The sequence below is a fragment of the Amblyomma maculatum genome, chromosome 1 (genome assembly GCF_055883805.1).
Source record: "Amblyomma maculatum isolate TAMU_Amacu chromosome 1, ASM5588380v1, whole genome shotgun sequence".
NCBI classification, from domain to species: domain Eukaryota; kingdom Metazoa; phylum Arthropoda; class Arachnida; order Ixodida; family Ixodidae; genus Amblyomma; species Amblyomma maculatum.
In genome coordinates this window covers 364719237-364791325 of record NC_139344.1, presented here as the reverse complement: position 1 = coordinate 364791325, position 72089 = coordinate 364719237, and the positions used below count along the sequence as shown (strand labels likewise).

Below are 72089 nucleotides of genomic sequence, written 5' to 3'. Positions count from 1 at the left end.
TATTTAGTATATTGAAAACAAGATACAGAAACGGAAGCGCCGAAGCCACAAGTGGGCAGGTGCGGCGACAACCGGCAGCCGCGGCAATGTACGCGGCTGCCGGTTTTGTATAACCATAGCTGGTTATACAAAAGTGTATTTTCCTGAAGCTATAGACTACTAGTCATACAGTTACCTTTAGCTGTCTATAGAAATATGAATGTCTCTAAAGCTACAGACTGCAAGCCATATAAGCTGCTTATCTGGCTATGGAACAGTGTATGCCCCTAAATCTATATACTATTAGTCATACAGCTATATTTAGCTGTCTACAGAAATTTAAATGGCTCTAAAGCTACAGACTGATAGCCATATAAGCTGCTTTAGCTGGCTATAGAAAAGTATATGCTCCTGAAGCTATAGACTAGTAGTCATACAGTTATCTTTACCTGTCTATAGAAATGTCAATGCCTCTAAAGCTATAGACTGCAGTCATATAAGCTGCTTTAACTGGCTATAGAAAAGTGCATGCTCTTGAAGCTATAGACTAGTAGCCATACAGTTATCTTTAGCCATCTATAGAAATGTCAATGCCTATAAATCTACAGACTGCAAGTCATATAATCTGCTTTAGCTGGCTATAGAATATTGTGTATACCAAAAGCTATAGACCAATACGCGTACACCCTTATATTAAAGTACATATATCGTCGGTTCGAATCCCTCGTGCGAATTGTACTCTAGCTTGATTAAGAGTTGTGTGCTGTATGCAACGAGAAACCGTATGTCAACAACTACAACGCTGTACGACAAATGAATTACGTCACAATCTTGGTATAACTGGTGGGAGCACTATCGCCGCATGGAATTACGCCTGCAGTGAGTACCTCGGACCCATGATGGTTTTAGTCGTGGGGACTACTGGCCAATTTTCAGTTATTCATCGAATTGAAAATAAACGTCCGAAGATATAGATTATGACACACATACACATAGACACTTGCGAATGCACAAACTCACGCACGCACATACACACACGCGCGAGCGCCAATATTCTATAGCTGACCATAGAAAATGCTAGACTGCAAATGCTTACAATAGGACATCCAGAATTAGTCCATAGGTTACACCCATAGGTGGGTGTCCGGCGGCGGGTTTCGAACGAACCACCTCCCGCAGCCGAGACGGACACCCTAACCACTAGGCCACGGCTGCGGCTATAGCTTTTTGGGCAAATTATCTATAGCTGACGATACACGGGATTTTCTATAGCTGGCCATAAACGTTTGTATGCGACCATAGAAAATGCTAAAGACTGCAATACATAGGGAGCCATAAGTCCATAGAACAGGTTAAAGACTTCTATAGAACAGACTATAACACAACCTAAAGACAGCCATAGAAGAGGCTATAGATATTTGGGCCAAATTTCTATAGCCGACCATACAAAGGATTTTCTATAGCTGACCATAGGAAATTTTTGTATGGGATATACCTCTATAAAGAGACAATAGTGAAAAATTTAAGTTCTCGTAAAATGTATACGCCGCTTAATCTTAATTTTATCATTCGGGGTGGCGCAGTGGTTACGGCGCTCGACTACTGTTCTCAAGGATGCGGGATCGAATCCCGGCCTCGGCGGCCGTTTTTCAATGGAGGCGAAAAGTAAGGCGCCCGTGTGCTGTGCGATGTTGTCGTTGTGGCTGTAGGAAGAACGAAAAGAAAAGGCACGGGCCTACTACTGGCTCTGTAGCTGAGCCACCTCCGCTGCCTGCTGATTTATTTATAGGAAGGGAAAGGCGCGGTAACTGTCTCACTTGTTTTCCGCGGGCACCTCAACCGCGCCGTAAGGGAAAGAGGAAGGTGGGAGTGAAAGTGGAAAGAAAGAGGAGCCGTAGTGGAGGGCTACGGAGTAATTTCGACCACCTGGGGATCTTTAACGTGCGCTGACATCGCAAGCACACGACGCCTCTTCGTTTCGCCTCCATCGAAACGCACCTCCGCTGCCTCGTGCAGACAGAAGAGAAAATAGAGAAGAAAGAAAAGGAAGAGGAAGAGAAAGGCGCGCGCCGCAACAAAGGCCGCCGTCCACCACCGAAGCGGTGGCGGGTGCAATGACGGCCTACAACAGAAAAATTCGGACAGGCTAGCCCCCGCCGCAAGCGGCGATGACGTACCTGTCCCAGCCCCATCAGGGGAAACTACTGCTGTGCGATGTCAGTGCACGTTAAAGAACCCCAGGTGGTCGAAATTTCCGGAGTCCTCCACTACGACGTCTCTCACAGCCTGAGTCGATTTGGGACGTTAAACCCCACAAACCAACCAACCAACCAACCAATTTTATCGTTTCCACTGCAAGTGCAGGTATAATGAAAAAAGTTGAAAAGCACTGCAGAATCTGCATTGCAGTAAAGCAAAAACACGGATGCTGCTATTGATTACACCTGGTTGCTTCTAATTGATTAATTCACTTCTTTGCCCATTTTAGTCTTTGGTACTTTCAAATTGCATGCCATTTCCTTCCTATGCCCTTTTACTGCTCTACGTCCGGTTGTGTGACGTCACATCATCTTCCTCAAATTAATTCACTTCTCCTTTACCCACTTTATTATTTGGTACTTTCAATTGACGTCAATTCCTTCCTATGCAGTTTTCCGGCTCTACTTCTAGTTATTACTAGCAGTGATCTGCAATGGTCCGTTTTTGGACGCGAAACGTTTTATTCACGCGAGCTGGTCATCGACGTTTTACACGTCCTTATTAACATACATAATCATACGCTTGTGCAAATAAATAAATAAAATAAATAATTGGTTCACAGGAAGGGAAAGACGGAGTATCTGTCACACTTGTGTCTGTGGACACCTGAACCGCGCCGTAAGGGAGGGCAGGAAAGTGGCAGTTAAAATGGAAAGAGAAAGAGGAGCCGTAGTGGAGGGCTACGGAATAATTTCGACCACCTGGGAATCTTTAACATGCGCTGACATCGCACAGCACACGGACGCCTCTTCGTTCCACCTTCATCGAAACGCAGCCGCAGAGGTTGGGTTCGAACCCGGGTATTCCGGACAGTAGTCTGGAGTCTTACCATATCCTTGCGCAACATTTCGGTTTCCATCCGAGACCTGTCTGATGTGTGGGTCAATTTCTTGAGGTCACAATTCACTTGTTTACTCATTTTAGTCTGGTACTTTCCCTTCTGCCTTCCTTCCCTTATGGTGCGGCTCAGGTGTCCACAGAACATGTGTGTGACAGATACGGCACCTTTCCTTCTCTGTGAACGAGTTATTCTAATAAATTACGTAATTACCTTTATGGAATAATTATTTCTTCAGACACATTACGTCACCTTCTATCGATTGGCACCACTCATTAACCTCTACACACTTCTCAATTACAACTGCTGCGGTGGCACAATTTTATGGAGAAATCTGAACATAGCGAGTAATGCTTCCGCATTAATAATTAATAGCCCTTACATTTATAAAGTAACCGGCTATATTTATAAAGTAACAAGCAGCCATGCCTTTGAAAATTAATAGCACTTAAACTGTATATAAAGTAACCTGCTGAGGTGAGCAAATCTAGTTTGCTAGGTGCTGCCCTGCGTAAAGCGATCTGAAGCATGCAAGAACCAGTTTTTCTCATGCTCCACTGCTTTTCTTTTTTTGAAGATATGCTTTGGGGTCACAACCGCGAAAAAAATTAAACTGATTTATTTAGAGGAAGGGAAAGGCACGGTAACTGTCTCACTTGTTTTCTGTGGAGACCGCAACCGCGCCGTAAGGGAAAGGAGGAAGATGGGAGTGAAAGTGGAAAGAGAGAAAAAGGAGCCGTAGTGAAGGGCTACGGAGTAATTTCGACCACCTGGGGATCTTTAACGTGCGCTGACATCGTACAGCACACGACGCCTCTTCGTTTCGCCTTCATTGAAACGCAGCCGCCGAGGTCGGGTTCGAACCCAGGTAATCCGGCGCAGTAGTCGGGCGTCTTACCACTGCAATTAGATGCTCTCTTAGATGTCTTCGAAGAGGGGAATGGCGAAAGTCTGTCCTCCTATCACTTGCCTTATCAGAGTTCGTTGCAATGCTACATATAATTATATTGGTTGGTTTGTGGGGTTTAACGTCCCAACGCAACTCAGGCTATGAGAGACTCCGTAGTGGAGGACTCCGGAAATTTCGACCACCATGAGTTCTTTAACGTGCACTAACATCGCACAGCACACGGGCGTCTTGCTTTTCGCCTCCATCGAAAAGCTGCCGCCGAGGCCGGGATTCGACCCCGCGTCCTTGAGAGTAGTCGAGCGCCGTAACCACTGCCCACCCCGGCGGGGTACATATAATTGATTTACATGAAAGCAAATGTGCAAAAATTCTAGAGTGCACTTCGGACCACTAAAGCGCGATGAGGCGAAAGCCATTAGAGCGCGGTGTTGTTGTGGCTGTAGGAATAAGAAAAAGAAAATGCACGGGCCTGCTACTGGCTCTGTAACTGAGCCACTTCCGCTGCCTCGTGCGGACAGAAGAGAAAATAGAGAAGAAAAAAAGAAGAGGGAGAGAAAGACGCGCGCCGCAACAACGGCCGTCGTCCACCACCACCGAAGCGGTGGCAGGTGCAATGAAGGCCTACAACAGATAAAAATTCGGTGGCTGGCTAGCCCCCGCCGCGAGCGGCGTTGGCCCACCGTCCCAACCCCGTAGGGCCAGGAACTGCCTGCTATAGCGCGGTGGATCGCAGCCCTCCATTACAATACCTCTATCTCCCTCTTTTACTCCCATCTTCCTCCTCCTTCCCTTCCTTTACAGCGGTGAATTCGATGGTGGCTGCTCCTGGTCCTACGGGGTTGGTACTGGTAGGTCACCGCCGCTTGCGGCGGGGGCTGGCCTGCCACCGAATTTCTATCTCTTGTATGCCGTCATAGCACCCGCTGCAGTTTCGGTGGTGCACGACGGCTGTTACGACGCGCGTCTTTCTCCCCCTTTTCTTTTAGAGCGCAGCTCTTTGGCGTCCGTTCCTGGGTTTCGCGTCGGCGTCGGCCTCGTAATCAGCTCCGCCCCCCTTTCTTCCCCCCAGCGCTAGCAGCGACCGACTGATACCGCTGGATGCCGCTGACGCCGCTAGAGAGTCAAGATAACGTGACTGCATAAAACTGATTTATTTATAGGAAGGGAAAGGCGCGGTAACTGTCTCACTTGTTTTCTGTGGACACCGCAACCGCGCCGTAAGGGAAGGGAGGAAGGTGGGAGTGAAGGTGGAAAGAGAGAAAGAGGAGCCATAGTAGAGGGCTACGGAGTAATTTCGACCACTTGGGGATCTTTAACGTGCGCTGACATCGCACAGCACACGGACGCCTCTTCGTTTCGCCTCCATCGAAACGCAGCCGCCGAGGTCGGGTTCGAACCCGGGTACTCCGGCACAGTAGTCGGGCGTCTTACCACTGCACCACCCCGGCGGGGCACGTGACTGCATAGAACAAACACCGTCGCCGCCATGCAGAAAGAGGAGGGGAGGGTCCCCCCCTCCCCTGTTCCTGTGTGGCGGATAGGGTGCTCTTCAGTTGCCGACGCGCCGGTTATTTCACGTAGGCCCCGGCACGTCGACGAATACGTGACCACCTTCCCACGGCTAGACCTGGTTCTTGGCGCTGCGGAAGCGAGGGTATCATATTGTTTGCGTCGGCATCGGCGGCGTTGTCCCTGAAACCAACTCCGCAGCTGGGGTTGACTCACTATCGGCGTCAGCAGCATCAGTCAGTCGCTTCTTCCCTCCTCCCATTATCGCGTTGTCCGCTTGCTGCGCGCGCTTCTGCCCCCATCGTTTGCCGCTGGGTGTACACGCCGCCCCCCTCCCCCCTCTTCCTGCGAGTCTCCGGTTGTCAAAGCGCCGGCTTGAACTTAATTCCTTTCTTCGCTCCTCCTCCAATGCAACCCCTGTGCGGTGGCAATCAGAGCCAGATCGGTGGCGGCGGATCTGTATATGTGCACCGCCCGAGCCGAAATTGCCGCTGCCGTTCGCCACTGCGAAATTATCTGCCAGTTCTTTCTGAGCCATGAGCGAGACGAAAAAATTCTGTGATAGCGCATACACGTGTTGCTCGATTTCTTTGCCTCAATCTATCGAAAAGGTGAAACAGCTTATTTGCTGCGCTCAAATTTCGCATTAGGAAGTAACGTAATCGTCGGTAATTTTTTTTCTTTATTTTCTCTTCTGTCCGCACGAGGCAGCGGAGGTGGCTCAGCTACAGAGAAAGCAGGCCCGTGCATTTTCTTTTCCTTCTTCCTTCAGTCGTAACAACCTTCCTTTACAGCCTGGTACATGAGTGTAAGTAGGCGAAGCATAGTGACAGATACTGCGCTTTTTTAGAGCGCAGCTCTTTGGCGTCCGTTCCTGGGTTTCGCGTCGGCGTCGTCGTCGGCCTCGTAACCAGCTCCGCCCCCCTTTCATCCCCCCATCGCTAGCAGCGACCGACTGATACCGCTGGATGCCGCTGACGCCGCTAGAGAGTCAAGATAACGTGACTGCATAGAACACCGTCGCCGCCATGCAGAAAGAGGAGGGGAGGGTCCCCCCCCCCCCCCTGTTCCTGTGTGGCGGATAGGGTGCTCTTCAGTTGCCGACGCGCCGGTTATTTCACGTAGGCCCCGGCACGTCGACGAATACGTGACCACCTTCCCACGGCTAGACCTGGTTCTTGGCGCTGCGGAAGCGAGGGTATCATATTGTTTGCGTCGGCATCGGCGGCGTTGTCCCTGAAACCAACTCTGCAGCTGGGGTTGACTGACTATCAGCGTCAGCAGCATCAGTCAGTCGCTGCTATCGCTTCCCTCCTCGCTTTATCACGTTAGAGCGCAGCTCTTTGGCGTCCGTTCCTGGGTTTCGCGTCGGCGTCGTCGTCGGCCTCGTAACCAGCTCCGCCCCCCTTTCATCCCCCCATCGCTAGCAGCGACCGACTGATACCGCTGGATGCCGCTAGAGAGTCAAGATAACGTGACTGCATAGAACACCGTCGCCGCCATGCAGAAAGAGGAGGGGAGGGTCCCCCCCCCCCCTGTTCCTGTGTGGCGGATAGGGTGCTCTTCAGTTGCCGACGCGCCGGTTATTTCACGTAGGCCCCGGCACGTCGACGAATACGTGACCACCTTCCCACGGCTAGACCTGGTTCTTGGCGCTGCGGAAGCGAGGGTATCATATTGTTTGCGTCGGCTTCGGCAGCGTTGTCCCTGAAACCAACTCCGCAGCTGGGGTTGACTCACTATCGGCGTCAGCAGCATCAGTCAGTCGCTGCTATTTCTTCCCTCCTCCCTTTATCGCGCTGTCCGCTTGCTGCGCGCGCTTCTGCCCCAATCGTTTGCCGCTGGGTGTACACGCCGCCCCCCTCCCCCCTCTTCCTGCGAGTCTCCGGTTGTCAAAGCGCCGGCTCGAACTTAATTCCTTTCTTCGCTCCTCCTCCAATGCAACCCCTGTGCGGTGGCAATCAGAGAGCCAGATCGGTGGCGGCGGATCTGTATATGTGCACCGCCCGAGCCGAAATTGCCGCTGCCGTTCGCCACTGCGAAATTATCTGCCAGTTCTTTCTGAGCCATGAGCGAGACGACCGGTGGAAGTCCTCCGTCCGCTGCTGCTGCTGCTAAACGAGCTGCTAGAGCAGAGGCCCAGCGCCGTCGCTGCTAGAATCCAGAGCAGTAAGCGAGGCTGAAGCAGAAGCTCATCGCCGCCGTCGAGAAGACCCTGCCGTTCGCACCGCCGAAGCGGAGGCTCATCGCCACCGTCGAGAGCAACCAGGTGTAAGCGAGGCTGAAGCAGAAGCTCATCGCCGCCGCCGAGAAGGGAGTCTTTGTTAAAGGAATACGTGTGAAAAAAAAAAAATTGTGATAGCGCATACATGTGTTGCTCGATTTCTTTGCCTCAATCTATCGAAAAGGTGAAACAGCTTATTTGCTGCGCTCAAATTTCGCATTAGGAAGTAACGTAATCGTCGGTAATTTTTTATCCTGTAACTCAATTTCAAACGCCGCTGATGCCTGTTGTACTAAGGCCTCCTAGACATCTGGGTCTGCTTCTGTTTTCCGTGGTGCGGCGTTCGAGGAAGAGGCAAATGAAAGGCGCCGCACAGAAGCCTGGATCGGACGCCCGGCGACATCAGCTTCGTATATGCATCAATAGCCTGGTGACGTCATGACCTATCCTTGCAGGGTTCGACGGAGCTCACAAGGCGAGCTCACCGAACACGCGGCCGCTCACTCCTGCTGCCTGACCGACGTACGGCGCGCATTATACCACTGGATTCGACTACACATGTGAAGTGGAGTCTGAGGAGACCGCAAGTTCGGAGGTAGGCACACTAATTTGCCTATTTTGCGGCGGCCCACGCGGGACCGCTAGGCCTATCCATAGGCCTAGCAGAAGAAAAACTCTCTCAACGGCGGGAGCCACAGAAGTGCATGAGCAACACAATGGAGCCGGTGGAGAGACTATCAACCCCGCGGAGCTAGCTAGCTAGCTAGCTAGCTAGAGGAAACGCGAACCGCGACCAAAGATGAGGAAGAGCGGCGGACTACAGGTCACAAGGCCGCCATCGGAAGAAAGCTAGCGGCAAAATCGGTAGAGAAGCAGTCCGCGAAGATACCGAGGGACATCTTCTCGGCAAATATAAAGCAACAGTCCACACTAATCGCCACTACTAGCGAAGAGCGTGGACGAAGGTACGCGGCTTTGCGCGTAGTTCTTTGCGGCAGCGAAAATATCGAAGTAAAGGCCTATCCCGCTATGCCTGAAGATTGCAGCAAGGGAGTAGTGCACGAATTCGTCCCCCTACGCTATTCCAACGAAGAGCTATTGGAGCGAATACGCAGGAGAAAGGAGAACCCTCCGGTGCTCGGTGTTCGCAGACTGGGAGCAACCTCCAAGACGATACTAATCCTCTTCGAAGATTAGAAAGTACCGCGCTGGGTGTACATACCTATGTCCCTTCGCGAAAAGATGCGTCTTATACAAGAAGAAATGAAGTTTGCCACGCGTGCGGCCGCATGGGACACCGAGACGACGTCTGTCCGGATCCGACGAATAAAAAGTGCCGCGGATGCGGCATGGAAAACCCGAAAGAAGGTCATCTGTGCGAACCGAGGTGCCAGCTATGCGGAAAGAATCACCTCCTCGGCGACAAGCAATGCCGGGAGATATATAGAACCCCTTACATCACCAAAAAAGACGATGGGAGAAAAAACTGGGTCAGCAGGAACTGAGAATGGCTGATGCAACGCAAAACTGCGAGCGCGAGGGACGCCCAAGAACCAGAAATGTTGAAGAGGACCCCCGGCTACTAAGGAGGAGATCGAGATCAGACAGCAAGGACTGCCACCACTTCACAGCCAAAAAGGGAGACTTTCCAAGGCTGGAGGAAGGAGCCACCGCCAACTCTAGGCGATGCCGCTCGAGCTCCGGTACCAGGGACCGATCCAGCTCTGGACGAAGGCGCTCCAGTTCGAGGACCTTGGCCGATTCCTCCACGGCCAGCAGCTCCGGGTGCTTTACACAGGACCCCCCAAACGTCGTGGGGCCCACCTGCACGCAGACGCAATCCGAGCGGAGATCGAAAAACAGTAAGCTTCACGGTTAGCAGTTCCCAGGTAAATAGGGAGGCAGACGAGAGAACTAAAAAAACTAGAAAAAAAGAGAGAATCGAGAGCTCAAGAGCCAAGCTCAGCTCGCTCACTACAGAGATTCAGAATTTAAAAATGGAAAAGAGTACTCCTCTCCTCCACCGAGGAACCAACTGGTACCCCAAAAACAGGTACAGAAACAGATGCCCTCTCCCCCGCCTACAAAAGGTCGTAGTCGCGCGCCCTGAGCCGAGGGATAATGAAGAGGAGAAAATGATTACTGAAACAATCAGGCCAGCTCCGCAAAAACGTAAAGGGGACGAGACGGACCCGCTGGTGGCATTACAAGCAAGGTTTGAAAGAATCGAGACCCTCATCACCCAATTAATGGGTGCGGCAAATCAAATGCAGAGGCATTCACCGCGATGCAAAACGCCTTCACCGAGAGGCTAACTACATTAGAAAAGACGGTGACCCAAATGCAACAAAATGGACAGGCGCAGTAAAAATGAAGGCTCTCTGGTGTAGCAGGCTCTCTGGTGTGGCAGTGGAACTGCCGCGGCTTCCAACGAAAGCGAGCGCTCTTGCAACAGCCCTTAGAGCAGAGCGAAGAAAAACCTTTAGCTATAGCCCTTCAGGAAACAGGAAAAGGTCTACCAAAATTATCGGGATATCAGGCGTTCCACGGTGACCGGGGAGAAAAATCCCGCGTCTCCACGATAGTTAAGACACATAGCGGTAGTCGAGCATGAGGTCAACTCGCGTGACATCGAAGCTGTATTAATAGAAATTATCACTGGTCGCAAGGAAGAGCCTAGTCTCTTCATCTTAAATGTGTACAGCACCCCCCAGCAGAGAAAGGTACGTTTCCGCGCCCCCTTTCGCAAAGCGATCAAAACGGCAGGAAACAATCCTCTTGTAATTCTAGGAGACTTCAATGCCGCCCACCAAGAATGGGGCTACAATAGACACGACCCCAAGTGTAGGCAACTGTGGGAGGACATACATGAGCTCACCCTCCTGACGGACCCTAGCTGTCCGTCCAGGATGGGAAACAGCGTCTGTGCAGACACCATCCCGGACCTTACCCTAGGAAAAAACACGGGAGACGCAGTCTGGAAAAACAGCTCAAAATTTAGACAGCGACCCTTTTGTTCTGGCTCTCACCTTCAGCAAGGGCGTCAAAACGCGTCGCTTCAAAAAGCCCAAAATCACCGATTGGGACAGGTTTAGGCAAACCAGAGAAAACAGCGAATCGGGAGATGAAATCCAAAACACAGGGCAATGGGCAGAGACGCTTAAGAAACAAGTAGAGAAAGCAACCACGACCCTACGGGAGGACGATGCGCCGGTGACGGTTGACAGCAAACTCCTTCATATGTGGGAAGCGAAATGCGGCATGGAGAGGCGTCTCCGGTCGCAGATGGAACAGAAACCTTAGGCGAAGGATAGCAAGATATAACAAAGAGATTGAAGATTACGCAGTAAAACTTTGCGAACAAAACTGGTGTAGTAGGTGTGACGAGATGGAAGGGAACATGAGCCTTGCTAATACGTGGAGCCTACTCAGACACCTACTTGATCCTGACAATTCGAAAAGTCAATCGGGCATAAGACTGACGAAAGCCAGACACACGCTCGAGGGCACGGACGAGGAACTCATGGCGAAACTAATTAACATGTACGTAGGCGACACACAAACCTCACCCCTGCCGGATTACGAAGGACCCTTAAACGAGGGTGCCGGATTACGAAGGACCCTTAAACGAGGCCCTAGACGCGCCGATCACGGAGGCGGAGGTTCGCGCCGAAATATTAGGCCTTAAAACAAAATCGGCTCCCAGCCCAGACGGAATCACAAACAAAGTTCTCCGAAATTTGGACGATAATTCCATCCGCACGCTCACCAAATACATGGGAATCGTATGGGACAGAGGCCGCCTCCCACAACAGTGGAAGACGGCAAACGTAATTTTGATACCGAAGCCAGGCAAACCCCCTAAACTAGAGAACTTACGACCAATCTCGTATAGGGAAATTGATGGAGCGCGTAGTCCAAACGCGACTAACGCGTTTCATGGAGCTTAACGACCTGTGGCCGCACGAAATGGTTGGGTTCCGGCCCGGCCTGTGCACACAGGACGTAATGCTCCGCTTGAGAAACGACATCATAGAAAGTGAAACCAGGGACGCGAGGGTACTACTAGGTCTAGACCTGACAAAGGCCTTCGATAACGTAAAACACGCGGCAATTATTTCTGGCCTCCAAGAATTGGGGGTCGGAAAGAAAACGTACGACTACGTAAAAGACTTCCTGTCGGGTAGAACGATAAAGATAAAGTTTCAGGACATTGAATCCTCCACCGTCAAACTAGGAAGCAGGGGTACGCCACAGGGTTCGGTGCTGTCCCTGTGGCGTACCCCTGCTTCCTAGTTTGACGGTGGAGGATTCAATGTCCTGAAACTTTATCTTTATCGTTCTACCCGACAGGAAGTCTTCCCCGTCCTCCCCTGTCCCTGTCCCCGTTCCTCTTTAATGTTGCCATGTGAAACCTCCCGGCAGAACTGAGGAAAGTGGAAAACTTGAAATTCAGCATGTACGCGGACGACGTCAACCTGTGGGCCACCCAGGGGAGTGACGCGAGCATCGAGGAGCGCTTGCAAGCGGCGGCGGACACCGTGGTGTCCTAAGCGGCCGAAAGGAGCCTCTCGTGCTCGCCACAAAAATCGGAACTGTTTATCTACAGCCCAAAGGCGCTCAGGTGCAAACCCCAGATAAACATCAGCATAACAGTAGACGGCCAAACAGTGCCAAAGGTCGAACAAATTAGGGTCCTGGGACTGTTCCTACAAGCAGATGGGTACAACGATACAACGGTAAAGAAACTGAACGCGTACGCCACGCAAGTCACGGGTTTGTTCAGGAGAATCGCACTCAAGGGTCGGGGCCTTAAAGAACGAAGCCTCCTGAAACTAATGCAGGCTTACATCACTAGCCGCATATGTTACGCCACACCATTCCTAAACATCAGATCAGACGAAAAGCAGAGAATAGACGCACTCATCAGATGATGCGCGAAGAGGGCTCTGGGACTACCCATCTCGACCTCGACTGAACGCCTCCTCGAAATGGGGGTGCACAACAATTGGACGGAACTAGCGGAGGCTGTGCGCATGGCGCAACTAGAAAGATTGAGCACAACCACCACGGGCAGAACCATCCTCGGCTGGGTGGGACTGCAGTCAGATAGAGGAACAAGCCACAAAGGGACATTCCACGAAAGTGTCACGAATATATAATTGTGGCCCCCTACCTAAAAACATGCACCCTACGTACAACAAGGAGAGCAGACAAAAGAGGGCCGAGACGCTCGCAAAGAAAGCGGGGAAAATGAAGCCGGGGGAGGTTGCCTACGTGGACGCGGCTAGCGGAAAGTCGGGGGCGGCGGTGGCTACGGTCGTCAACGGCCGCGGTGTACCCGCCGCCGCCGCGTCCGTTAGAAGCCGAAATGTAGACACGGCTGAAGAAATTGCAATAGCACTCGCTTGCGTTGGAACGGAAGCCAGCATAGTTATTAGTGACAGCAAAACAGCTGTCTGGAACTTTGGAAAAGAGAGGGTCTCGAAGAAGGCAGCCAAAATTTTAGAGAAAGGAAAACTTGAAAGAAGGATTCGAATTATTTGGACCCCCGAGCACGAGTCCGTTCCCGGCAACGAGGCGGCGCACGAGCTAGCCCCAGCTCTCTACTTCCGGGCAGCCGTAGAGCCGCCTGATTGCGATGGGATGGACGAGAGGCTGCAATTTTATAAGTAAATTTTAAACACTACAGACTAAGCAGAAGGTCCCTCCCACCACCAGACCGAACGCTAACAAGGAGGCCGTCGCTTGGCGGCGCCTGCAAGCTGGGAATTTCGCAAGTCCCGTCTGGCTTTTCCACACGCAAGTGGAGGAAAAGGCGGACGATAAATGTGAAACGTGCGGAGAAAGGGGTACTCTGGATCTTATAATCTGGCAATGTCTTGATTCCCCTGGCGCAAGGAAAACAAATACAGTACATTTGGAAAGGGGATATCGCCGGAGGCAGCCAAAATCTTCACCCAAAGAACACTGAATAGGAAAATTCAGTTAATTTGGACACCCGCTCACGCTGCCGTCCCTGGTAGCGAGGCGGCTCACGAGCTATCCAAAGCTATAGACCCTATTCACTATCAGGTTTAGCTGGCAGCAGTTTTTCTCCGAAGCGTCGGCGCCGGTCTACCGGCGTACTTCCTGCTGCGCGCTGTTCATTTGTCAGACACTTGAGATGCCGTTTGAAACGCCGTCCAACCAGAGCTCGGATTTCACGTACGCCGCGTCATGATTCGCAATAGGCCCTCTTTCCCCCTCTCCGATGTTGCGTTCTCCGTGTCATGGTTGCCAGTAAAGCTGCAATGACGTCACGTGAATACGCTCAATATTTCCGGATGGCCGTCGAAATAGAAGCTGCGGATGCTCGAATTGAGGCAGTGTGAACTGCAACTGCTGCTCAAGCCAATGAACGACACAGGGCATTTTTTTGCTGTCCCTATATGCAACTATGTTAAGTGTTCCAAAAGAGATGGAAAACCATTGTAACGTGGCACACTCCACTTGGGAGTTGTGGAGGAAAATAAAGAAATGCGCTTGCTGCTCATCCCGAAGAGGAGGCAAGGTCAGTCGAAAGGAAGCAAAAGTATAGAAATCCCCTCCCCAAGTGTAGGGTTGACTACTAGGCATCGTCTATATAGTTAACCTCCTAGCCTTTCCGTTTCTCTCGCTTACTGCCTTGGAGGTAAATGTTTGAATAGCTTCTTTGCATTTCAGCAAAATTGTGGCTTAGGAAATGCCGACGAAAGGTTAAGCAAGGAAGCAGCAGGGACGGCGCTGAAAGGGGTAAAAGAAAACCAGAAATAGAGGACACGGCAACCTCGTCCGGGAGCGTTCGAGAGTGTCTTGGGTTGACTCTGACCTCCTCGCGAAGCGCCCGAACGAGCCGTAGGCAGACGCCAGCGACAGGTCCCCGCTGTCTCAAGTCTCATCGTCGGAGTCGCCGCTGCAGACGCCACTGTCCTAAGTCTCGTAGCTCTAGCCTCGACATGGGACGGCCGTTGTAGATGCCAGCGACAGTGTTCTTTATTAGACGAAGAAAAATAATGTTACCATTTCACAGTAAAACAAAATGGCCATCTTTCACACATCATTGCTGCAGATCAGCAGAGGCTCGCTGCCATGGCACAGCACTGGCACCACTGGTGAAATAAGCACAAAATAAGCCTCGTGTGTCCGCGGCTGACCTGCTGTAATTGTGCCCAGTTGGTGCCTCCAGGTCGATCAGGCCTCGTCTAGTTCCATTTGTACTACTACTAGCCTCTTCATAAAAAGTGGTCAACATATAGGTAGCGTTGCAGCACACAGCAAGCAATGACAATGCAATCTAGATTACTTGGCAGAATATGTATAGTGCGGTGGAAAATGTGGAACCTGGACGCGATAATCCCAAAGGTGTTTTCCACACACCTCCTGAAAAGTGAATAGGAAACAATAAAATTTACACGACAACTACCCTTTTTTTAAGTTGAAGATGTTAACGACCATATTCACATTGCTCGGCTTAGCCGATATTTGAAGATTCGTTTTTCCTTACTTTGGCCTCGGACAGAATACGGCCGGAGAAAGACCAGGCGAAGCTGGAAGGCTTCCTTCCACACAAATACGAGGGGTGCCAGGGTATTGGTGCTGGGCAGGTTTGCTGGGCTAGGGATCCCGAGACATCCAACCTCCACGCACTTGCCAAAGCGTGAAACAGTGTGCCCCCATCGCTTTGGCGGCTATATGCCCCCACATCAATGGTCACGTACTTCAGGTCGCTATCCGAAACCGCCATGAGCACAATGGAGGATGTGCCCTGTAACCAGAATGTTTTGTAACAAAGTACAGCCAGAATTTACTGCATGGGAACCAAGATTTATATACCTTGTAGTTGTAGTAAAGGCTGCCTGAGTGTGGCGGTGCCTGAATCTGTACATGTTTGCCATCGACTGCACCGACGCAGTTCGCAAAGTTGCATTTTTGCCTGAAGCCTTCGGCAGCCTGCTCAAACTTTTCAGTTAGAACTTTGTATATTACTGGGCTTTTCTTTAGCAATCAAGATCTACCTCCTCAAATCTTACGAAATGTTTTATGCAATACCAAAGCATATTGAATTGTACAACCTGTCAGTTGCACTGTAGCCACAGAATTCAGGACCCAACTCGCCCAACGAATTGTCTTACTGACTTTTCTTCGTACTTGAGGCAGGCTAGCTTCAGCGTTGTAGTGAATTCAAACGACAGATGAATGATTATATCGCCTTTTTTTCTTATCCCTCATGTCACCTAGGCATCACTGATGTCCCAGCCATCTCGCGGCTGCTGAAACCAAAACAGGTGCGAAAACAAATTCCATTATATATGATTCAGCAGTCGTATGCAACTATCACGAGGTGGTCCATGTACAGTAATGTCTTACGCATCATTACAAAGATAAAATGCGAACTCAAAAATTTCTGTATATACTCGTTTAAGGTAGTGAACATTCGATTTAAAGGGCCACTGTCCAGGGAAGGCCCTTTTAAGCAAAGGAGCCCAGTGTTTCGATCAGGTACCGGAGATAGTCTGCGCAAAATGCTACAGTGACACGCGCGCCGCAAAGCATCGAAAATACAATTCAAAGCTCTCTCATGCTCTCCTTTGGGAAGCCAGCTTCCCCGTTTCCTGCGCTGGCCCGACGGGCCACAGCAATAACGTACGTACCGCGAACGATGTCCATTGGTCCGTCTCGCTGACTGACGGGAGAAGGATGGGTGTCTACCGCTCGCAGCGCACTTTTCCCTCGCCACGGCCAGACTGAATCCAGCGGCGCGCGCTCCCTCGACCGTTTTTTTTTTTTCGCGCTCGCGGAGAGCCACGCCCCACCTCCCGCCAAACGCGGAGGAGGAAGGGGAATTTGTATTGCGGAGGCTAGACGACCTCGGGCAGGAGAGTGAAAAACCTTTGCGAGGGAACGGAAGGAGAGAGGCATGATAGAATCGGGTGATTGCGGTGGCTGTAACTGCATTATTAGTTACTCTTTTCAAAAACATTTTGCGGCCTTGCAAATATCAGTTTTTTTTTGCAAAAACACACTCTTCTCAAACTTAACAAAGGTGGACTGAAGGTATGAGGTTAACAGCGTAACAATACCAGCAGCACAATATGTTTCTGCAACATTGCCAATGTTGTACAATGTTGCGATAACACTAGACTACATTTATCCAACATAACGCGAAAACGTTCAACATTCGATAAGGCTACTGCAATGTTAACAAGTAATATGCTGGCAATGTTGCTCTAAAGTGGTCTTTCCACATTGCAGCAATATTGTCAAATTATGTATAAATGTTGAACCACGTACGATGGCATTGCTATAACATTTACTTTATATATTGTCTTTCAGACTATTTCTGCAGCCCAGACAGAAAAGCCGGTATTAGGTCACTCCACTGACCTTGTCACTTCCCCGTGCAACCTTGCATGTCATGTTCATGCGATGAACAGTACAAGTGTACATAAATTTGTTACACTGAGATAGAAACATATATATATATATATATATATATATATATATATATATATATATATATATATATATATATATTTAGGCTGCTGAAATTGCATTATCTTTCAATTAAACATGCGGGCTAAAATTATAACTGCTGAAGAAATTTAGTTCTGTTTTCACTGATGCCCCGCAGCCTAATGATCATGAACATCGTCGCGAATCCAAATCAAGTCAAAATCGCGGCCGCGCCGAGAACTAGTCCTGCCAGCGTTGCCATCTGGTGAAATTCGCCACCAGGTTTCGGAAATCTGGGGAATTCTTGGAGCTCGTGCTGTCGAAGTCCACGAACTGCTACACCAGACAAAATCTGGTGATATCTGGGGAAAGCCACTAACCGGCGCTGCTGATCCTAAAGTTTAGCACTAGGCGGAGTAAGCGGCCGCTAAATCTCAAGAGATGTATTTGTATGTGTCTATCCATCAGTGTATCCAAGTTAGATGGGCGGCTGAGGTTAAGAAGTTCGCAGGGGCCAGGTGGATGCAGCTAGCACAGAACAGGGTTAATTGGAGAAATATGGGAGAGGCCTTCGCCCTGCAGTGGGTATAGTCAGGCTGATGATGATGACGATGGTGATCCATCAGTTGCAACTTACTTGCCAGGTTGCTGCGCAGCGCTACCGCTATGGTTTCCTTCATCGTTCCATCTAAAGACTAGAGTCTAGTACCATCTATGCAGCTTGTTGAAACTGTCGCAACCGCCGCTGCGCCTGCGTTTTTGTACCCACGCGGTCTCGTGTTTCCATCATTCCACTGGTTTTTGTCGTATGGTGGTGTTGTGCTTCGGATTGCGGATGCAACAAACGACGTTCAGCCTTCGTGAAACCGGTGTCCTACAATCCACTGCAACTTCTCAGGTAAATACATCGCGATTTGGTAAATTTGGTAATTAAGGCTGAGCTACATGCACGTGAAAACTCACGCGAACGCGACGGCGGGAGGCGTCGGGCGAACAGAAATGCATGTGTAACTTGGCTCGTTCATCGCTCGGATCTGCCGAAATAGAAAATTTCGCTCGTTTGACCGGAAGTGCATGCGCGGTCATCCAATTGGCCTCGAGATCGAGCAGAGTCGCCACCTTGTGGCTCAGGGGCGAAACCTACCCAGTGTGGATGCGTTTTCGCGTCGCGTGCCAGCCCGCAGTGATTTACGCGCGCGCATGCGGCGTGTACAGGAGTGTTTTTGTTTGTTTCGCGGTTCCTGTGAGCTTTTTGATTACCTATATGCCTCTTGCAAAATAAATATGAACAGTCTATAACTCCACGCTTCATTAAAAAATACATGGCCGTATCGAGCATGTCATGCTTGGATAAGGACATCATCCATCGCGGTCTTCGGCGCTTGAGATCCTTTGACATGCAATGTCTCAAACGAAGTGGTACTGTCGTTACCGCCGTGCCAAAGCAAAACAGGTTGCTGCCGTCAATAAAAGTCAATGCAAACGCTCATAAATCGCACATTCCCGTTTCTGTTTGGAATACCGCAGGTACTAAAACATATGCCTCCGCAGACTGCTTCATATAGCAGAATGCAGTTTGAACAGACCACTCTAGACCTACTATGCCTTCTGTATTCCCGATAGAGTTGTGAGAGTACTTCTATTTTTATTATTATTTTTTTTTTTGCTTTTAAACCTCTGTCGCGGTGTCTCAATGCTAAGGGCGCTCGACTGCTGATTTCGAGGACGGGGGATTTAATCACAACCATTTCGAAAGGCGCTCCTCTGCTGCTGGATTTGACTGCACAATACACGATTCCACGCGGTAAATGTGGTGTTAATAACGACAAAAAAGACACCAAAACCAGCCTCTGCAATCATCCGTCATAGCCGATGCCGCTTTCATGCGTTAAACCCGGGCCAATATGCATTTTCTTTCTTTTCTTTTTTTTTTTGTTGTTGAAGGCTTCTGTGCATCCGTAAAAGTTTTAGTGAGTACATTTTGCTTTAGAGAAATGCTCGAATGTTTGGGAAACATATTCCCTGCACCTAATTGCTACCCTAAATATTACATAATAGACCTAGATTAACGTACTTTACTGGAATTTATTATAATCCCTTTTCATCCAAGTGCTGTCTTCCGAGCAAACTCGTCGTTTCTGACAAGGGGAGTAAAACAGCTTCATGCGGGCTTAAATGTCAGTGTTTAGTTCGGGAATAAATACATCTTTATAGTCGCATGATAAGATGACCTCCATTTCTTTCGGAATAGTTTTATATCCGGCATCTATTTTGGAAGCAACATTAACATTTTACTTCGCATAAGATTTAGTCACTGCTAAACAATTAGTGGATGCAGCTAGCACAGAACCGGGTTAAGTGGAGAAATATGGGAAAGGCCTTCGCCCTGCAGTTGGTATAATCAGGCTGGTGATGATGATGAAATAATTAGTGATAAAAAATTTTCAGCCTGTAAAATTGCTTCCCAGAACATGACAGTGCCCATGCGCAGTTTATAACGATGTCTTCGCAGCGAGTAATTCGTAGCTTGCACTTTAACGTTACTGAAAATTAATCGCTGATTATTGTAAATTCTGTCGTTTGTAAAAGTTCTCTCACGCGGTGAAATTTATTGGCATTGCAAAACAAAATACACTACTAATTTATCGTTATATATTAACATCACACACATCAGAAATCCCTTATACTTTCCTCGGTTTCAGGAAATCATTTACAGTTACTGGCGCATGCAGTAATGCACTATCACATTCTATGACAGTGGCCGCAAAAAGCATCTCGGCAAATTCAATCCACTCAGCGCTGTACACGTGAACAATCAGCTTTCCTTTCCGGCGAGGTTTCCTGTATAGTGTCGGTGTGATCTCATTTTTGGGGAATACTTGTGCGTGGTTGTCTGAGCCAGAGTTTATGTGCACTCAGTATAAAGCAACTCGCCATGCAGTGCGCTGCCAGTGCTACATTTAACCTGCTTAATCCTCGAGTCAAGTACGATATAATGAACCAGGCTTTCTCGATTCAATCTAAAGTACTGCAGGTATCTGCGTGGGCTTGACACTAAATTCGCCGGTCTCACTCGCATAAGACACGCGCAAACTGTTTAAAAGTCGATAAGAAAAACAAAGCTGTCATTAGGCAGGCCCAAGCATTAGGCGCGTGAGCGCGGTACAGTGCAATAAACGTGCAAAGTAAATCTAGAAGACTGGTGGTTGCGTGCTGTTTTCCTAAAATCCGCTCTTCTTCTGCTGCATTGGCGAAATCCTTGGATTTTTTCTGCAATATTGCAAATATACTGCAGAAGACACATTTTCATTGCCAACAAACCCGCCGTAAACTCGGAAGCAGACCTACGCAGCGTGCGTTTCTGCCAGCGCCGCCGGCTGCCGATCCACACTACCGGAGTGACGGTGGCGCCACCTCTAGGTCGATTTCGCGGCGAATAGCATGAACGCGAAGCGTACGTTACTGCCGCTCATTTCGCATGCTTTCTTTTGCGGTGAAGCATTGTGATCGTGCGTTAACAAGTGTGTCTGCCATTCCTTGGCCCTCTGTGTGCAAAAGGCCCTTGAAACCTTGCCTTCTAGTCTAGGCTACCACCTCCTAACTGAAATTCCAGGATGGTTTTCAAACGATACACTCCGACACCATACTTACAAAGAACTCTTTGAAGAACTGAATTTGGATTGGATTGGAAAACATTTATTGTCAGCAATGAGCGATTTGTGGGCGCTACACTTACATGGCCTCAAGACCGTTGCTCTCGGCGACCTTTTGAGCCCACTCAGTAGCCCGAACTTGCGTTCACGGGTCTGAGCTGGCCAGTATAGCCTCCCACCGCTCAAAAGGGACTGGTAGTAGGTCCGCTGGTGGCGGTGCTTTTTTGCAGCTCCATAATATGTGATCATATCCTGCTATTTCGCCGCAGTGTTTACAATTTGGATTGTATTGTGCTGGATACATGTGCGCTAATTTAGAAGGGCTGAAGAAGGCACGTACGCGTCTGGAGCCGACGCCAGATTACTTCTTGCCTCTTGTCTAGTTTCTTTTCTGGTGGAGGATATATCCGCCTTTCTAGTTTAAAGTGATTAGTGTAGTCATGAAATGAGATTAGTGTATCTCTCGAGAAATTGGGGGAATCAACCTGGCTCACTGCTCGGCTGACATAACCTAGAGCTATACTGTGAGCCAACTAGTTTCCTTTGTTCCCAGAGTGTGCCGGCACCCACATTAATTCCACCTTTTTTTGGTTCCAGTCTTTTATGTCTTAAAATCCGCTCCGTCTCTTTGGAGATCATGCCCCTCGCAAAATTGTTTATAGCAGATTTGGAGTCGCTAATCATGGTAACCGCTTTGGTGCTGACCATCGCCATGGCGATAGCCGCCTCCTCCGCTGTCCGAGTATTTTGTTTTTATTGAACCTGCCATTAATGTTTTAGCCGAGTCATTCACGCCCAGGATAGCAAGAGTTGCCTCCTTTGTATTCCGCCGCGTCTACATAAACAGTGTATGTAGAGCCTTCCAACTTGGCCTCAAGGGCCTTTGCTCTTGATTTTCTCCTGCCTTCATGAAAAGCAGGGTGCATGTTTTTTGGTAGCGGTTTAATAGTAAGTGCGTTCCCGACTTCAGTCGGCAGTTTTACTTGTGCATTTCTTTCCAGGATTCTATCTTGTAGTCCTAATTTACCCAGGATTTTCCATCCCGTGGATGTGGTGGCGAGCCTCTTTAGCTGTGTTATATGTGCCTCGCATAGTTCCATGGTGCTATTGTAGACCCCCAGTTTAAAAAGTCTTTCCGTAGGGGTGCAGTGGGGTAGCCCCAGTGCTGCTCTATATGCCTGCCTTATAATCGTTTCAATTTTGTTCTTTTCTGCCACCCCTAGCTTGATGTACTGAAAGAAATGGGAGCACAAAATGACAAGAAGACTGGCCACATGCCGTTTTTGAAGCTGTCTGGCACGCAATGGCTTGTTCGAGAGCGTGTTTGTGAAGAACATGCGATAATTGGATAAAAGACGAAGAAAACGTGGAGGTTGGCTCGAGGAGCGCGAGGCACGAGCAGGGGAGAACAGGCGAGCAGCGGAGCCGATCGGATGTCCAAGGAGCTCGGAGCGGTGCGTCTTCTGCCAGGCCTGCCGGCCGTATCCTGTCCTGTTCTCCTGTCGTCCACGAAACTCGGAACGGTGGTCGGGCCCGGGAGTGCCACAGCGCCAGCTCTTCACTGGCACGAGCGTTCGGCGCCGTGCTGAGTCCAGGCACGTCGGGGAGGCCTGACGCATCGGCCGTGGAAAGGCAAATCGAGGCCTCTTGCCTCTACTGGGCCCCGTCTGGTGGCCTAGCCTTCCGCTGGGCTTACCAAGGCCCTACTGCACCGACCCTTCAAAACTCTGACTACCCGGAGCGTCTGCACCGGCTTCTCCATCCAACAACTTGGTGACTTTTTGACAATTTGTGTTTTGCCATCGTCCCACTTGCTCGTTCTACTCTCGTCCCGTCCATGTCTGTACATAAAAGTATTCGTCGTTAAACTGGTCGGTCTGATCATCCATTTAGATTGCTGTCTCTGAATAAGCCACGGAACAAGGTGGCCAGAAGATTTAAAGAAAAGAACCTCACAATTATGACGTAATTATCGGCAACGTTCCCCATTCGCCGACGCTCCAACAGTCTTGACGGGTCAGAGAAGCATACCTGTCAGTGACGATGGGTCCAGTGCTTCTTTCCAGGTTCTGGCGGCGAAAGTTTCAGGGACTGGTTTGGATGCCACTCAAACCGTACTCCTTATCTCGGTCTGTTTTTCGCAAGAAACAAGAGGACGCCAGCTTAGACGTGTGTCGTCGCAAGCTTAAGAAAACTTATCACGGAAAAGGGCAGACGGCCTACACCTTCCATCTAAGTGACGGCATTTTGTACCGGACCTATCAACTTTGTCCAGGAAAAACAATTGAACAAGCGGTCGCTCCGAAGGTTTTGCGCCGTCAGGTCCTCGTGCAGGCACATGGGAGTGCACTTGTCGGCCACCAGGGTGTCATAAAAACTACCACAAGAATGCTTGATGACCTTTACTGGCCAGGAGTGCAAGCTGACATTAAGCGGTTTGTGAGGTCGTGCAACGCATGTCAGAGGACTGTCCTGAAAGGAAACCGGAGGAACGCTCCTTTAGGACGCATGTCGTACCCGGCGGATCGAGGTTAGTCGTCGTTAAGAAAATGAACTCGAGTGTCACCTCCCGCTCTGTTCCAGCGCGCAGCGAGAAGCAGACACCACTCCGCCGCCGCCGACCGCGCGTCACGTGACAGCAACGAGAGACTGCCCGGGTACATATTGTTAAAGAAATGCGTTTGCGCGAGCGAATAATTGATATACTATTTTTTATTTGCTAACATTACCAGAAACCTATTATCTTAAGGGAAATAATTATTAATATCTGCGTTTCCAAACAGCTAAACATGACGTAGGCGAGTACTTCTAATTCCGGCCTACAGGGTCGCATGGTCGCTTCAGGAACGCAAAAATGCTGTGATTTCAGAATGGTTTTATTAAATGCAGAAGGAATATTTCGACGAGATATTTTGGAATCGGCATGCCTAATGTTTACCGAAGCAAGGAAAATTGCAACTGGGCAGCTACATTTTCGTTTCACGACCCTTTTAAGAAAACTAATCACGGAAAAGGGCAGACGGCCTACACCTTCCATCTAAGTGACGGCATTTTGTACCGGACCTATCAACTTTGTCCAGGAAAAACAATTGAACAAGCGGTCGTTCCGAAGGTTTTGCGCCGTCAGGTCCTCGTGCAGGCACATGGGAGTGCACTTGTCGGCCACCAGGGTGTCAGAAAAACTACCACAAGAATGCTTGATGACTTTTACTGGCCAGGAGTGCAAGCTGACATTAATGTCCAAGGAGCTCGGAGCGGTGCGTCTTCTGCCAGGCCTGCCGGCCGTATCCTGTCCTGTTCTCCTGTCGTCCACGAAACTCGGAACGGTGGTCGGGCCCGGGAGTGCCACAGCGCCAGCTCTGACAAGCAGTGTCGGTGCTGCGCGACACTGGTTCTAATAGCATCGTGGTGCGTCAGGCTTTGGTGCCCGAGGCTGCATATACCGGTGAACGAGCATCTCTACGTTTAGCTGATGGTTCTGACATCGAAGCGCCTGAGGCGGAGGTTATTATCAAGTCGCCATACTTTACAGGCAAAGCTATTGCTAGGTGCCTGCCGACGCCATTATATGACGTAATTATCGGCAACGTTCCGGGTGCAAGCGCCCCATTCGCCGACGCTCCAACAGTCTTGACGGGTCAGAGAAGCATACCTGTCAGTGACGATGGGTCCAGTGCTTCTTTCCAGGTTCTGGCGGCGAAAGTTTCAGGGACTGGTTTGGATGCCACTCAAACCGTACTCCTTATCTCGGTCTGTTTTTCGCAAGAAACAAGAGGACGCCAGCTTAGACATGTGTCGTCGCAAGCTTAAGAAAACTTATCACGGAAAAGGGCAGACGGCCTACATCTTCCATCTAAGTGACGGCATTTTGTACCGGACCTATCAACTTTGTCCAGGAAAAACAATTGAACAAGCGGTCGTTCCGAAGGTTTTGCGCCGTCAGGTCCTCGTGCAGGCACATGGGAGTGCACTTGTCGGCCACCAGGGTGTCAGAAAAACTACCACAAGAATGCTTGATGACTTTTACTGGCCAGGAGCGCAAGCTGACATTAAGCGGTTTGTGAGGTCGTGCAATGCATGTCAGAGGACTGTCCTGAAAGGAAACCGGAGGAACGCTCCTTTAGGACGCATGTCCATTAACACAAAAAGCTACGAAGAGCGCCAGCCAGTGAATGCCCTACAAGCTTCATCCTTTGTAGTTCTTGATAACGTCGAGTCGAAAACTCCGTTGTCAACGTTCAGTGAAGAACCTTGGTCCCAGAGTGGACTGGGGAACTGAGACTCGATAAAGAATAGTGAACTGGTGAATCGAAAATGATACGGGAGACAATGTTAATCTCTGTGCTGTCTTCCAATGCCGTTGGAGATATATCGTCTTAGAGCACATTTCGTACAAAGCTTCTGGAGGTGTCGTCGTGCTGTTCATAGTGTGTTGCTAAGAGTTTATTTCTTCTGACAAGTGTTGTATTAGTACGAATGTTTTTTATTTTGTGTGCGCGAGTGACTCAGACTCTCAGCAGACAACAGCAATGGTGTGGCCACTCTGTGGGGTGTGCAGTGATGGGTGCAGCAGTGTTGGGGTGTGCGGTCGTCCTCCAAAAGAGTGCATCAGTGTCATGGCCCCAAGTTTTTTTTTTCCGAAAAAAAAAAACTCAAAGGGGGGGCATATTTGTGAAGAACATGTGATAATTGGATAAAAGACGAAGAAAACCACTTTTGGAGAAAGAAGAAGAGGAAAACGTGGAGGTTGGCTCGAGGAGCGCGAGGCACGAGCAGGGGAGAACAGGGAGCAGTGGAGGATTGGCTGTCCAAGGAGCTCGGAGCGGTGCGTCTTCTGCCAGGCCTGACCCGGGGATCCAGACCTGGGGCCTGCCGGCCGTATCCTGTCCTGTTCTCCTGTCGTCCACGAAACTCGGAACGGTGGTCGGGCCCGGGAGTGCCACAGCGCCAGCTCTTCACTGGCACGAGCGTTCGGCGCCGTGCTGAGCCCAGGCACGTCAGGGAGGCCTGACGCATCGGCCGTGGAAAGGCAACTCGAGGCCTCTTGCCTCTACTGGGCCCCGTCTGGTGGCCTAGCCTTCCGCTAGGCTTACCAAGGCCCTACTGCACCGACCCTTCAAAACTCTGACTACCCGGAGCGTCTGCATCGGCTTCTCCATCCAACAACTTGGTGACTTTTTGACAATTTGTGTTTTGCCATCGTCCCACTTGCTCGTTCTACTCTCGTCCCGTCCATGTCTGTACATAAAAATATTCGTCGTTAAACTGGTCGGTCTGGTCATCCATTTAGATTGCTGTCTCTGAATAAGCCACGGAACAAGGTGGCCAGAAGATTTAAAGAAAAGAACCTCACAGTGTTATAAAGAGATTCCTCGAACATTGGAATGAGCTGAAGGCTTACTTTAAGTTAGCCATGCAAGAAGGAATGCAAGAAGATACAAAGCTCGATTGATCCACGACATGCTCCACGATGATGCCAACTATTTTTAGTTCATATTTTTGTCGCTTGTCATCACAGTTTGAGAAGATCAATGCCTTCAGCGAACATTGATCCAGACAATATGTTCAAAGAGCTTGACCTGCTTCACCGAATGCTTAAGTCAAGAATTTTCAACAGACAAGGCCATAAGCTTTCCTTGACAATGACAGACTTTGGAGCTCAGTTTGTAAGTGAACTCCTCCGTTGCAAGCATCAGGATGCCAACCTCAATGAATCTACCGTGCAAGGGTTGAAGCAACGCTGCAAGACACTCTGAGTGATTTGCTAAAGGAAGTGGAAAAGCATCTTCCTACTAATCAAGCATTTTTCAAAGGCATGAGTGGGCTTAACCTTTCATGAGTCTTGTCTCAGACTGCAAGACTTTCTGTTGCACAACTACCACTTCACCACCTAATTACAGATAACCTGGACGTTACTGAAGTCCAATACAGGAAAATTGTCATGCATCTATGGAGTGAGGAGGCAGTCTTCGAAGGCAAACTTCCAGAGGATTCTGTGACAGTCTGGGCCAGAGTTTTTAGGTATGAGAATGCCATAGGTGAAAAGCCCTACAAAGAACTAGTACAGGGGCTTTGCAAAACTTCAGGCAACACTGTGCGTAGCAGACTGCCGGCGCCATTGTAAAGGATTGGCGGCGGAGAGCACGCAGTCGCTCGCAGTAACTAGTCTCCATATTGCCAGCTTTTACATAACTCTGACCGCTTTATTCGTGTTTTTTTGCCGCTCCATGATGTTCTGGCGGACTCGATATGCCTACTTACTGTTGTGTACCCTTATGCAACCAGTCCGGATGTCTGGACGAAGCGGGGTACAAGGTATGTGTATGCATGCACACGGTTCTCGAAACGGTGCTGTTTTTTTACGCTTTTGAATATGAATCGAAGCATCCGTAATTGTTTCTGCGGCCAAACCGCCAAGTCAACGTACTGAGTGTCCACGACCTGCCAAGCAGCGGTGAAAGACAACAAAGCAAAATGATGCTCAGGAAAATGTCGAAAATGAGAATGATGTTCCATCATTGGCTGCATCTCCCACTGTTCAATATACAGAGCAGCAGAGCAGAAGCCCTACAAACTCATTCGATGCACAAGAAAATGCCCACAATGAAAATTACACTCCACCTAGAGAGCAACAAAGCAGAACCCCACTGCAGGAAGTTTCCCCCATGAACATGGCTTCACTTCATGAACTGCAAGTACAGCTTGCAACAATCAAGGAAAGAGTGGCAGAGCTGCAGGCAGAGCTTGAAGCACACAAAATCAATTGCGAAAAGAAGCTACAAGACTCCGAGCTAAATCTCCACATGCAAAATCAGGAGCTAAACCTTATTCGAAATGAGCTTATAAGGTCTCAGAAACAAACAGAACAACTCAGACAGGATTCTATGCCCTTTGGAGTTGAAAAATTTTCAGAGCGGGATGATGACTGTTTTATACTGGACTACCCAGCTACGAGTGCTTCAACTTTCTTCTCATGCTGCTGAACCCTGGAAAAATTGGGGAAAATATCAAAAGATGAGACACAAGCCATCAGTCGGATGACTACAGTGGCCGACCACGTAAGTTAACCGTGCAGAATGAACTGTTTCTTGTTCTTGTAAAGCTACGCCTGAATCTTTTCCACAAGTATCTCGGCCACCTATTCTTAATGTCGACAAGCACAGTCTCACGAATCTTCTTATCATGGATGGATTTTATGTATCTGCAGATGACAGAATTGGCAATATGGCAGTCACGAGAAGCCACAAACCGAAGTATGCCAGAGGCATTCATTGAGAACTATGCTGCCACACGCGTGTTGCTTCATGCGACAGAAATATGCTGCAATGTACCAACATCGTTTGTCACTCAGAGCTGTATTCGCACTACAAATCAACACATACGTTGAAGGGGCTCATTGGAGTATCCCCTAATGGGTTTGTAACTTCTGTGTCCGAGCTGTTCTCTGGATGTACATCGGACAGAGAGTGCATAGTTAAAAGTGGTTTTTTAGACTTGCAATTTGATAAAGACGACGTAGTCATGGCTAACAAAGGTTTCCGCATTGGAGATCTTCTGCAGGAAATTGGTGTCGAGCTCAACTAGCCACCCTTTTTGCGAAATGACCAATTCACTGCCGAAGAAGTCGAAAAGACTCAAGAAATTGCGGCACTTCGTATTCATGTTTCCAAGGAGGATTCAGCGCATCAAGAGTTATCACATTTTTGATCGACCCTTGCCAATTTCGCTGGCTCTACTGGCCAACCAGATGTGGACTGTGTGTGCAATTATGAGCAATCTTCAAGGACCACTTCTGCGACAGTATGGTGATGCTGATGAAGATTGAATCCTGCTTTTATTTCTAATGTTCTGGTCACTATTTTCTGATATTGATATATAAAATATTTTTCATACCTGTGCAACAAGTCTGCCATCATGGATTCACACTCTACTTAAGCCCTTCAACCCATTAATGCCCATTGTGGGGCATGAATAACAGGCAAGTTGTGTTTTCTCACATACTATGTGAGTGTAGGTTTCTCTGGAACTCGCTGCTATAAAGGCCTATCGAAGTGCATGAAAGACAAAGAGTACAGCACGATTGTTTTTCTAAGGTTCTGTTCATCTGTTCTAACAGAGGCAAGCAAAATCTTGCTAGCATGACAACAGAACATATTACAGAGACACCGTACTGCACAACTATATAATCTGAAATGTATGCAACACCCACACCTTCAGAGTTTAGGCTCCTTCAGGCCGCTAAATATTGTTCAAAATTTTTCAGTTGACCACTTGCTCATTCACCTCTACCCGGCAACAGCTTTGCACGTGGCGTTTGACTTTGTGAGCCAAGGTCCAAAAGAGAATGAGGTACTAAAAAGCTCCAAATTTGAAAATGATAGGCATACATTCAGAGATGGGAACGAGGGCAAATTTGATATCATAGCTGATATCTGGAAGGGATGAGCATATAGACGGAACATGTAATGCAAATCAATATAACAGCATGTATTTGAAGAGGGCAAACATAGAAAAGAGGCAAATGTGATATGGAAGTTGCAAGGGTAAGGTGGCCACAGCTGGTACAGAAAATAGTAGGGAAATGAAAGACGTCTTCACAAGGATGCTAAACTGGGCAAGTTGGTGTGTTTGCATTTTGGGAACGTAGCGCAAACAAGGACAAAAAAAATACACTCATGAGCACTCGTGTATGTCCCTTCTTTTGTCGTTTTTTTGTGTGTGTGTGTGCTATACGTTAAAAAAAAGGACTGTTTACAGCATTGAATGTGACTAGGCTGAAGTAACATTTTTATGACTCCATATTATTTCTGCACACAAAATGTTGTCCAATTGGGCAGGTACTAAACGTTTTGGGCACTGGCTGGCTAAGATGCAAGGCTACTTCACAGGCAGCTTTCCAAATAAGGAAGCAATGTTGGAAAGTAAAACTCTCGCGGCTTCACCCACATTGCTTTCCATTCACTTTCATCCAGCCTAATCCTTTCGACCAGAATAAAATCCTTGCTGGGCCACTATTACTCAGCTTAGAGCAAAACTCATGCTTAGCAAGCTCCTTGCCTTTGGTGTCACGTAACGAGTACGGGCATTTTATCTCAATGACACTATAGGTGCCTTGTATAGGATCAAATACAGTAAAAGCTCGTTAATTCGGACTTCTAGGGACCGTAAGATATGTCCGAATTAACCGAATGTCCGAATTATCGAGAGAACAAAAAGAAAACATGCACGACTTTATCTCAACATACCTTTATTACTTATCACATCACAGATGCTTATTATCACAGATGCTTGTCTGCTTTCCTGGAGAAACCCGTGCGGATACTATTTTCCTCGGTCCTTTCAGGTGCTCAGCAGCGCGCATGCCATCTGCAGTGCCCCAACAAAATTCCTCTAACACAACGAGGGCCTCTGCTGCTTCCTTCACAGTGCGAGGGGGCCGAGGCTGCTCCTCTCATAGCCCCTCTTCCTCCTCCGAATCTTCGCCTGCAGTACGTCCCGGACAATTTCTTCCTCAGTTAGAGAGCCGGCTGTAGCAACAGCGTCATCAATGCTGATGTAATCGGCGAGTGTCACCGCATCTGGCAGCACACCTCCGAAATCCGGGCAGTCATCTGCCTTGTCGTCTGGCGACACTTCTGCCACTGTGTCATTGCAGGGCTCAGGCAAAACGAAGCCACTGTGTCGAAAACAGTTAGCGATGATGTGCGCAGGCGTGTTCTTCCAAACGTAGGCAAGAATGTTGACTGCGCTCAGAAGATCCACATCGTACTGCTTACCGACTTCATTGCACAGTAGCATGCATTCCAACACGCGCCTGCGGTATTTAGTCTTCACATACTTAATTATACCTTGGTCCATCGGTTGGAGGGCCGATGGTGTTGGGCGGCAAAAAAATAACTTCAATGTTGTTCAGTCCGGTGGCACTGTTATGTGCACTACAGTTATCACGGACAATTAACGCCTTGTGGTTCTTCGCGGAAAACTGTCGGTCTAACTTTTGTATCCAGCCGCGAAAAAATTTCCCGATGTCATCCAGGCCTTTTTATTAGCCCGGTACTCCACCGGAAGAGCAGGCACCTTCCTAAAGCACCGTGGCTTTTGTGCCTTTCCAATGACGACATGCGGCAAGCACTCTGTCCTTGTCATGTTTGCGGCTAAAAGAACGGTGACTCGTTCTTTACTCCTTTTTCCTCCGATGCAGGGATCTCCTTTCATTGTCAGTCTTGTCAGACAATGCCTTAAAGAAAAGTGTTGTTTCATCAGCATTAAAAATGTCATTTGGATCATATGCTACGATATGTTCCTGCAGCTGAGCGTTCTTCCAGTTGTTGGCAACATCTTCGTTGACGGCACCTCTTTCGCCGCACACAGTCTTGAAAACGAGACCATGTCTGTCTCTAAAACGCGCACACCACCCTTCTGACGCTTTGAATCCATCGATATGCATCATCAGTGCAAACCTCTCGGCCTGCGCCATGATGAGGGGTCCACTCAATGGGAGGTTTGCATCACGCGAGTTGACCACCCACCGAAGCAAGGCTTCTTCAAACTCCGGATGAGCTGCTGTTTGCAGACGCTTTCTCGACGCTTGGAACTTCTCGCTTTCGAACGCCTGAAGAATCTGTTCATTTTTTACATATGTGCTTAAAATACTCCTTTTAACGTCATATTTTTTCATTGCTTCTTGTCGGGAGAGCCCGTTCTTAAGGGCCCGCAAAATTTCCACTTTGGTAGCCAAGTCCTTGGCCTCGTAGCTCTTCGGCCGTTTCGCCGGTGTTGCCATCGGGGGCGAGTGCGGTGATACCAGCGCACAACAGAGAAGCAATGAGCCGCACTAAAGCGAGCAGTCTTCAATACAACAGCATAGCGCACCGACAGCAGCAAAACGACAAAATGGCACCGCCAGTAACGTCGACTCGTGAAAAAAACAAGAAAAAGCGCCCATCCAGCCACAAGTCGAGCCAAGCTGATTAATTGATGTCCATGGCGATGCTGCTTTTGGGTATCACTATTGCGCCGCGTTCATCTTATTTTCGTTTTCGAGCCTCGGTAGCTGGCCGAAGTTGACTGAATTATCCGTTGTGCGGTCAAATCCGCCCGAATTAATGAGTTTCGTCCCATAGACTCCTATACATAATTCTGGAGACCAGGCGCGAAGGTCGAATTATCCGATTTTCCAAATTAATGGGAGTCAAATTAACGAGCTTTTACTGCACTATTCTCTCTGGTGAGGCACCGAGCCATGGAAAGGCAGAATTCACCAACAGTCCACAAGAACCAGTCTGAGGACTTCGTACCGTTTGGCTGCCACTGGGTCGTTGGAAATTTCGTACCTGCAAGTAACAATATCACATGACATACACTGAAAAGCATTTAGTCTCACAGATGAACTCAACAAGCGTTGGGTTCAAGGAAGTCCAGCAAGATTACAGAAATGACTACAAGCAATGAAGTAGATTCCAAAAATGTGCCTTACACAACTGACATTATCTTACTTTATGGCCGGAATTCTGGAGAGGTCCCAGCCAGCAGAATAGTTTCCAAGCCTTTTACAGTCCACTGTTGCAAGTACGACACCGAAGTTCGAAGAAGTCAATCGGAGGCTTCGCTGCTTCTGCCATGTTGTGCTTTTTGCCTGCTGCCTCGTGTCTTTCTCAAGCTGAGCCGATGAACAAGGAACTAGTGGCTTCTCTGACGAGATCTTCTGGCACCCCAAGGAAAACCTCTCCACGACTCATCTGGGGGGCGTTTGCTAGTTTTTCCCGGGCCTGTGGAGTTAGGAGAAGACGTACGCGACTGTGATACTCGTTTTGAGAGGCTTTTCTCTCTTTCCTTCCTCTAATGTGATATGACGGAAGTGAGACTACAAGCTACCTGGGCAGCTATGCCAGCCGCCTCACTGTGATAGACTTTACCAGCTCAAGAGTTGACTCCTCTGGCTCCTTGCCGGAGGATCCCTCGACACCATGTATGACCCACCCGCCACATACTCGTCGGACAAGAGCCAGATCCTCTGGAAGACTTCGCCTCCGGTTCCCACCCCGAGCCGGAATGCGAGATACACATACAACTATGATTTATACCAGGCGGCACCTTTCCTAGTCGCCGTGGACGAGAAGCATTTTAAGGCGAGTGGGCCTGAAGTGGAACAGGTGCCGGAAAACACATTTGACAACCTCGCATCCCACCGACACCTGCAGGTCCCAAATCAAGCGCCTTTACCCGTGTATGACCGTGTGATTGAGTGGCCAACATACCAACCAGTCAAACTTGAACAGTCGGCCGCCCTACCGCCTCTACACTGGGGTTCGCCCATTCCCTCATAGGCCAGGGGCGTGGCGTGGTGGGCCACTGTCCGCCCTTCTAAAACGCGCCAGAAATGATGACATACTGAAGCAGCCGTACGGGCCTGTCTTCTTGGCAATCTGGACCAACGTGCTTGAGGTGGTGCACCGTAGCCTCGTCCAGGGGGGTCAATCCCAAACATGCCACTCCCGAGAACCTGAACGAGGCTACCCCCAAAGGCATTCCAAGCACTTGGGTCCTCATCCCGCATCTGTGCAGGGAGTGGTGCCCAAAGTCTATGCCGAGTTCTGGGCATACCAAGAGTACCTCAGCGCTCTGAAGTCTGTCCGGTGGAAGGGCAAGCAGAGGGGCACACGTGAAGCGGCCTCGTCCGCCAGTGTTGACTCCACGGAGATCCAGATGGACCTGGCAGTCCAGGGGCCTGAAGAAGCTCCAGAAGACTGAGAGGAGTTGGCTGCCGCCAGAGTTAACCAACTTGGTGAAGACGTTCCTGGTCCGTCACAGGGGGTCAAGACCAAACCTAGCCCCGTACAACAGGTTGGCAGGCCGGCCGAACCCGGCCCTTCTCAGGGCCAGTGACCAGGACCCCCACGCAACCCGCCGACGTTGTCCCCGACCACAGAACCGTGTGGTGGCATCCCAATTATGACGCACTTTTGAGTGGAAGATGACTCCCATGCGCGATGCCAGGCACCGGGCTACTACCTGGAGGAGACTGTGCCCGAGACCCGCCGACAAGCAGAGAACCAGGCCATGGCGGACTTGGGCATCCAGACGCTGACCATCCCCGCCCACTGCTCAGTCCGCAAACAGGTCAAGCCGGGCACGGGGGAGCCACCATTCTATCGTCCTACCGGCGGGCCATGGGGATGAGAGCAGCCCCGGTACCACACCACACCTTCACAGGTGACGGAGACTAGTCTGTACACCATCAAATGCAATCAAAGGTTGGCTACGGTCGTCTTGTCTGAAAGTATGAGTGCACAAACCATGTGGTCAAGTGCTACACTTCCCGTCTCTACGCCATTGCCATGGAGAGCAAAGGTGGCCGACCCATGCTATCGGGCAAAAGAATAAAGCGCATAAAGAACGGGGCACACAAGGCTGTTTTCAGTGACTATGTCAAATTGCTGTGAGAACGTCTGGTGAAAGAAAATGTTCGAGATTTGGTCACTGACTTGAAAAAAAAAAAGAGTCCAAACTATGTGTGTGGATGCGATGAGGGCTGTAAAAGTTACTTCTGTGACCAAACCAAGAGTGAAAATTCATTCGAGACGCTCCCTGCCATGCTGAGAAAGATGACTGCCACCAGCAGTATTTCGAAAAAGGCTGACCGTCTCATAACTGATGACACAAGCACCCTTGCTGAAGCCCTCTCTTGTTGCAAAACTTCGCAGTGGCAATCAGATTAACCAATTTCAGAAGGGCTCCTATAATCATTGTTGCTAAGCTGCCCGACTGGACTTCAAACTAGGGCCTCGGTGGCATGGAAAAACCAGCAAAGCTAAGTTGCCAGCGCTCTGGTGCTGTCTACAAGTGTGCCGACAAGAAAGTGGCTGAAAATGTAAAAGATTGATGCAGAACAGGTGAATTTTTGACAGCCAACATGACCAGAGAGTCCATGCGGATAGCACCTCTTCAGGTCACTATGGTGCAAATAGTATGAAGCCAGACATGCCACCTGAGGAGTTAGTTGATAAATCAGAAATGCCATTGAATGGCCATCAAAAGAGGTCTTATTAAACAAAATACCTGTGCACTGTGAGAACTACAGTAGTCAGAAGGGTTGTAGATTGTACTAAAATTGCGGTTGAACGGTCAGGTTGTGTAACATGTCGGCTGCTAACGTATTCCCAGTATAAATCAACTCATACCATAAGATTTCTTGCATTCGTCAGTCCAGGAGGCACAATCATTTTTATTAGTAACACATTTTGGTGGATGAGCATTGGACAAAGCCATTACAGCACAGTGCGGCCTCATTAACAACAGAGTTTTCACTGACGACATCACGGTTGACTGAGATTTTTTTTTTGTCTATGTGCATCTTGTGCTGTGGGCATTATTAGGCCCCCTTTTCCTAGGAAAGCCAGTTCTACAAGGGCTAGAATGCACGTTGAAAGGGCCATACAGTGAAAATATTCAAAATGTTTATTGGCACAATATGTCAGAAATGATGCCACATATGGACTAAATCTAAATGATAGCGACTCCAAGCCTCGAAGCTCTCTGTGGACCGTGAAGACTAGGTGAGCCTGCCGAACTATCGATTAGCGTATGGCATGACAGACTAGTGTTCAGCAATACTGGTTGATGATAAATTATAAACTTTTACAGTGAAAGCCTGCTTTACTTAGTACTGAAGACACACTGAATAAAACAGTGATCATATTTTAGGCTCTCGATCACAAACCTTTGTGTCTCTTTAGCGAAAGCAAGTACAACGTTCAAGGAAACAAGTGATCCTCATGCTCTTTGTTCCTCGAGACTCGTGTGCTTGTGACATCGCGCTATCAGTGCCCCGACCGCCTAATTGAGCTGCCGTTGCGCTGCCTATCCTCGCTGGAATTTTGAGATGACAGGACTGTGCCTGAAGCTCCCTGCGGTAATATGAGCACATAGTAATAAGCGGAATGAACATGAAGCGCGTTGACGGTAGGCGCAGAAGTTTATTACCTGTAGCCATGCCCATGGAGCTTTATAAGCTCCTCGCTTTCTACATTTTCATGAAAACTGTATTTTCTGGCTTTAAGTGCAGTGTGAACTGCAATTGCTTTAAGGCAGGCAGTGTGAACTGCAATTACTGCTCAGCAGCCAATGGACAACATTAAGCATTTTTTTGCTGTCCCTACATGCAACTATGCTAGGGGTACCAAAAGAGATGAAAAACCATCTTAAGATGGAGATGGCAAATCTTTTGTATACTTATGCTGGGGGTACGTTGCAGACCCTAACAACTAACCTAATCATTGCAAATACTCAAAATAACAACTTTTCTTGTATAAATGTGCTTTATTAGATGCAGAAAAATAGTTATCATTTCACAGTAAAACAAAATGGGCATCTTTGGAACATCATTGCTGCAGACCAGCAGAGGCTCACTGCCATGGCACAGCACTGGCACCACTGGCAAAATAAGCACAATATAAACCTCATATGTCCGCGGCCGACCGGCTGTAACTGTGCCCAGTAGGTGCCTGCAGGTCGATCAGGCCTCGTCCATTTCCATTTGTGCTACTACTAGCCTCTTCATAACAAGTGGTCAATATGTAGGTAGAGTCATTCCGCAGAAAATTGTGCAGCACACAGCCAGCCATGACAATGCAATCTACATTATTTGGACTGCTGTGGGACGAGGTAGTACAAGCTAGAATGGCTCGTGACCCAGTATTCGCCGCCCTCATCCTCCGGGTGGATGCTTCAGCCACTACCCAGAGCCCTTCCTGCTTTGCCTCGAGCTTGCAGGTAATCGGCCGAGCACTGGAGAGGAAGCGATGGCCCTGGAAATCAACCTGCGGGGGACTTTTAAAGGGAGCAAGCACGGACACTCCCCGTCCCTCTGGGTTCTTCAGCAGAAATAAAACGGCAAGGAAGTCGTTGCCAGCCCACCATCGCCTGAATTCAGGTGCCGTTCGGTCCTTAGGAAGAAGTATAGCTAGCGATCACCGAAAACCACACGTCCCTCTGGAACACCGCGCACCGCAGTGTTTGGAGGAGAGAGATGTATACCTTCTCTTAGGATGAGTAACACATGAGTAGCTGCTCCATAGCACCATGTTTCCCCCTTCCCTTGTTGGGCACTGGAGAGAACATAACATAAGCACCTCCCCGATTTACTTTGTCACCACCACCATGCCCCATCAACCATCAGACCCCATCCAAACAGGCAGAGTCTTCAGCGAGATCATCGACAGTAGTTTTTGGGAAGATTCAATAAACATCTAGTCCCAGGCAAAAGTTCTCTTATGTGTTGTCATATTTCGCATGACCACTTTGCAGCCGTGACAATGGCTGCTTGTGGTGTGTGGTCGCGGGAGCTTGGAGTTTGCGGCCTAAGCCTCAGAGGAGGCTCGATGGCTTAGTAAGAACCTCCACAAACTCGAAGCCAACTTAACTGCATACCGGTACTAGACAACAGACAGACCAGCAATAACCAAGTAGTTCATTTGACTGGTGAAAAAGTCCCTGAGGAAGTCGCATTGTAAAAACACCAATGTAACATCCAGGCATGCCTCCGATGTCCTCTCCAGTGCCTTAACTGTTACGCACTAGGATATGTCATGGCAACGTGCACAGCACCCTGTCAATGTTTCTGCTGCAGTTGTCAGCATAATAGGCAGCAATGCAATGCAGACAAGCCCTGCTGCATCAACTGTGGGCTAAGTGAAATGTACTTCCACTGCCACTATCGCTGAACAACATGTTTGCTTTTGCCAGTGCATTGACAGCGATGTGCAAGTACAGTTTCGGTGTGGTGTAAGTGCAGAAGCTGAATTTAGAAATCTGTTTGCAATTTATTCTTATGTCAGGTGTCCGTTCATGCAGCTGCCCAAGCTTCGTGATATCGCCCTCACATGTTAGCAGTGTTGCTGCTGTGTGCAATTCCCTGGCACAAATATTATTAAGCAGTGGCTACTTTTGGCGAAGTAAAGTTCCCCGGAAAATTATTATTAGGAAAGGATTAGTAGCTCGAGCCCCCGTTGGTAGCGTGAGCCCGCATGTGAGAGCTGCTTGTATTGAGTAGCTAGTTCTCTGCAGCAGACAAATGCGCCGAAAATGACTAATACTTCAGTCACACGGGCAAGTCTCAACTTCCTCAAACTTCTTTTCCATAAAGGACCACGAGAGTTCAGCCCCAATAGAGTTGTCAACGAGTCCACCACTAAAAACGAGCTTCTCAGAGTTGCCGTCAGGGTCCCACTAGGCGCTATTCATTTGGTGTATGCAATAAAATAGTCTTCAAGTTATAGACATTTAAAATAATTTTTGGCAGTTTGTTTTTTCCAAGTTTGAATTATATTTAAATTATAAATGCATTCTTCACTCATGTGAAAAATGCGCAGTTACCTTTACTAGCATAGCGGGCTTGCCCGTTCTGGCCACAATGTGCTTGCAATTCATGTGTGCATGCTTGGATATTAGCGTATTTACTTTTTTTTTTTACGCTTTGCATTGTGCTACAGTGTTCTAGAAGTGCTGCTAAGGCCCATCAGTGCTGATTGCTACACTAGACACTACAGCTACATCAGAGTATGCTGCAATTCTTGACGGTGCGGTGAAAGCCAGATTCCTAATGTGCGTTTTTCAATGGCAAGAAGCATGAGCGACAAGAGCGAGCACGTCCAGAAGTGCGAGATCGCTCTCGCTACGGCAGTGATTTCTTCCCTGAACCTGGAGGTCTACGCAGCTGCGGAGAGGATGTGGCTACTCAAGCAACAAATTTTGATAAACGATGCCGCCCGCATAGCAGCTGCAGCGTCATCGTGGCGTGCGTCAAGAGAAGTTTGGGCGTACCATTGAGACGGGCGATGGTTCAAGAACATGTTGCTCAACTTGGGGGCCAGTGCTTCAGAGAAACGTTCAGTGTCGAAAACGACGTTTCACATACACTGGACGCCCAATAAATGAAACTCGGTTAAATGAAAATTTCAAATAAACGAAATTAGGTAGCATTATTTGGTTGGATTCCTATGCACAGTAAAATTCTTCGGTTAATTGAAAGAATGCTTATTTGTTACCTTCGGTTAAAAGGCACAACAGCTGAACATTCAAAATCCGGCCGAGCGAATATGTTCTCGCACGTGACAACGGTAATCTCAAAACCATGAACAAATGTTTTACAGCCAGAACTACAGCCAGACCAAGCCAATCCAGTAGCCATCGTTGTTGCCACCGCTCCGTATCGTCCCGTTGCTGCTTTGCGTTAGGCCTATGCGAGGTCAGTGTTTCGTTGTGGTGGAGAGCGTTCAGAAACGACTGCACAAAGCGCTCCCGTTTGAGAAGAAATTACAAGTTCAGGAGCTTGAGCGAAGCGGCCTGTCGCAAAAAAGTTCGACCTCCCGAAGTCAACGCTGCCACAGATATTAAAGAACAAGGCCGCTATACAAGGTACAAGGAGCTGTGAGGACTGGGACTTTTGCTTCAAGCCAAATGCGGATGAGGACAATGCCGCATGAATTAGAAAAGGTTCTGTTTTTATGGTTTAAGCGTGCGCGGAGCGCTAATTTTCCGATAAGCGGTCCCATTTTGGAGCAAAAGGCGCGGGAGACAGCCCTGTAACTAGGAGCCGACAACTTCAGCGCCAGCAATTGATCGCTCAGCCGTTTTAAAAAGCGCCATGGCCTAGTCTTTAAGACAATCTCCGGTGAAAGTGCTTCCGTGGACAGACATGTGCGCCGACTGGCAACAGAGGCCACTGCAGGATATTTTAAGCAGCTATGGGCCGCAAGACATGTTCAACATTGACGAGATGGGCTTTTTCTATAAAGCAATTCCATCGAAGACACTGGCCTACAAAGGCAAAGCCTGCACTGGTGGGAATCGCAGTAAGGAGCACACTACGGTGCTCGTGGGTGCGAACATGGCAGGGGACGAAAAACTGAAACTGCTGGTAGTCGGGAAGGCAAAGCACCCATGTTGCTTCAAAGGAAGTCTTCCTGTGACGTACACTGCAAATGGTAAAGCGTGCATGACAATGGCAATTTTTGAGAACTGGCTGCGGGAGGAAGACGCAAGGTTTATTAAACAGGGCAGGAAAGTTGTTTTCATTTTCGATGATTGCCCTGCCCATGGCCAAGTGGAAGGATTCAAGTCCATCAGCCTCAAATTTCTGCCTGCCAATGCAACTGCAGTGGTACAACCTATGGATCAGAGGATGATCCAGAACATCAAAGTGGATTACCACAGCCAGCTGCTCTACTGCATGCCGCTTTGTGCCGACAGTGGGAAGGATTACAGCCTTGACTTGCTGTTGGCAATACAGATATTGGCCCATGCCTGGGAACAAGTGCAGGCGACAACAGTGCAGAGGTGCTTCCACCATGCAGGCTTCAAAGCTCACAAACCATTAGCTCATGAAGAGGCTAGTGCTACCGATGCAGAAGCTGTAGAAGCCGACACCATATTCAGGCAGGTAGTGCCCTCTGCTCCTTTCTCGCGACAGGACTATGAGGCTGTGGATGCCCACGTGCTCACCTGTCATGAGGAAAGCCTTGAAGAAATGATTGCCGAGGTGCAAGCCAACAACCAGTCCTCCTCCTCCAGTGACGAGTGTGAGGACCCTGTGTCCAGTGTAGTGCCAGACAGTGCAGCTAAAGATGCTGTTGCACTTTTGCAACGCTACTTTGAACATGAGGAGTGTGTTGAATTTCTTTCAAGCTTGTCAAGTATGCAGTTACTTTGTTAAAAAGCAATTGAAGAATATCAAGCAAACCAAGATTGATTTTTTTCTTTGCACCCACAACAGTAAGGCTTGGAACAATTTGAATAAAGATTTCCATCACGAAATATGTGTACTGTCCTTAAATGAAACTACTGATAAATGAAACACTTTTCGAATCCCCTTCAAGTTCCGTTTAAGAGGAGTCCACTGTACATTGTTGACGCTTGTCGGCCTATAATGATGCGGCAAGCTACGAATATGTGGCAGCCAGTTGCAATTGAGAAGCAGGTGGCCATGGCGTTATATAAATTGTGTTCGTCGGCTAAGGACAGAACTGTAGCCCATCTCTTTTACACGGGATGGTCTACAGTGAACACCACTTAGTCAATTCTGCGACACTGTTCTGACAGACTTAGTAAAACACTAGGTGAAAATGGTACTAGTTGGCCAGCTCGCCACATGAGGGAATTTCAAGCGCTTTGTAGCTTCCCACAAGCATTAGGAGCACTGGATGGCAGGTGCCACATCCCAGTCCACCACCCCAAAAGAGCATGCAAGCGACTATTACAACTATAAAGGCTGGTAAGTATATAAGAGGCGAGTATTAGCACTTGATAACAATAGGCTTCACGGGCAGTTTGCTCTTGCACAATGTGAGGTAATAAAGAGAAAGATCTGTTTGCATTGTGCTTACAGATTTGTGTGTAATATATTCATTTACTCACCACCTGTAAAATAAAAAAAATGGAAGCTGATTCAGTTGCAATGCTTACTGAAATCTATATTGTTGGTCGTACTGTACGTACTGATAGGTGTACACTGAAAAATACATCCATAATTTCCTAGTATTTCAGATTTCGACACTGGCTGATGCAACTGAAGGGCCCAAATTCAGGCACCCAGTCCTTAAAGTTGGCAATACTAATGTTCCACCAGTAATACTGTGTGATCAGGCATTTCCTTTTACAGCAAACCTAGAGAAGCCAATCGCAATTCCAAGCGCTCAGGCTGAAAAAAACATTTAATTACCAGCTGTCAAAATACCGACGGATTGTAGAGAAAGCCTTTGGCAGGCTTAAAGCTCGCTTCAGGTATATAATGAAGTGCATGGAGTGCGATGTTGAGAATGTACCAGTTATTCTGCGTGCATGCTTTACACTCCATAACATCTCTGAACAGTTCAGATTCAATATTGCAACAATGGATTCATGAAGCTGAGCAGCCAGCACATACTACAGACATGCAAGTTGCGAATGGCAAAGAAGTGCGTGCTGCTCTTGTTTAGTACTTTGCCATTCTAAATGGAGGTGGTAGGTGACAACGATGCACCATGCAGTCCAGCCTCAGTGCAGCTTACAGCTTATGTGAAAGCAGAGATCAGCGCAGCATAAGTACTCCTTTGCCTTGATGAATCTAGCAAGGTCCACAAGGATAAAAATGTCTGAGTGAACACTGAGATGTTCAAGGCAAACAGCAGGGTTCGTGACCTCCTGTCAACGGATGCAGCTGTGCAGACATTTACGCCAGTTAAATCAATGAACGCCTTGACTCATTTCTGAGGAAGTGGCAAGTGAGGAGACAGTGGCAGAAGTCTCCATTCTAGAATGTGTTACCTTGGTACTAATGCATCTGAAAACTGACCTGTCACTGACATGTTTTGTTCCATTGGTTGGGAAAAGCGAATCCATTATCAGCCGCCATTTTTATAATGTGCTTCGAAGTCTTGCAGCAGTCCTTGAATGTTTCAACCCGTTACCTTCAAGAGAGCGAATTGGAATATGCTGAACTATTTTTCAGATTTCCAAAAAGTGTGCATTGGGCTAGACTGTACAGAAGTTGAAGTGGAGAATTTGCATTGTGCTGCTTGTCATACCTTGACATATTCAGATTACAACGGCCATCACAATGCTAATATGCTAATCGGAGTGTACAACTCTTGCTGTATCAATTTTTTTTGTAACTTGAAACTTGAGTTTCCCTTGCAGGCTTGCTCATGCTGGTAAGCAAAGGGTTTTGGTGGCAGGGCATCAGACAAGACACTTGTTGAAAAGTGTGGTGTCCTGACAAACTAACTTGCTTTAGAGACGATGTCACAGTAGAAAACGGTTTTAACGTAGACTCCTTGTGTGCATAGCTAGGTGTAAGTGGAGAGCAACCCGCATTTTTATGCATTCAAGCCCAGTTCTCATCATGCAAACAAAACAGTGCAGATTGCCAGGAAAAGAGTGCACGCCAAAAGAGCGATCCAACAAATGAAGGTCTCCAAGATTTGCTGGGTTCAGTGGTGCATAAGCAACTGAGGCTACAATGAGAAAATCACAAGGTTTGCTCATTGCTCATCGGTTTGTTTATTTATACATTGTAACTGTTCTGATCTCTGAGCTACAGTTTGTGCTGGGGGAAATGGTTGGGTGATCATTATTGCTGTTCTTGTCAACCTCTCAACATCAACACTTGCTGAAGAAAGATTTTCATGAAGTCACAGCAGCCACAGAACTCCAGGTGGTCAAAATCCTACCTCATAATCTGTGTCCTACTATGATATATTTTCATGGAAGAGCGGCAGAGGCATTCGTGAATCCAGTTATTGACATGGCTTGACATTTCATTCTTACCAACTCATTTGTTCGTCCATGTAGCTAAGGGGCATTCCATTTACATGCAGTGCATCGTGCATACAAGGAAAAGGAATTTCGAAGGATAAGCAATGATGGCAAGTGCCGAAGCAACTTTGAACCTGCTATGAAAGTAACAGCTTCTCGTATGCTCTATTTTTTCAGCAATGGAAAGCTGTGCTCCTGGGGCAACAGACCGAAGCTGGCAAGCAGGAAAAGAGGCTGGCAGAAGAAGCTTGCGATTCCCATTAGGATGACTGCACCCCAAAGATCACAGTGGTAGTTAATGGTGGCTGGTCCTACAGGAGCCATGTCACAGGTACTCTGCTAATTCTGGTGTAACAGTCATCATAGATGAATGCACAAAAAGGCTCCTCTGCTTAAGTCTGAGGAATAAGCTGCGCAGCACTTGCGAGGTCTATGGCAGGAGAGACGTTGAGGCAAAAGAGCATACCTGCTACAAAAACTGGGACCAATGATCTGGAGCCACGGAGGCAGAAGTTCTTGTTGAGGGATTCCAGCGAAACATGAAGATGCGGTGTTCAGTACCACACCTTTACAGGTGACGGAGACTAGTCTGTACACCACCAAATGCAATCAAAGGTTGGCTCCAGTCGTCTTGTCCAGAAGCATGAAAGCACAAACCATGTGGTCAAGTCCTACATTTCCCGTCTCTATGCCATTGCCATGGAGAGCAAAGGTGGCCGGCCTATGCTATCGAGGAAGAGAATAAAGCGCGCAAAGAATGGGGCACACAAGACTGTCTTCAGTCGCTAATCCGAATTGCTGTGAGAATGTCTGATGAAAGAAACTGTTCTGAGATTTGGTCACTGACTTGAGAAGCAGTCCAAACCATGTGTGTGGATGCCATGATGGCTGTAAAAGTTACTTCTGTGACCAAACCAAGAGTGAAAATTGATCAGAGATGCTCCCTGCCATGCTGAGAAAGATGACTGCCACCAGCAGTATTTCGAAAAAGGCTGACCGTCTCAAAACTGATGACACAACTACTCTTGCTAAGCCCTCTAATTTTGCAAAGCTTTGTGGTGGCAAGCAGATTAACCGATGCCAGAAGTGCTCCTATAATCATTGTTTATAAGCTGCCAGACTGGACTTCCAACTAGGGCCTCAGTGGCACGAAAAAACCAGGAAAGCTATAAGTTGCCAGCGCTCTAGCGCTGTCTACAAGAAGCAGGCCGACAAGAAAGTGGCTGAAAAAGACAAAAGGTTGCTTCAAAACAGGTGACTTTTTGACAGCCGTCACCAAAAAGTCCGTGCAGATAGCACCTCATCACCTCACTATGGGACAAATAGTATGAAGCCACCAGACATGCCACCTGAGGAGTTTGTTGAGAAAGCAGAAATGCCATTGAATGGCCATCAAAAGAGGAGGTGTTAAACAATATGCCTGTGCACTTTGAGAAACACAGTAGAGTCAGAGGGGTTGTAGACTATACTGAAATTGCAGTTGAACGGTCGAGTTGTGTAACATGTCGGCTGCTAACCTATTCCCAGTGTAAATCAACTCACACCATAAAATTTCTTGCATGCGTCAGTCCAGGAGGCACAATCACTTGTATTATACCCGTGCTACATGGGTATGTTCGAATGGCATTCAAGTCTAATCACATTTGGACTGCTCGGGTAGCGGCGGTGCTATACGGGAATTTCCAAACGCATTCGAAAGTTTTCGAATCCTGTCGCTTTTGGCAGGGGCGCTTCTGCCATTAAGTTTTGTTTCTGTAAGTATAGGAGCAGCAGTTGATTCACTGCCTATACTTCGCAATATACAGCTGCTGTTTTCATAATTAAACTGCTTTACTTTTATAAATATAGCTAATATTGACTAATAAGCTTCTTTATGACAAGCGAGTCGCCGGTACAAAAATTTTGCTCAGGCTTGTTCCTTTACGTGTGCAGTTCCTAGCCACTCGGCCACTACATAATTTTTTAACCGCGTTTGCAACCGCCAGTTTTCTAACTCCACTTTTGCTGCGGTTCTCCTCGCTGTTTGCTTGTCATTCTACATTCACCCTGGAAACATTGCAGAGATGAGTGACGACGGAAGAAATCGAGCTGATGAAGCCTTTCAAATTGCTCTATATGTGGCTGGCATCGTGCAGCTGGACAGTGAAATAGAAGATCAGCTACATCTCTTTACCGCAATGATCGCCGGAATTGTCATGCGATCTGCGAGAAGAGCAAAAGGAAGAGTATGGGCACTTCCACGCAACGAAAAGTGGTTCGAGCATGTCGTTCCCCAGCTAGGCGAAGAGGAGTTGAAGAGGCCTTTCCCTGTCACGCATGTGACTTTCTGTTACATCACAGACACGTGCCAACCGATGCTGCAGCACATGAATACCAATATGCGCAAGGCCATATCTGTGGAGAAGTGGGTTGCCGTCGGGCGCTTTAACTTATGCGCCTCGGCAGAAGACAGAACTGTCGCCTTCGTATTTGTCATCGGCCGGTCGTCGATGAATGCTGTCTGCCACAAGTTTTGTTCTTTCATGGTGGCACCACGCCGCGAAGCGGCTCGCTAAAAAGGGCAGAGCTGTTGTCACCATCACTATAGCAGCGCGTCTGGCACAGCTACCATCGATGTTCTAACAAAATTTTTGCTCCCACGCATTCACCGTTACATAGCTGCTCTTTCTCGCTCCTCTAGATTCCTCTCCCTGATCTTTAGTTTGTAAATATCACTGTCTTAATTGTACATATCAGTTAGACTCAAATTTATTCATAGTGTATAGGCATTTATAGTGTGTCTTTTGTGTAGTGCGTATTTTATATTGTACTGTGCCGTGCACAATGCAGAGGCCAGAGCAGAGGAAGGTCAACTTCACCAGAGAGGAGCGTGCGATTTTGCTTCAAGTGTGGGAAAATACGGAGTTGAAATCAAGAACAAAATGACGGACGCTGTAAACGTCGCAAGGAAGCGAAAAGAATGGGAATTAATAGAGCGAGAATTCAATTCCCAACATAATGTGCCCCCCGCACACCTGGCTCCAACTAAAGAAAATGCAGGGTGAATCTGAATAAGTGGCGCAAAAAGAAAAGGAACGACACGAGGGAGATATTTATGACCGGTAAGCCATTTCGTCGCTGTAATGAATTAAGAGACCGCAGAACCACTCTGCTGATTGCTTTGTCGCAAAGGTCCAATACTAAAGACTTTGTGCGATGGCATAGAAGCTCATAGTTCACATGACAAACTGTTTTGCAGTGATAACATAGCAATAACGTCAAAAACATCAGCATTCAGGCACTTCCGAGCTTTAACTCAGCCGAATAGTAGGCTGCCGTTTCTGGAGCTTCATACGTCATCACCACTGCAGTTTGCAGCCAGCTTTTGGACAGTTGCATTTTGGAATGAGCATTGCATTCAATGTCGAAAAGGTGTATAAAATACATGCGAACATCATATTCCGGCTGCAAAAAAACAAAAAAACAATAATGTTAATAATAACATGAACAAATCACGTTGACATGAAAAAAAAAGGATTGCTGTTTTATCTGCTTGAGTACACACGGAACTAAGAGCTGCACAGCTAGCTCAGGCATTCTAAAAATCTTGAAAGCTGCAAAATATTCGGTGAGGAATTATTCCATTCCTCCTATCAGCAGTTTTTGTGATCATCCAGGCGGTGGTTCAGCAGCACCTATCCAGCTCATTGAGGAGCTGCAGCAGGTCGGCGCTATCGCCTCCAACATGGGGTTCGCTTGCCGAACCCCTTTGACAGCAACCGTAATCGGCACCACGACCTGACCACTGTAGGCAGCTCGCAGCCAGAAGCTACACAGTCTGTGGCCACCCTACCACCCCTCGAGGAAATATCGGAAGTGTTTCATGGCCAAACAGATTGTAAGTAGTTCTGTTTCAAATGTGCTATAGCACTGCTCAAGGGACGCCAGCTTCTTGGAGGACAATGGCTGCCAAGTACCCGCAGCAAACTGCTGCAAGACAGTGTTAACGGCGATGTCCGATGCGATGTTGGAGTGTCAGCGAGGAGTGTCGCGCTGGCAATGGCTTATTTGATGTCTCTAAACGGCGTGTCAGTAGTGGGGTTCCATGCTACAAGCTCAAGAGTGGCAACAAGCACCATGGGTATCCCCATCCTAGATCGGACTTATGTGGTGCCAGTCACTTCCTCATGAGCAGAAATTTTACAGCAGCACTACAAAGCAAGCACGCTTTGCCAAAAGTAACCGAGCAGCCGCGAAGGCTGACGGAGCAATCTCAAGACTGATTAACTAGCTTAATATTCTCATATATTTGGTATTGTGGTCACTCTGTAGCATATCTATGAAGCATTATCGAAAAATGCAGTGTCAAGTCATGCATATTTTAGGCAAATTTCAAACTTAACTACAGCTTACCTTTTACAAACTAAGGGTATGTTGCTACCCTTGAAAACGACTATTTTTTCAAAAAACGGCGAACCTTTTTTAAAATATGTTTTAGGGGACTACAGACATTAAGAGTTGTGCTGCTGCAAAAATTATGTCCATATGTGGTTTTGTTCAAATGTTACATTTTTTACAACTATTGGCAGACCTCTGCAACCGAAACTAACATTTTGTGAAAACGAAATTTAGATATTAATCTTTAATGAGCTATGGTAGGGTAAACCCCCCAAAAAATAGAATTTGCAATTTTGGCCCAGACAAATTGAGTGCACTATGAGGAATAAACCTGTGGAAGTGTGGCCTCGACCACCTGCTCAAAAATGGTTTAAATGCCGCGCCGAAGTGTGCCACGCACTCTGGCGTTTAAAAATGACGGACGGAGTTCGGAGGCCGGTTTGTTTATAGTTGTCTTTCGCAGTTTTCTTCATTATGGCGCGATTTTCTTTTGCTTGGGTATGTGTGGCAAATAAATGATGTGCATTAAAAGATCATATATTAAAAATAATTTTATAGCAGATGTGCCACTAGTGGTGCTCTTGTAGTGTTTCATGTTTGTTATTGTTTGCATCGTTTTAGTCGTGGTCGTGTCTGTTTCGAGTTTCAAACATATTGCTTGCCAAGAAGATGGCGCGATCGTCCAGCAAATGGACCAGAAAGAGAACTTTCAAAGGTAATCAGTTCACTAGCAAGAAGGGCAGTGAGAAATCGGCATGACAAAGCGCAAGCTTCACAAAACTTGGTGAGAGGATCAGTGGTGAATCCTTCAATGTAGACGGGGCAAGTACGACTGGCTACTGTCTAATCGACTTCGCTCTTCTCCGCAGCTTCTTGCAAGATGTTGCTGTGTGTAAAAACTACAAAAAGGCGTCAGATCCAGGTCTTCTGAGTAAATGTCTTCACGGACAAACACAGAACACCAATGAGTCGCTGAACCAACTCATCTGGTGTCGTTGCCCTAAGACATTTGTAAGTGCTGACACCTTGAGGACAGCAGCTAACAATGCTGTAGCCTAATACAATGACGGTAACTCTGCACGAAAAGCTGTTCTGGAGGCTCTTGGAATTGTTCCAGGTGTGTTTTGTGATATTGCCCTCGACAGAATGGACAAAGAAAGTGTTGACAGGGCAGAATTGTATGACTGTCGAGAGCAAGGAATCATGACGGATAAAAAGCAACTCTAAGAAGGGATTTGGAGACACCTGCAAGAATGTCAGCAGTGAAATGTATTCTCCTGGGACATTTTGAGCTTGCATAAGAAGTATGCAAACACAAAACTTCATTTTCTCAAATTGCATTTTTTGCTAATTTCTCATATTCAATGTACCTTTTCTCAGAAGGTATTCATCGGATTCCAGTGAAACATAGCACACATGTACTATAGCCAGTCCTAAATATTCTGAACTAAAAAAATTGCAGATGATATGAATGATAACACTGGAAAAAAATTACACTGCAAGACACCCCCCTTGTGGCTCTGTGCATGAAGTGGTATTACTTTTTGGGAGCAAACTCCAAAAAAAATATGACATCTCTTCAGTTTGGATAGAACCTATGGGTATTTAGAGTAACACTGCCTAATATCATTACACTCCTCTGAGTGGTTAGAGAGAAAAGGTACATTGAATAGTTAAACACAACTGACATTTTGGGAGTGGGACAAATAAGAGGTAAACAATCTAAACTAAAAAAAAAAGTGTCCCATATTGTACACAGGGGCATCTGCTGTGAGCAAACGAAATTTGATGTAAATATCTGCACTTGTTTCTAAAATATGTCAAAAGTAACATGTACCTTTTACCCTACCATACCTCCTTAAAACAGACTTATGTTTGCGCTAAATATGCCGAATACTTTACATTAGTTTGTGGTGAAGTATTTTATTGGTTGGTAGCATTTAGCAATGGTGATCGCGATCATTTTTGTTATTCAAATTGAATAAACTGCCACGTGGGGGCACAAGGCTTGATTGTGTTTACATTGCAGCGACAGGTTGCAGGTGTGTTCTACTGCTATTTAAATCTATTATTGTTTCATCCTAACAGTGTCCTAGATTGTTGTCACACGGAATATAACAAGTTATGGCTAAGTTTCGTGTAAAACAAAGGCCGACACACAAGTTCTGCAGCAAACGGTACACAACGAATGACTCGACGAAGTCTGACGTGAACTTGGCTGTTTCGGCAAGTGAGGTGAAACTGGGCCTGTTGGAGGAAGACTGTGAAGTGCCACCGGAAGGTGTTGTGCTACATGGGAACAGGATTATAAATATCGAAATTCTTTCCTCTGTTTTCGAGTCGCTGGCGTGCCCGGAATGCAAAAACATTTCACTGAAGCTTGAAGAGCGTTCCCGCCAAGGGGTATGTTTGCATACGCTGTGGTATGTACTGCATGTGCCCATGAACATTAGTTTTCCTCATCAAAAAAAGCAGCAAGAGCTCCTGAAAACAATGTTCGGTTTGTCTATGCTATGCGCCAGCTGGGAGAAGGACGTACTGGTGCTGTGACATTTTCGAAGGCGCTCGACTACTGTTCCCTGTTATGGCGCTCGACTACTGTTCCCAAGGACGCGGGATCGAATCTCGGCCTCGGCGGCCGCTTTTCGATGGAGGCGAAAAGCAAGGCGCCCGTGTGCTGTGCGATGTCAGTGCACGTTAAAGAACCCCAGGTGGTCGAAATTTCCGGAGTCCTCCACTACGGCGTCTCTCATAGCCTGAGTCGCTTTGGGACGTTAAACCCCACAAACCAACCAACCAACCAACATTTTCGAAGGTTATGAATATGCCACTGCCACTTTGTCATTCTGCCTATGACAAGGGTTCTTCCAAGCTCTGTGAGACCGCGAAAATTGCCGTGTCAAAGTCAATGATAGATGCTGCCGCTGAAGTGCACCAGGTTGTCGGCAGTAACGAGCGCGGCGTATCGGGTGATGGCACCTGGCAAAAACGTCGGCACTCCTATTTGAATGGTTGTGTCCCTCTGATATCAGTTGGCACAGGAAAGATGATTGATGCGGAGGCAATGTCCACAAAGTGCAAGGCATGTGAAAATAGGAAGAAGTGTTCCACAGGCATTGAGCTCGAAGAATGGAAGGAAAACCACACTGACTGCCAAGCCAACCACACAGGCAGTGCTGGTAGCATATAGGTGGTAGGGCTGTACCATATGGTTGAGCAGTCCGAAACAATGCGCAGCTTGAAGTACATTGATTTTTATGGAGACGGCAACTTGAAAGGTCATGCGGCAGTCAAAGATATCTACGATATGCAAAGATATGCACTGTGCACAAACTTGAGTGCATTGGGCACGTGCAAATGCATGTCGGATGCCGACTGAGGGAACTGAAAGAGACAACTTGTGGACTCTGAGGGAAAGGGAAGTTTGTGCATGTTATGATCGACAGATTGCAAAATTATTATGGTATCGCAATCAGGGCAATGCGGGGAACTGATTTTTATGGAGACGGCAACTTGAAAGGTCATGCGGCTGTCAAAGATATGTACGATATGCAAAGATATGCACTGTGCACAAACTTGAGTGCATTGGGCACGTGCAAAAGCATGTCGGATGCCGACTGAGGGAACTGAAAGAGACAACTTGTGGACTCTGAGGGAAAGGGAAGTTTGTGGATGTTATGATCGACAGATTGCAAAATTATTATGGTATCGCAATCAGGGCAATGCGGAGAACCTGCAAGCTATGAAGCAGGCCACACTAGCAAGTCTGTTTCACTGCAGTTCCACTGATGAAGCTCCTAGACATGGCCTGTGTCCTTTGGGTGTGAACAGTTGCTGCGCCTACAACCGAGTGAAAGCACTGGGCACTGGACGCCACAAGCACAGGGAAGATTTATCCAATGACATCTTGAACAAAGTGAAACCTGTTCTGATGAACTTTTGACTAAATGTTTCCACGGAAAAATGCACAACGCAAATGCATGCTTCAATGGGATGCCGTGGCAGTGTCTCCCTAAAGATGTCCACGCAGGCCTGCGCACTGTTTGGTTTGGACTATACGATTGTATATGTCCCTTGTACATGTGTTGATCCTGGCTACTACACCACAGTAGCTTGCCGCACCACAGTAGGAGGGACCGAAAACGTTTGAAGAACGCCAAGCGCCAGTCAACGACAGGCGAAAAACAAGCTCGAAAAAAGCGACGAGCTTCTAAACCCTCCGACCTGGCGTCAAAGCGCTCTCCTGCAGGGCAGTAGGTGACAGGGTGAGCAAAATGTAGAAACAAATGAACAAGCTGCATGCCACCCTCTAGATGTGGCATCTGCGAGCTGCACAGCAGACTTCTGGACATCCTTTCGTCGGAAAGCAAAGCTTCCATAGCGACCTCCTTCTTAATATTATTCAGAGCACACATATTTCATCGTAAAGTGCATTGTGGTACTTTTCTAACCAGAACTTATACACTTCAGGAACTTTCTTGGTGCAACCATCCACTGGTTGTGCGAACTGCGGAGAAAGTCTGCCATACTAGCATGCAAGAACCATGCATACGACATTCTTGCACATGCATTGCATGGTATCTTTGTGGACTATGCAATTCTTAACAAAGTCCCTGTGGCCGTCACAGACAATGCATCAAACTTCGCCAAGTCATTCAGGTGAAACGTCCCCCTACTTATCGTCTTGTTGATTTTTAGACAGAGTAAAAACTCGAGCCCTCATTTTACTGCCTGCAGGATGATTGTCCTGCAACAACCAAAAGGAAAGGCTGAAGACAGAGAAAAGGTCAATGTGCAGGAGATTCTTCAAGTTGTTTCCGACTTCGATACATCTCCCGACCCAGACAAGCCAAGGCTTCCAAAACATGATCGCTGTGTGGCGAACGCACTTAATCGTAGTATTGAAATATTGAACCGGCCCTATATGAACCGAGGTGCAAGCATGCATTTACATGTGTTATGAATTCCTGCAAAGCCCTGTGGAGTAAACAGCACCATTCCTCTACAGCGTTAGAGGCTGTGCAACGGCCATTTGGGGCACTTTCTAATTTCATGCTGTCCAACAAGGTGTCTCTCCCTGTTCAAGGCCCTGAACCAGATAAGGCAAGAGGCATCCTTAGAGATGATGTCTATCTGAATGAGCACACTCAGTATGTTGACACTTTTATTATACATGAAATTATTTGCAATTATTAGCAGCTCATGTAAGCACTGATAAGGTTGGTTATGCGCACAAGATACTGATAATAAGACTGCCATATCTCAGAGCACTTTGAGCAATTAACACAGTAGAGGCATGTAACAATATTACGCTGTGTTTAAACATACTGCTTCAATACCGATCTTACAGGTTCTATCGAAAACTAGTAGCGAGGTCCGTGGACATTTTGCAAAGGGAAAAATACATCCATTTGCATTAGCAGCACTCAGGACAAGGCAGATGTAAACTATTGCAAAAGCTCTGTAATACATTTGTAGAGTGTAAACAATAACTGGGTGACGCTTTATGAGCAGTATCATTTGTTTGTGTATGCATGGAAGGTATTCGTAGCTGGAGAGAGGGAAGTCCAATTAGATCATGCCATGGTTACCTGCCTTCGTTAGTTAGCATTACAGCAAGCAATTTGCACAAATTTTTGCAGAATAAGAAAGTACATTGACACATCTAAGCCGAATGGAAGTGAGTGGTTCGACTGAGCGCATGTATTTTGCCACAAGAAGCATGATGCATATCTATATCAGAGGAGGTATGGTGACTAGAAGCTGGGAGGTGAGAGCTTTGCAGCCGGCGGCGCGTGCGGCGCGGGCAGCAATAGTTTATGACGGCGCCAGGTGGCACGCAAGTTGTCACTTAGATGCATGATCTCTCCGGCATGGCTAGCGTAGCTTGAGAATGCGGCGAAGGCAGCATGTAGCCCCAGTCAGTGATATCTGTAGTTTTCCTGTTTTTCACCTTGTTCGTCGGACTGCAAAATGCACTCGTTTCGCTCGTCTGTCTTATGAATCGTTCGTGTGCTGTAGTGATAACAGATGGCTGCAAAATCAAAGCGCCAGACTCACTGTTTTGCCCCCGGGTGCACGATGGGGTATGTTTCCTCAAGGAATAAAGACAACAAAGCCTCTGGTTTTTCTGTGCCGGATGATGAGGAGAGGCTTCGAGCGTGGCAGAGAGCAGTTCCTTGCACGGACAAGCCCTTGGAAAAAGACTTCGGTACTGTGCGAACCGCATTTTGGTGAACAATTCATCATACGTGATTACACTCATGTAGTGAATGGAAACGTGGTGAAGATCCCTCGTGGCCGGCCCTGCTTCAGCGACGATGCTCTACCGACGCTGTTTCCAAACACAGCAACTTATCTGTCCAAACGACTACCCCCGAAGAGAAAGTCGAAGACATCCAGTGGAGAAATCATGGGAAAGAAAAGAAAAGTAAGTGACGATTCGCGACACGAGACAACTACATTTGACGATGCGAGTACTGGCGCAACAATGGTTCATGACACATGTAACCTACGGGAGCTGGAACATCTTAGTCCTGACAAGCTACCCACCTAGTACTAGTCGAGAAGCCTTATCGCTGGAGTGCCGGAAACAGTCGCATCTAGCGTTTGCGCGCCAGACGATAGCTTGTGCTTCAGAAAACTCTTGTTGTGTTCCGCGCATGGAGACCACTACCACTGTTCAGTTTTTGTTCCAGGTGTATCGCTAAAGAAAGTGGACGCTTTTGACACTGAAAGTTTGGAAGGCCTCCTTCGCTCCGTTAACGAGATGAATTCGTGCGAGATTGGAGAAGGACCTGATTGAAGAAAAATTTCCCAAGACTGGACAGGTCAAGTACAGAATTCATGTACGCAAGCTGTACAGTGCGAAATGCTTCGGTGTATCACACAGTGAAGGACCATGTCTTCAGTGCAGATACTTCCGTAAATTTCTGCTAAATCAAGCCTCCTATCGAAGGATGAGGGCAAAAAATAATCTGACCGCGTCCAAAAAGCTGGTGACATGTAATATGCAGCTTCGTCGAGAAAGGAAGAAGGTGCAAAAGCTGAGGTCCTCCTTGGAAACAATGAAGGAAGAGAATGCATCTATATCACATTCAAACCTGCTGCGAAGCATTTCTGCTTTACCCTTAAAGCAACAGCAGCAGGTAAGGCTATGCTTTGATGCTTCCAGGAGGAAGGGAACTCAGGGAATGAAATACAATCAAGAGTAGCTTCTTGAATGTATTGTGATGAGAATGAAAAGCCCCAAGTTGTATGAGCATATCCGAAAACATAAAGTAATGGTCCTGCCAAGTAAAAGCTGCCTCCTAAAATACATCAAGCATTACAAAAGCAGCTTTGGTTTTAATGAGAAAATACTCGCCACAGTTGCAGAGAAGACGAAAGGCATGTAGGAGTATTGCCCGCATAGAGGGATCTTAATTGATGAAATGAAACTGTCTGAAAATCTCAAGGTAACCAGCACTGGAAATATCGAAGGATCTGTCGACCTAGGTGCATACTCTTCACAAGCCCAGAGACCTGTGATTATGGCTTGGTTGTGCTTTTTCAGCCATTTTCTGGGAATTTTCATCAAATTCTTGAAGTATTTGGCTCGCATAGTAATGTAAAAGCAGACCTGCTTTCAAGGATTGTTGTTGACGCCACGCTAGCTGCAGAGAGGTCCGGCCTTTTCGTGGACTTCGTTACTACAGACGGAGCGTCATGGAATTGAAGCATGTGGCGTGCTTTTGGCGTGAAAGGCTCTGCAAAGCAGACTGTATGCACAGTGCAGCACCCTGCAGACGCTGGGAGATGTTTGCACTTTCTCTCCAATTTTTCCCATTTATTGAAGTGCGTCCGCAACTCTGTTGTTTCAACAGGCCTTGAAACACCGGAAAGAAAGGTGAGAGTGGATGTTATCAAGGAGGCATGGAAATGCGACAACAAAGACATTGTGAGGCTCAGAGCAATGCCACATGTTACACGGGCAGTGATCGAGCCAAATGGCTTTGAAAAAATGAAGGTCAGTTTTGCCTGTGCTCTTTTCAGTGATGAAGTTCACAGAGGCCTTTATGCATACAAAGAACAAGTGGAAAGCGTGTGGGGCACAGGGTCAACTAGTGCTACTGTAGCTTTTACGAGAAGAATGCGCTATCTCGTTGCTGCGATGACAACCAGGTGCAGCAAGGATGGTACGCGTCCAAATTCTGAAAAATTGTCAACTTTGAAAGAATTCCTGGTGTACATAGATACTTGGGAGGCAAGTCGGGAAACTGCTTCCTTAGTGGTCCAACTGCAGAGGGTCTTCGAGTAACGCTTGCCAGTACTATATCCCTCCTTGACTATGTTACTGGCAAACTTGGTTACAAATATCTTATGACTGCTCGTTTAAGCCAGGACCCCCTAGAAAACATATTTGGAATCCTATGGCAAATGTCTGGATGCAACGATCATCCGACGCCGACACAGTTTCTGCTTTCTGTAAACTGCCTTGCATTTTGCTGCTTGGTAAAGGCACCTGCAGGCAGAAATGTGTCTTCAGGTGTGATAAAGAGCTTGCTGACTGCCGACCCTGGTGCAGCAAAAAACATGCATAACAAGCTCAAAGAACTCATGGACATTGGATGCCTCAATGAAGTACATGATGTGCTTAAAAGTACCGACAATTTGCCGGACCACACTTGTCATGTTTCAGTGAAGAGTGATGCCCGCATCACATATTATGTGGCAGGATATGTCGCACGCAAGATGCTGAAAAAGATCAAGTGTGAGGATTGTGCGAAATCATTGCTTTGCTCAGCCATTAGACCTGACCTTCCGAGTGAAGCCTCTTTAACTAAGGAGGTGGACAGAGGAGGGTTGCTGTATCCTTCCAAGGAGCGTGAAAGCCTCATCCTGAAGATGGAAGATTCATTCACTTATTATTTCAGCTTCAACAAGCTCAACGCAAACAGCATTATGGAATTGATATCATGCTGGAAAAAAATGAATTGAACCTTGTTGGTTGTGCTCAACACAACAAAAAGATGACAAATTGTGTCATTAAGTTTTATGCACTTACAAGATTGCATTTCCTTGTTCAGGCTGAAAACAAAAAAAGACAAGGAAAAAGAGAAAGGCGCAGCTGCTAAAACTATGACGTGTTACATGATTTGATTTGTTGCCTGTACATATAGCGTTCAATCTTTGTGAGCTGCAAATATCTCAATGTAAATAAAAAAATTTTTTTTCTAACCACTGCTTGTACCCCTGCAGTCTCCCGCGGCGCTATGCATCTATTTTCAGTGAGCTACAAGTGTCTTGATAAATAGAAGACTCCATCCATTGGGACATTGATCCTTGAACAGTAAAAAAAAAAAAAATTATGGGGAACAAAAAACATGCACGCAAGCATTTAAGTTCACAAGCGACCTCCTCATACCTTAGCTTGCCAGGTTGTTTCCGTTCTGCGCTTGGCGCACCCATAATTTTATTTCCCAGTTTGGTTTGTACAAAAAGAAATATGCAAAAAAGCTTATAATGCACGTGAAAACAATAACTGAGGTAGAATCAATTCGGGCGCAGAAAATGCCGCGATGAGGTCTGGCCGTTATAGTGCACGTCTGACTGCATGCAAAGCGCGCACTGCTGTGCGCTGCTTGCGAAGCGATCTAACTGCCGACATCAGCGCCGCCGCTCCCACCTCCCAGCTTCTAGTCACCATAGAGGAGGTGCAACAGCAATGCTTGGTATGGCAGAGGCTGACAAGCTAACTACCTTCCAATACCAGGCGACATTAAAAATTATGTAACTGACAAATCCAGACACTGGCAAGCGATTCCTTCACTTCCAACCCCTAGTTCAGGAAACTTTACACATTTTCCTCACTGTGCAGATTTAAAACTTCCTAGGCATCAGGTGCTAGAGCCATGAAGGTCATCTGTTCCACCTTGTGAATTTTTTGCCTAGGTATAGTACCGCAGTTCAGGTAGATCTGGAAACAGCGTTTTAGGGAATGCGCAATGCATCTCTAAACGTTAATTACTGCCCTGCATTGTTTTCAGTACAAATACAGAAATATCAGTGTGCCTTTTTGCATAATACTTATTTCGTACTGCTGAACTGTTTCTTTTCCCTGTGCTTTCAGATAATTCTCTGCTCACACTACATTGTAACGTGGCGCACGCAGTTGTGAAGGGAAATAAAGCGAGCTTGCTGCTAATCCCGACAGAGGGGGGCAAGGACAGGCAGAAGGGAAGCAAAAATATAGAAAGGACAAAAGGTTACGCAAGGAAGCAGCGTCCCTCGCTTTGCAGAGTACCCCTCCCCACACCCTCGGCGCTGAAGGGAGTATAAATAGAACAAGAAAATGAGGCCAGGGCAACCTCGTCCGGGAGCATTCGTGAGCGTGAGTCTTCCGAAGTGCCCGAAAGAGCCGTCGGCAAAGCCGCCAGCGACAGCTCCCCGCAGTCCTAAGTCTCGTCGTCGGAGTCACCGCTGCAGACACCAGCGACAGCTCCCTGCTGTCCTAAGTCTCGTTGTCGGAGTCGCCGCTGCAGACGCCAGCAACAGCTGCCCGCTGTCTTAAGTCTTATCATCGGACGGCCGTTGTAGACGCCAGCGTTAAAACCAGAGAAGAGAAAACTAACGTTAAAACCAGAAAAGTGCCACTTCGCCTAGGAGGAACTGCGGTTCCTAGGTCACATCATTAACAAGGATGGTGTTCGGCCAGACCCAGAGAAAACAGCTGCAATCGCACAATTTCTACCGCCTGCTGACAAAAAAGCCGTGCGCAGGTTCCTTGGACTGTGAGCTTATTATCGTGGATTTGTCAGGGACTTTTCGCGCATCGCCGAACCGTTGACACCGTTCACAAAAGCTGACGTACCTTTTAAATGGGAAGCGCCGCAAGAAGAAGTCGTCAATGAGCTTAAGCACTGTCTGCAGTGCGCTCCGGTACTTGGTCACTTTGATGAAAACGCAGAGACCGAAATTCAAACCGACACGAGCAGTGTGGGCCTAGGAGCCGTTTTCATCCAAAAGAGTGCTGAACAGGAGAAAGTAATCGCCTATGCTAGCAGGTCCCTCACAAAACCCAAAGTCAATTACTCAACGACCGAGAAGGAGTGCCTCGCAATCATCTGGGCCACTTCTAAGTTTTGTCCATACCTATACCGTCGACCATACAAGGTGGTAAGTGACCACCATGCGCTCTGCTGGCTGGCTAATTTGAAAGACCCCTCCGGCCACCTTGCCCGATGGAGCCTACGTCTTCAAGAATTCGACATCACAGTCGTCTACAAGTCAGGCCGCAAGCACTCCGATGCAGACTGCTTGTCACGAGCCCCCGTTGATGCGCCGGCGAAAGAAGACGACGAAGACGGCTTTATGGGATAGGTAAGTGCCAGCAGTTTCGCAGAACAACAGCGATCAGACCCTGAGCTGAAAGGGCTAGCCAAATACTTAGAAAGAAAAGACCGCTTCCCCTCCTGCTGTGTTCAGGCAACATTTATCATCGTTCGCGTTAAGCAATGGCCTCCTCGTTAAGAACAACTTTGCACCCAACAGGGCCGCGCAGCTTCTTGTTGTGCGTAAAAACCTCCGGCAGGAAATTCTGCAGGTGTTGCATGATGAGCCCACAGCAGGCCATTTCGGGTTTGCAAGCACGTTGCGTTGAATCCAGGAGAAGTACTACTGGCCGCGACCGCCTGCCGAAGTTGCCCACTATGTGAAGACATGTCGTGACTCGCGAGTGCTGACGACGCAAGATGCTGCCAATCAGACCAGCAGGACTACTATACCCGATTCCGCCCCCGGACCTGCCCTTTAAATAAATTGGAATGGATCTCCTCGGCCCCTTTCCAGCTTCGTCTATGGGTAACAAGTGGATCATCGTGGCCACTGACTACCCTACCCGTTACGCCAAAACAAAAGCACTGCCCAATGGTACCGCGGCAGAAGTTGCCAAATTTTTTGTCGAGCAAATTCTCTTGCGACACGGTGCCCCAGAAGTGCACATCACGAACAGGGGAACGGCGTTTACGGCAGAGTTAACACAAGCTATCCTGGAATAACCCCGCCGGGGTGGTGCAGTGGTAAGACGCCCGACTGCTGTGCCGGAGTACCCGGGTTCGAACCCGACCTCGGTGGCTGCGTTTCGATGGAGGCGAAACGGAGTGGCGTCCGTGTGCTGTGCGATGTCAGTGCACGCTAAAGAACCCCAGGTGGTCGAAATTTCCGGAGTCCTCCACTACGGCGTCTCTCATAGCCTTAGTCGCTTTGGGACGTTTAAACCCCACAAACCAACCAACCAACCTATCCTGGAATACAATCATACAAGTCATCGACGAACAACTGCATACCATCCCCAGACCAATGGCCTTATGGAGCGCCTGAACAAAACGATCGCGGACATGATCGCCATGTATGTCGATGCTGAACACAAGACCTGGGATGCCATCTTGACGTATGTGATCTTCGCGTATAACACGGCAGTCCAGGAGACGACCAGAGCGACCCCATTCAAGCTTGTGTACGGCAGGCAGCCCACGACGACGCGCGGCGCAATGCTTCCGCACGTAACCAACGAGGACAACTTTGACGTCGCCGCCTACCTGCTGCATGCAAAGGAAGCCCGAAGATGTGCACGGCTGCATATTAAAGACCAACAGCGCACCGACACCCGACGAAACAACTTACGACGACGCCACGCAGAGTACAACCCAGGAAACCAAGTGTGGGTTTGGACTCCGATTCGCCACCGTGGACTAAGTGAAAAGCGGCTGCGTCGATACTTTGGGCCATACAAAATCCTTCACCGCGTCGGACAACTGGACTATGAAGTCATTCCCGACGGTACAACAGCCTCACAACGGCGACAAGCGCGCCCAGAAATCGTGCAAGTTGTTCGTCTGAAGCCTTATTACGCGCGCTAACGAATCCGTTGTGTTTAAACTTTGTAATGTTTCTATTTAAGTTGCTTTATTTATTTTGCTAAACCTTTCTTAGTTGCTAAACCTGCAAAACTGTGTTGTTTTTAACAGCCGCCGGCATGCGGGCTTACCACTGTGATCCTGGCAGGTGTATCAAATCTGTATCCCGTGTTTGTTCATACTCGTTGTCGCGACACGACGCGTCATTTTTTTTGTCGCAGAAGATGCGCCGAGATCTGTCTCGAAGATTCCGATCACTTGCGTATGTTTTGACTATGTTCCAGGTTGTGCTAGTAGCAGTTTGCGATGTTATCTAGATTTTCTGAGCAGCCTTTAAATTGAGAGTTGACGAGTGTGACGAGCATTCTATATTCGATGATCGACGAGCACGTTTGTTGCTATCGCCGCCGCCAAGTTGCTTAGTTCTTTTGCGGGCGCAAGTCAGCCCAATAAAGAGATAATTTCAGTACCATCAAGCCTGTGTCTTCTTTTGGTGTCTACGGCCTTGTCACCACTACGTGACAATATGTAGGATTCGTAAAGTCGGTATGGGACCCTTATTTATCCACAATCATATTAGCTCTGTTCAAGACATCAGACTCCTTCATGCTTAAACAGTCCGACATAGTAGTCCTATGGGTGGCACTGTTGTATTAATAAGGCAGCATTAAAGGCACCGTTTTTCAGAAAATTCAGCATTTTGACCGAGAATTGACCGAGTTCTCAAGGATGAATGCAAAAGTTTGACAGGCATTGTGCAGGTTCTCACGAGGGCTAAGGCACGTGCTCTAGCTGATAAGTCGGAGATGAGAGGGCCGAACTAAAGGGGGCGTTATCACCCATGTACGCAGCCTGTAACTTTGCGGAAGTGTGGTCAAAAAGAGCAAGGATATGGAGTCCAACAGAAAAAATAATAAAATTGAAGAGCAACTGACCACATCACACCGCGAGGGAATGGTAAGTGTTAGCTTCCCGGTGAGCAATGGAATACTGTATCGTCACTACAGCTCTAACAAAGGCCGCGTCTTTGACCAGCTGGTAGTGCCATGCAGGTATCGGGCCGATACCTTGTCCCTTTGTCACGGAGAGAGTTGGTTGGGACACTTGGGGGTCCATAAGACAAAAAACAGAACTCTGCTGGCTGGGTTGCTTCAAGGATGTTGAGGACTATATCAGGACATGCAACATTTGTCAAAGAGTGGGGAAGCCGCACTATAAGCCGCGAGCCTTACACTCACCTTTACGCCTTTTAAGGTAATTATTAGAGTGAAAAGACACAAGCCCAACTGTAGCTGAATACATCTTGGACTTACTAGAAAGGCTTCATCACTTTCGAGAAATCACAGAAGCAAACATGAAAGAGGCACAATCAAGAATGAAAAGTTATTACGACTAGAGCTCCTCAATACTAACACATGCGAAACTTCCCATAGAGCCCATGTACCAAAAAGCAGCGGTTTTGATTGGTCAAAGTTCGGGTGTTTATGAAGAGTGGTGTCACCCGCGGCCATTAAAAGAAACTGCGTCTAAATTCCAAACTTTCTGATTGTTGATAAATGCACAACCATTATGGAAAATTAAATTATTTCAAGACTTGCAGCGGCAATAATTCCTAGGACAACAGGCATATAGTTTGTTAAGATGAAAAAGAGGAGAGAAAAATTTGATTTCCAAAAGGCAATGGCAGCAATAGCAAAAAGCTTGTATTGAGCGCTTCCAGATGACGCGACAATTCATAGACACCCGAAAATGCGTACAAAATTCGGTCACTTTTTGAAGCGGAGTTTCGTAACTGGTATGATCCAAAAGCTCTGATTACGACCGTAATTCAAAGTTGAGATCGTATCAGGAAGGAGATCAAGTTTTTCTGCTACTACCATCTTGACTGAATAAGCTGGTGACGTATTCGTGGACGTGCCGTGGCCTACGTGAAAGAATCTGGAAGGTGGGCCTTAATGGTGCTGTGTGCAAAAATGCCAACTGGTGCTCTTCTACTGGCCACTACTCAAGGGCAATGGATTACCTACCTAGGGACAAGGCAGTGATTAAAAACCGGCGTCTTACCATTGCTGGGGAGACTTTTCTTCAAAAATCTCTACCAATATGTAATCATGTTAATAAATTTGCACTGCTCCCATTTCAAGAGCTCCTCGCCTCCATGGTTCCTCAATGCCTCACCTTGCTGGCCCTACCAGCATCGCAAAAGCTTAAATAAGTATGGACATTTTGGGCTAGCTGGAACATATTCTGTGTAGCAGATGCACCGTGCACTTCGGTCAGCACATTAATGTTTGCTAGATTTGCTCTTGCAATATTGGGGCATAGATCTGTGCTCATCTGTTACTTGGTCAACATACATTTTTTTTCACAACTCTTATACAGTTGCTTGCTTTTCATGATTTACAATATGGCTGTTGCAAATGATTTTGTGTTCATTACTTTCCAACCCAAAAATGTCACTTTGACTTTCGTTCATCAGAGTTGCAACATCAGTGGAAGACTTCTTCAAAATTCAGAAGTGTGTACTGTTACCCTCTGGGCAAAAGGCAAGTGACTCAAACGTGCTCAGAACTATTATTTACATGTGGAGCACAAGCGTGAGGCAACTACATTTTTAAACAAGTGTGGAAAGATGCTCAAGAAGTTTTCGAGTTTAACAGGGGATAGCAGATTTGACTCCCAAGGATTCAGTGGAACCGATTCTTCCAGCTCCGGATTCACTGTCCCTGGTCAGACAAGTGTCAAAGTCAGCCCCTATGCCAGAACAACATCGCTATGTCTCAGAAGGTGTTGATGTGCTCATTCGCTGCAGCAGGAATGAAAAAAATACTCCCGTGGAAAAGACTGTCTCATACTTGAAGTAAAATAACCTCTCATTGCTCACCGCTGACGAAGAAGGAGGCTTTGTCGTCATGCCAAATAACTTGTATTCTAAAAAAGCTAGAGCAGCAATTGAGTCTTCTTTCAAGAAATGCGATGTTAATCTATCTAAAGTCAGAAGTGCAGCCAAAAGGTTGTGTGAGCGCATAAACTTAGACAGGCTCTCTCGCTCCATCAGTGAAAGCAGCAAGTTATCCCTTGATATGTTTTTCACAGCAAAAACGCACAAAGATGAATGCCCATTCCGAGTGATTGTCTCAGAAAAAGACACTCGGCAAAAATCCGCAGCCTTATTTCCACAAGAAAAACTAAAGCTGCTGGCCACAGATGACCCGTTTCTAGTTAAAAATTCAAAAGACGTCATTCTCTTCCTGCAATATAACCAGAGTAGAGCCTATCTGGGTTTCTCAGTCGACGTAAAAGATCTGTATTATTCAATCCCTCATGCTGAATTGCTCCAATGTGTTAGCGAGTGCGTCGACCAGCATGGCAGCGTAGCTTTTCAAAATGCCAGCGGCATTTCAGTTGACATTCTCGAATTACTGTTTAATTATCTCACATCCACCCACACTGAGTGGAACGGCTCGCTCTTCATACAAAGACAGGGTATCTGTATCGGTTCATGTATCACCCCCATCTTGAGCGATCTGTACCTTGCCAAGTACGATAGAGCACTCAGTACGAAGCTAGATAATTCACAGGTTCTCAAAATCTTCAGATACGTGGATGATTATCTAGTACTTTTAGACAGCCACGAGAATGAATTCTTACCCCAAGTTGGCAGTGTTTTGGCAAATTTTAATCAATGCTTATATCCATTGACTTTAACGCATGAAATCCCGGAGGACGGCTTCATTCGCTTTCTTGAGCTCAGGCTGCGGTTTTCTCCAGAACGCGTGTGCTGGTCCTTTGAGCGAAGAGCCAACAAGCCGGTCTTACCTTACGATTCCGCGCATTCCAAGCTAATTAAGAGAAACATTGCGCAAGCTGCCTTTAATAACGCGTTAACTAAGTCCTGTGAGCACTCTTTAGAAGACCGTTTTCAAAATCAAGCCCAGAGATTGCTTCAATTCGGATACCCGGCAACACTTCTTTCTTTGATAGGCGAGAAAATGCTCAGCGCCATGCAAAACCAAAAGTCCATTTCATCGAAAGAAAAAGATTGGAACAAGAAATTTACCGTCATTCCGTACATTCACCAGGTATCTCACAATTTGAAAAGAATTGGGAAAAAAGTAGGAGTAGAGGTAGTTTTTTTTTTGCACCTCACCGCCTTTTCAGACTTTGTAAGCGCGTTAACAAGCCAGCCGGACGAAGGAAAGAATGCACAACAAAGCATAAAGAACCGTTTGTTGTATGTGCCACAGAAGTTGTCTATTCTATTCCTCTTTCCTGCAGCAAAGAATATGTTGGGCAGACAGGTCGCTGTGTAAATAAAAGGCTACAGGAGCATAAATTGAACGTAAAAGACAAGAAATCAAGCAACCTGGCTTTGCACTGTCGAGACTGCTCACCCTGTAAGAGCGACCCTCCAAAATTTGCGAACACCAGAATCTTGGCAAAAAACAAGAATCAGCTGATGCGAGAAATAATTGAAGCCGCTTTCATTGACAACCTGAAAGCAGACTGCATCAGCGTGCCTTTAGTAGCCCTCCTAGAAAAAGAGATAGCTTTCTTGTCAGAGTCTTTACGAGTACTCTGCATCCCAGCTATGTAAAATACTTTTCCTTACTTCTGTTTCGTTTTTTGACCTGCTAATTTTGCCTCATTTACGATATCCATACAACTGATTTTAGCTACTCATTGAGGTTTTGCTGTTAATTGTTACCTCATTTTGTTAATTCTCACCTCACTGACGTCATCTTTTCACCTTGTTTTAGCTCTCGTTGAATTTGTGATTTTAATTGTTGCCTCTGATGAAATTTTATCTGTTTTTATCTTTCACCTCACTGAAATTTTTTGGCAGTTTTTTGTTGGCTGCTTTTCATGCATCTTCACCTTTTCACGATTTTGACTTGTTTATGGTTGGCTCTACCATGCCATTTTTCATTTATCATGCTGCATGTTGTTTTTACTTGCTTCTATGCCTTGTTTTTATAGCCTCTTCTGTGTTTGTCGTACCGCGGTAGTTTCTTTTGTGGGGCGGCCTTCTCGTACTGAGATTGTGATACGGCTACTGGGATTGCGATTCTCCATCTGAGATTGCGCGAGATTGCGATGCTGCTACTGAGATTGCTATATCTGTCTTTTGAGTGCGCTTGCGTGTTCAGTTCCTCTGTCAATTATAAATGCGCGGATCAAAAGCGTCCAAAATAAAGTTGTAAGTTCAGCGCAGTTGTGTGTGTCCCTCGTCCTTTGTCCTTGTCTGCCAGCGCTGCGACACCATAATGTTTGGCAAAGCACATGACATACACACTAAATGACGCCGAGCAGGACGTCATTTTACATACACGGAGATTGTGCAGGTTTGTTTTAATTTTGCGCCTGGCAAAATTAAAATGTTTGCTGTCAGCTTCAGTAATGCATATCTACATTTACAGGAGAATGAAGCTGCCAACAGTGTGCGGATGCGGATGGAAGTGGATGTCCTTAGCAAGGATATAAAATTTCCGCTTAGGAAGAACTGCCATATCAGTAGGATTGTGACTGTCAAAAAAGATTGCCCTGAAATAATGCACCTGTTTGAATGTTGACACATGGAGAAAAAAAACAAGATCATTTCTGTGACCCTTGACATAAACTGGCATTTTGACACAAAATTATTTTTATTATCTTGCATATCATTTCAGGAATAAAAAGAAGCTCCTTGCAGCTGCAAAGTGCCATGGCACACAGGTGCCCAGAAAATGGGCCCGTGCTGCTGTGAAGCACTTGTATCTGCCGATGCCGCCGATCTTCCATATGACTTTTGTATTTTGTCCGGTCTACACGTTTGCTGACAGTTTTGAAAACTATCACACACAACGGCTGTTACTTCTGGCTTCAAGGCAAGCTTCACTGGTTGGGTAAGAAATTGATCTCCTAATCGAGTCACTTAATGGCACAGTAGAATGAAAGAGTTGTTTTTCTACATAAAATCTGCCAGGAGCGCTGTTTGCTTCCATGGGCAAGTCTCAACAAAATTGGCATTTAGTCAGTACGAAAGGCAATATGTTATGACACACCTATAGTTTTCTGCTTATAATTTTACATTGCGTTTCGTGAACTGCCACTGTGGCAGCAGACCTCGCGATGTCATTCTTCAAAATGAGCTCGGCAATCCATTGTCTTTCATTGACTGGTACTGGCTCTAAAAGTTTCCCAGGAAACACAAATGGGTACCAAGGTCTGGTTATTCTCTGCAGTATGACGACAGAGAATAGGCACCATCGAGACGAAGCCGTGCATTGTTTATGGCAGACTGCAGATCCTATGCGCTAAGTTGTGCCATGATTGCAATTCGCGAGTTAAAAGAGATGCAGGCGCTGAGAAAAAAAAAGGTCTTAATGAGCCACCCAAAGCAGTTGGAGGTGAGTGTCAGGTGCGTTCAGGCCACAGAAACTTTCCCAGCTACTAGCAAAATACTCTCTGCCTGCTCACAGGCACAAGTTGAAACACATGGCAAGATAGGAATGATGTGCGAACATTTGGTAGTGTTACGTTTCTCCACCGACAAGTGTGACAGCTGATGCGGCCACCGCATAGCAACAGGCAGAACCGCGAGCGGATCGGCCATTTCGGCGCCGTTCGTCGGCCGCCCAACGCTTCGTCCCACGGGCAAGTCTCGACGTGATCCTGCCACGCGCTAAATATGTGTGCGTGTGTGTGCAAACGCCGGCCAAGCCCGGAGCTCGAGGGAGAGTGCGTCGCGGTCGGACCACCTGCGATTGAGTCATCCCGTCTTGCCCAGGCTTGTTGAGCTCTCCCTTCCCTGTGAGGACTCCCCCTTCCCTGTGAGGCCTCCCCCTTCCCTGTGAGGGCTCCCCCTTTTCCTGTGAACTGGCATGCCTATAAAAAGCAGCGGCAGACTCCGCTGCGACAGACTACTTTGACGCGTCATTGACACGACGCTAGACACCAGCTGTGTGAGAGTGTCTGTATTCTCTCCGGGTCAGCTTCTCTGCCAGTTTCTTCATGATGTTGTAGTAAAGGTTGTTTCGTTAGAAGACGCCTCGTCTTTGCTGGGACCATTGATGCCGCCCGCCGAGCCACGGAGCCGCCAGGCCAACGCTACCGAGGGGCAGCGAGCCGCATGTAATAACTGGCGTCAACGGTGGGCGGAGCCTCGCGAGCCAGAAATGTAATAGTAGGGATTTAAGTTGTGTTGTTCATAAAATGTTTATAGCCATGGATTACATCGCCACACAATACCTAGACAGTAGCTATGCAGTGATTAAGTATTACATTTTCATTAAATCAGGAAGCACAATTTAGTCCTTTCCGTTTCTGACTGCATACAAGACTGAACCTCACACGACTAATTTCAAGGTTAAATTCTTATCTCTTAAGCTGAACCTGTGCCTGTTGTTTTTGTATTAAACTTCGCAAGCAATCACCAAAGCATCTGAACACCTTGCATGTTGCCACCACCTGCAAAGCTGCAAGCATCTATCCTTTTCCTGTCTGTGCTGCAAACATAGCCGAGCGACGAGCGTCACATGACTGACATTCCATCAGGCAGTCGTGGGCTACTGACTGAATACATGGCTATGGTTTGACTGTGCCAAAAACTAAGAATGCTACCCACAGTGGAACTTTTTTTTGGACTGTTCGAGAGCTCATATATCAATATCTTGCTTTTGATTTTATAAGGTGTGACACCCAAAGTTTTCAACACCAACGAAACTAAGCTTTGGGAACGTCACAAAAGTGTGGTTGGTGTTTGCCTTGTGACCAAAACGGAGGCCGCACCTAAAGGTGCTGCGCAGCCACCACGAACAGTGCCACGACAGCAAGCAGCTCGGACCAGGATGATTCTTCAAAGGTAGGCCTCCAACCATTGACACAGAGGAGCCTCCCAGCTACTGAGGTGAAAAAGAATTCCCCTTTCATGGCAGTGAGTGACAAAAGGCACTGTTGTAGCAGCTGATGTTCAGTACCCACAAAGGAAGAAGCTGCCCAGCCTAGGGAGCCATGGACAATGGCTGGAGTGGGACCAGCGTTGAGCACTACCTGATTGACAGGTGAGCCTCCTTTAAGGGGTATTTTGCCCGTTATTCTCAACTTGTAAGTGACTGCAGTGAATGTGACTTCTAGAATTAAAACTGTTGGTAGTTTTTTTTTATTTTCTTGTGCCTTCTTGTAGTTATGCAGAATCGCAGATGCACAACCCTTGTCTGTTCACTTTTTACAGTGCCTCCATGCCAGAATAAGTGGCAGTGGTATTCAACCCTTGTTTGTCTTTTTTTTCATTGACTTCTATTCATACGTAGTAACAGGGTATTTAGCGTAACATAGACACACACAAGGAAGAGGACACCATGAGTTCTTACTCCAACTGTATATTCAGGAAAAAGCAGCCAACATATATAGCATTCTCAGATGATGCATACGTGTATCAGGCAACAGGAAAACAGCACCAATCTTATCAAAGTGGGCATAAACGCCTATAATCCCCTTTCCCTCCCTTAAGTATCAACCCGTGGTTTTGCAATTTCCCCTCTCCCTTGCCCCGCTCCACCTATCTCCCAACAACCACTTTGTTATACTAACTTGTTTTTCATCTATTTGTGCATCTTCCCTAGCAAATCCCAGCGTCCTCTCCAGATTTGTCTCTTTTCTGTCTGGGATGGCCAGTTGAAATTTCCTACATCTCAGCACTATATGTTCTATAGTCTCTAATTCAACTCCACAAACCGTGAAGAATACATTCACTTCCTCAAATTCTGCCGTTTGTTTTCGTTCGCAGGACCCCTGTTCTAGCTTCGAATAGTGTGAAATAGATTTTTCCTCCTTATGTCCTGTTTTCAATTTCTATACACACCCAGTGCCGATTTTTCTTACATTTTTGCCTCCCACAGCTGTCTTTCTGTCTCTTTTACCTCCCTTTCCATGTTAGTATTTTGCTGTGTCCTGTCAGTCGTCTGTATGTACTTAAACCTTACCTTTCGGGTTCTGTTTGTCCACTTTGTATTTATGCTTTTCATGTATAAGTACTTGTATACTTTTCTTGCCCACCTCGTTTCTTCCATTCCTGACAGTGTTTGACCGTATTTTAGTTTGCCAATTGCCTTCCTTGCCTCAAAAGACGACCAGCCCATGTCCCCCTGGACACCCCAATCTAAAGTGTTTCCAAGGGCCCCCAGGGCTAACCTGCCCACCCGTCTCTGGTTTCAAGGCTTGAATGTACCTTCGGTTTCAAGCACAGGACTGCATTCCCTAAAGTGAGGCCTAGTACCATTATTCCTTTCCATGCCCCTCTAACTACCTCCTACCTATTATAGTTCCAAAGCACCCTGTGTTTCATAACATCTGCATTCCTCTTTCCTTTGTCTTTGATAGTTCTTTCTTGTTCTTCCAGATAGTATTTGCCTTCATTTAGCCATATGCCCAGATATTTATATTTCTCCACATGGTCAATCTTTGTTTCCTGTATCCCTATTGGGTCGTCTTTGTCATCATTATATACCATTATCCCCGATTTCTCTCTATTGAATTGAAGTCCTAATTAGCACCCTATGTCCCACAGATCCTTATTAGCTCCTGCAACCCATCTCGCTTGTCTGCCAGCAAGACAATGTCATCTGCATACATCAATCCCGGTAGCACTTGGCTTACTTTCTGTCCCCCCTGCATATATCCCAGGTCTACTCCTACATCACTCTTTTCAAGGCTTTTTACTATTTGTCTCATATATATCACAAATAGCAGAGGTGATCAAGGGGCAGCCTTGAAGGAGTCCGCTTTTTATTTTTGTCGGTTTTGTTGTTTGTCCCTCCCAGCCTCGTTATCTGTATATACCCTTTCTAGGAACCTGACTATGCTACCATTCGATCCATATCCCTTTAATTGGTCCCACAGTTTTAATGTCCAGAAAGGCTATCTTACTTGTCACTGCTATCTCGATGCAGTGGGTTATTATAAACAAGTTATCCTCCAGTCTTCTGCCCTTGCGAAACTCATTCTGCAACTCAACTAGTATTTCCTCACCTTCTGCTCATTATTCTAGTCTCTCAACAAGTTGCATTGCCAGTCTATATATGACTGAGGTGACTGTGATGCCCTGGTTTTGCTACTAGGGATGGTCATCTGTCACTGCCCCACCTGATAATTGTGCAAGTGCAACTTGCAGCTCCCACACAAAAAAGCGATCCCAAATTTGGTAGGCCTAAAAACAAGGCCGTTCTTGAGCTGTCTTAAACATAAACACTAAGCACCCACTACAACACGTTCACAGTCCTACCTCAATCAAAACTCTTAAACAATGGCACTTGGCTCGATTCATCCATCGATCGCTCTGTCGACGGCCATGTGCCATCCAATGCAAAGATATTGCATTTTAGAAGCAGCTTTCCACTTACCATAAACGTTTCGTCTAAATCCATGCCGAGCATAGGCACAAGGTATTCCTTGGCGCGCATGGAAGCGGCAAGGCTGCACGTTCGCCTCCACTAAAAGAGTTGCCTATGCCCTCACAGCAGAACTGCCCGTCTAGTTTCTTGCTACCTGCATGATACCAGATATCAACTTCCAACAAACTATTATCCGTGACCGCAAACGCAAGCAAAATTGCAAACCTTGCTCACTACTTGTTGCTCTATAATTTGATGGCACATACCCACACAGGGGGATCAGCCAAGAATTGGGGTGCAGAGATATTAGATTTTGAGATGTATAACTACATTGCAAAAATAAACAGAAATAAATGCTATGGAATAGAGAAGGAAATGTAAATATGAAAAACTAAAATAAAAAAGAGTAAATACTAACGCACGCAGTAGGAGAATACTAAGATTTATATGTACAGATTAAAAATTCAAAGCATATTAGCAAGGCAGACGTTTTGTTTCTATTAAGGAGTTTTGAATGGCGTTAAAAGCAGACCTGTGGCTGTACCCAAGCATGGTGGCACCGAACGATAAAATCTGGCTGCTCAAATTAAGACACAGCTGTTGTAACGGCTTCTCTAAATACTGTTTTCTCATCATGGCAAAACGGTGGCAAAATATCGAGAAATGATCTATTGTTTCCGGTTCCCCGCAGAATGCGCAGAAGGGAGAAAGCGCCAAACCAGACCTGTGCATATAGAAATTTAGGGGCGGAATACGACAGCGTAGCCTGGTTAGAGAGACCTCAGTCACGCCTTGATTGACATGATTTCCTATTCCAGGAATACTTGAGATGCAGGTAGTCGTCCGATGATGAAACAGATCCAGACTGCGTGCTTAACAAGGAACGCCTCCGAAATCGTGCTGCTGTTATGTACGCTATTGCCGGGAAGATGGGCAACACAGGACCATTTAAAGATTCTTTAGCTAGTCTACCAGCAACTTCATTGGCTGTCACATTACTGTGGCCTGGTACCCACACTATATGTATGAGGCTAAAATGTGAGGGGAGCAATGAAAGAAAGGTGTTTAATATTGGTGAATCCATATTTGAAGAAAGCGACAAGCACAAGAAATACGAGTCTGTAATTACAGCCACTGCTGAGCATGGTGGGTCTAGTTTGCGCAGAGCTCTCACCACAGCCAGCAACTCCACCTGGAAAATTGGGGTAAAATCCGGAAGACAGACTGAAAATGCCGAGCCTAAAAGCGGACAGTCAATTCCAACGCCGGCCTTTTCATGAAATTGAGAAGCATCAGTTGCTATCATTATG

At 47.2% G+C, this 72089-nt stretch overlaps 1 long non-coding RNA gene and 4 pseudogenes across 1 annotated transcript; 4 read left to right on the top strand and 1 right to left on the bottom strand.

Moving 5' to 3' along the window:
- Nucleotides 1-14797: 14797 nt before the first annotated feature.
- On the bottom strand, nucleotides 14798-16234 carry LOC146208014 (uncharacterized; annotated as a pseudogene).
- An 11807-nt stretch (nucleotides 16235-28041) lies between these two features.
- On the top strand, nucleotides 28042-28671 carry LOC146208013 (uncharacterized; annotated as a pseudogene).
- A 19431-nt stretch (nucleotides 28672-48102) lies between these two features.
- Nucleotides 48103-61100, top strand: LOC146208010 (uncharacterized). The gene is made up of 3 exons (XR_014704650.1): nucleotides 48103-48297; nucleotides 48383-48524; nucleotides 57625-61100. It is a non-coding gene; the product is annotated as an uncharacterized LOC146208010 (long non-coding RNA).
- On the top strand, nucleotides 49880-51011 carry LOC146208012 (uncharacterized; annotated as a pseudogene).
- On the top strand, nucleotides 51011-51770 carry LOC146208011 (uncharacterized; annotated as a pseudogene).
- Nucleotides 61101-72089: the final 10989 nt, after the last annotated feature.